The 72,089-nt window shown below is 41.7% G+C and overlaps 2 protein-coding genes across 5 annotated transcripts in view; one reads left to right on the plus strand and one right to left on the minus strand.

Annotated features, from left to right (window-relative positions):
* Window positions 1–692: 692 nt before the first annotated feature.
* On the plus strand, window positions 693–28,363 carry LOC143020706 (arrestin domain-containing protein 3-like). 3 transcript variants are annotated; one of them, XM_076177371.1, is made up of 9 exons: window positions 699–802; window positions 2,723–2,744; window positions 4,981–5,099; window positions 5,686–5,820; window positions 7,427–7,638; window positions 8,582–8,764; window positions 15,381–15,563; window positions 18,511–19,039; window positions 23,137–28,363. In XM_076177371.1, exons 3-9 carry the CDS (start codon window positions 4,988–4,990, stop codon window positions 23,259–23,261), a joined length of 1,479 nt encoding a protein of 492 aa, XP_076033486.1. In that variant the 5' UTR covers window positions 699–802; window positions 2,723–2,744; window positions 4,981–4,987; the 3' UTR covers window positions 23,262–28,363. The 3 variants fall into 3 exon arrangements, with proteins under 3 accessions (XP_076033484.1, XP_076033486.1, XP_076033485.1); XM_076177369.1 differs by lacking the exon at window positions 2,723–2,744 and having other exon boundaries at window positions 693–802; XM_076177370.1 differs by lacking the exons at window positions 699–802; window positions 2,723–2,744 and adding an exon at window positions 1,736–1,864.
* Window positions 28,364–56,529: 28,166 nt separating this feature from the next.
* Window positions 56,530–72,089, minus strand: part of LOC143020708 (arrestin domain-containing protein 3-like) — a 23,169-nt gene continuing 7,609 nt past the window's right edge. For both annotated transcript variants that reach the window (XM_076177377.1, XM_076177378.1), the window contains exons 6-8: window positions 66,030–66,212; window positions 62,442–62,943; window positions 56,530–61,004 (exon numbers count right to left, since the gene is read on the minus strand). In XM_076177377.1, the coding sequence (XP_076033492.1) occupies window positions 60,880–61,004; window positions 62,442–62,943; window positions 66,030–66,212 (810 nt within the window). In that variant the 3' untranslated portion in view covers window positions 56,530–60,879. The remainder of the gene's footprint in view (window positions 61,005–62,441; window positions 62,944–66,029; window positions 66,213–72,089) is intronic.

Here is a 72,089-nt window from a genome sequence, read left to right on the forward strand (position 1 = left end):
TCGGCGTATGTAAAACCTGCGACACATCTCGATCCCTGTGAGGGGATCTACATAGCCTTCCGTATGGTGCGACCTTCTCGCTGGGGGAGGGGGGGTTGATGGACTTTGTGGTCTTAAGTACTATGTGTGGAAAAGTTGGATGAGTACGACCCGTGTTTGGCTGGCTTGGTAAAAGTCACTCTCGAAGGATAAAGCGCCATTATAAAAGGCCCATTTTGCATGTGCATGAGAATCCGTCTACTACTGTGATAAAAAATGACCTTCGAGATGCCCATTGTAATTCATCTGGCGAGAAACAACTTGTGACTGGATAAATTACATTTCTAATAATAATCTTTAAAGCTAAAATATGACAATTGTGTATAAAGCATCTATAAACACATTCATTTTCATGATAACGATAGTAACTACAGTAATAGTAAGATTCAATTAATGAACTTTAGTTTAGCTATTAACGAAACAATGTAATACAATTTACTTAAATAATAAATCCGGCCGGCGATCCCAGGACCTCATATTAACTTCACTGCAACTGGTAATAGGTTACATAACAGTTTACTTAAGTTATGCCTTAACATTATAATATTTTCTATACGTTTCTAAGTAGAAGAAAACGTGATGTTATGTAATGTTCGTTCGTCAGTACGTACATAATTAGACTGTCTCGAGTCCCGACTCCCCACAACTAACGCAACTCATGCCACAGAAAGTCTAAACATCTTGCGGGGAGCAGACAGGCGGTCTAAAGCGTACCAATTGTGGGAGAAGGACAGGGACATTATCTACGTTCCTTTTTGAACTTGTAAGTGAATATTGACGTCTTACATTAATATTTATTAAGGAATTATACTGATTTCACTCGTTTAAACCATAAGATAACAATTATGCAATATTTTCCAACATGAGCATGGCTAAAGGTTTTCTGGGTTACAGGGGTAATACAGTCGTATCAGATGTTTGTCCAGCATGTGGGCGAAGATGTTACTTTGGCGCGAAAAATAGACGTGGGCTTATAAAGTAAAAATAGCTTATGTCCGCTCGATAAGTTTGGTTATAGGCTGATCAATTTCACATTTTTTATGTTGCTATGGTATTTTATGGTATTTTATTGTATTTTATTTGCCTAAGGAAATTCTTATAAGTAACACATCGGCAGAATCGAAGAACAACGTCAATTAATTTCTAATCTTTAAAATTTATGTCATATAATTTCTGGCGGGACTGTTTCACCTTTGCCTGAAAGTGATTTTTATTCTACGAAATCATCTTTGCCTGAAAGTTATTATTATTCTATGAAAATACAAGTTATTAGATAAACGTCAAACAATGGTAGCGTTATCTAATGTTATACAGATAACACCACCAATTTGTGACAAGAACTTCGAATATTGTAATTACATTTCAGAACTTCGAATATTGTAATTACATTTCAGTAATATTAGCAAATCTATAACAATGTTTACGTGTCATATGTGTACTGGCTGGTATTACTCATGAGTGTCTCTGGTCCCCTCAACCCCCTATGTATGTTTGTCCGTGTGACTTAATGTAGAAAAATTACCTGATGAGGACCACAATGGAAATAAGCGTTCATGCTTTTTGTGTTATCCTCGGCAATTTACATTTATTATTTCGAACTATGTGTTCTTGTCATTATTTGCACTTCATGTACATTGATTTATTGCCAAATAAAGTCTATCTATCTATCTATCTATCTACATCCACTGCACTCGGACGGGAGTGGGAGTGGAGGCCGTGAATAAAGATATGTCCGATTGGATGGGCAAATTTTACACAAAATATGTAAATTCATGCTCGCTATCGCTCAAAGTTAATGTCAACCGCTTCACCGTCATTAAACCAGGTATTTATTTTTTAACTTTCCTGGAAATTGTACTTCCGTCGCTCAATACAGTTCATGGGCGCGGTTCGTAGAGGACTCATTCTTGCTTTTTGGATTAATGGACTGACCTTGAGACCATTTGCCCCTAGCCATTACTACATCACGTCAATTTGTTCCACTTGACCGCCGCCCACAGCACTGAGGCAGCATTTTTTTTTCTTACTGAGTTATGGTCTTGTTAGATCTTAAGTGTTCCGTGAATGGGTTTGAATAAGTCTTTTTCAACGCTGGGATATTTGAGTTAGATGATTTGATCTCTTAATGCCAATCATATGAAGTCAGTCTTCTATATTCTGGTCTCTTTAAGATTATCATGGATATTATCCTTTGTATTATTCCTCTGCACCTTTTTTATATTATCAACATCTTTAAGGTTATTCATTTTTCACTGCTGACAGCACTCTGGATGTGGTCTTACTAGGTGCAGTGTTTGCAGTGTTTTTGTCTATTATTCTTTTGATACTTCTCCAAGTTTGGTTTGCTTTTGTCACTTGTATGTACATTGTACTTGGAGTTGCTCTCTATATATAAACCAGAATTCTTCTTCCCCCTTGAAAGTGGGATAGCCAAGGCTTGCACCCATCCCACATCCATCCAACACCCACTTATTTCCCTATTATCTCATTTACTTGTGGATGAAGGGCCATCCCTGACCCCCGCCTACTGTCCAGGTCAGAAACAATGCAGCCTGACAGCGTATGCTTGAATTCCTACATCTTTCTCATGATCTTTATTTGGAATTTCACTTCCACCTTATCTGTGAATCTGGTATGCAATTCTCCATCTGTACTTATACACTTAGTTTTTTTGATATTACAGAGTGGACAGGGACCAATGACAGGTACCAGCACAAGGAGGTCCTATGATAGGGTCATCAGAGCATCCTCTCTCTGGTGCCCATCTTCAAACCTTGTCAACTTTTTCACTTAGTTTGAAAATTCAGTCATAAGGGGCTAACATTTAGTTTTCAGACAGCCCAAGAACTCTCTTGTCAACTTCATCTGTATTTCCTCCATTTTTAAATACAAAGAGGGCTGACAACCAGTGACAGCTCCCTTTGTACTGCTTTCAGCATATCAAAAGCCTTGGAATAATCAAGATATGTTGCATGTAAAGGGTATCCAGTCAATATACAAGGTCTGTTTCATATAAAAATAAAGTAACATTAATCAGAAAATAGGGGTATTCCATTGTTGTGGTGGTACATTATAATTTAGGACATATTTGATATCTTGGATGAGATTATTGAAACATTACTATGGGATAATGAAATAATTATTGCATATGTTTGCAGGAAGATGTACTGTGCAGAACTGTACTGTGATACTATTTTATTGAGGCTTAAGTTTAATATGCTAAAATGAGTTTGCTTGATTTATTTTATACATATATATATGTGTATATACACACACACACACATATATATATATATATATATATATATATATATATATATGTATATGTATATGTTTTCCATTAAGGGGTTCAGATGGGCATAAAGGAGTGAAAATACTAAAAGGAAAGTACAGTATGAATGAAAAATTACTCTGGTATAATGAAATAGTTATTGTATATGTCCGCAGGAATATGTATTGTGCTGAAGAGTACTGTGATACTATTTTATTGATGCTTTAGTGTGTTAAAATGAGTTTATTATAAATACATATATATATATATATATATATATATATATATATATGTATATATATATATATATATATATATATATATATATATATATATATATATATATTTCACGTCTATGTGGGGGTGGGGGGTCTATATGGATTTATAGGTGTAATAATACCAAAAGGAAAGTACAGTAAAGAGGAAAATAGATGGCACCAGTATATATATACTGTATATATATATATATATATATATTTTTTTTTTTTTTTTTCTCCCTTCTATTAGGGGGTAGGGGGTCCGCAGGAAGATGTATTGTGCTGGAGAGTACTGTGATACTATTTTATTGATGCTTTAGTGTGTTAAAATGAGTTTATTATAAATAAATATATATTATATATATATATATATATATATATATATATATATATATATATATATATGTATATATATATATATATATATATATATATATATATATATATATATATATTTCCCTTTCTATTAGGGGGTAGGGGGTCTAGATGGATTTAAAGGAGTAAAAATACCAAAAGGAAAGTACAGTAAAGAGGAAAATAGATGGCACCAGTATATATATATATATATATATATATATATATATATATATATATATATATATATATATATATATATATATATATATATATATATAAATATATATATATATATTTTTCTCTCTTCTCCCTTCTATTAGGGGGTAGGGGGTCTAGATGGGTTTAAAGGAGTAAAAATACTGAAAGGAAAGTACAGTAAAGAGGAAAATAGATGGCACCAGTAATTTAGTCTTTTATCAAAGAAGGGGATTTTCATCACCATTTTAGTATGCTTTGAATGAATTAATTGATAATGAAAACATCACATTAAAAGTTTAAGTACAGAAAAAATGAGGTTTATATATATTATGTCACTAAATATAAAAATTGTACATTTATGTAGATGAGACATTCCATTATATGGAAAGACCTTCAAGAGTCACAAATTAGAAAAATTACAAAATGAAAATACCAATGCACAGGATTAAAATCCAAGGACAACAAAAAATAGTTGGTGCAAACGAACTACCTAGCCCTGTGAATTACCATTGGAAATACATATTCAAGTGAAATTAAAAAAGTAAAATCTGTCATGAAAGCTTTTCAATCAGTGTGGAATAAAGTTTTTAGTCAGCAAATCATTTGCTGTTTTTTCATTAAGTATAGATAGTAAATTACAGTTCTGAGTGTAACATACACGCATGTGCTCTCTGCTATTGTACACTCAAGCTTGCAACCTTTTCACTTATAAATTGGTATTATACACTTTCTTAGTCCTCAACTATTCTACACTTATCACATGTAACACATCCATACTAATTAGTCATTTCCAGTCCTACAGCTTTCCCATATTTTTAAAATATATGCTTCATAAAAGTATTTGATAATTATTTTCAGCTGAACAATGCCAACTAACATAAATGTTATTTTGGATCATCCTGATTTTGTGTACTTCCCTGGACAAACCATCACTGGGAGGATTCAGCTGACTAATACTTCTCCAAAGAATTGTCGTGGTAAGTTTTTTGTATTTAGAGACATGATTATTTGGTTTTAACCCGACATAGGAAGAATTTGCAAATTTGTAATAGTTTAGTATGAATATTGTATGCACCAATACAAAAACTGCATACTCTCAGTTTTAGAGAACTTGTAGGTTGTTTGAATTTTCCCATTTTATGTTTAGTAGAAATTGTTGTTGCTGGTTACCAGAAGGCTCCAAGTCTTCTGCAAGATAGATCAGGGTTAATGAATTTATTGATTGAGAGAAAGGACTTAAAGGGTTACTCTTATATTAATATTACATAGTCCAACTGGTGTTATTGATTTGTTGTTGTCATCAAACTTTACCTAGAATGAGAAAATACTATTGCCAGCTTTTTAATGTGGGATAATGAGTTGAAAGTTACTGGCCAAAAATATATGAGAAGGTCCAAGGACCATTACCAGCCATTGTGAGGTCATGGGATTCTAGTCATGGATACTTGAGGCAATAGTTAATATTATGGGTATCCCAGACAAGGGGTTGATGATCATTTTCTGCCTGAGACTCCCAACTTGAAATGTTATGAGCGTTTGTATTGAGAAATTTATTCTTTACAGGTGTGAAGGTGAAATTTAAGGGGTACAGCAAAGTACACTGGACTGAGAGTGAAAAGGAAGGTGATAAACAAGTTACCAGACATTATCGCTCCAGTGAGAGTTATTACAACACCAATTACTATGTCTGGGGAAATGGTAAGACATTAGCCATTGTGATCAAATTAAGCTTTGTATGTTACTATCACACAAACACATAAACACACACACACATAGTAACATAGTCCTTATTAGAGATTTTAATTGTGCTGATGTCAACTGGGAGGAATAGGAAGCAAGTAGCAAAGCAGATTCCTGGGGAAGTACACTGTTGAGTATAGCAATGAAAGAAAACAATGATCCATTGGGTAAAGGAAGTGACCCAGGTAAGAGGAGATCACACTCCCACAAGATTAGACATGTTACTAACCAAAGAGCCTTACATCATCAGCTCCTTGAACTACCTATGCCATATAAGAAAAAATTACTTTGTTACAATTTAATTTCAGCTGGAGGTTGAGGAAATAGAGCCAAAGAATGAATCACACAGGCAAAGGAGACTCAATTTTAGGAATGTAGATTACTTAGGGTTGAGAAAATTCTTTGAAGAAACAAACTGAGAGGAAATCATGAATAGCACAGAAATAAGGAGGAAATGGGAAATCTTGACATTTACAACCTAGGAGTGAACAAACATGTGCCAAAGACTAGAGAATGGAAGAGACAAAAACAGGATTAGTTTAACAAAAAATGTGAGATTGCAAAAAAGGCCAGGGGTGTGATTTGAGGAAAATGGAGAAAGGAAAGAAGCAATAAAAAAAAAAAGCTTACAAATGAGCTAGGAATGACTTTTCCAGATTTCACAGGAAGGAAGAAAGCAATTTTGAAAGAGGTGTAGTAGGAAAATGCAAAGGTTTGACAGGCTCATAAAAGGTAAATTGAGACACAGGGAAGAAAACACCAAGTTAATTGTAGATGGTGAGGTCTTTGAAGAGGCCTCAGCTGAGGCAGAAATAATGAATGAAGGTTTCCAATTGGTCTTCACCAAAGAGTGTAACTTTTTGGAGAAAAGCAAGGGGAGCAAAAAACAAGGTTTAGCAGATATAAATGTAGAAATAAGGGAAGTGCTCAACCTCCTTGGATCATTGGCTGTGAAAACCGACTTGAAGTGTTCATGACTTCAGCCATTTATAAATCATCTGTGTACTCCATATTTCCATGACATAGTTTCAACATTTCCTGTTTATTTTCAAGTTTATTTTAGTGACATCTACAAACTTACATCACTATTAATTCCATTGTCCAAGTCATTTATATGCATGATGAACAGTAAGGGACTCAAAACAGAGCCTTGGGATTGGAAAATACCAACACAGAATAGTCCAAGAGCTGGATAATATCAACACAGAATAGGCCAGGCCACAGAAATAATTGCCCCAGATGACCCCATCACACAGAGGACACTGAACACCTGATATAATGCCCCACCTCAGCCATAACCAGATAACCACATATTTCTTCCATAAGTAAGTTATGGACCAATCCAGTGGCTGTTGCCAATTGCATGGCACTCATAGGTCTCCTGAAAAAGACCGAAGACAATGAATTGTTTGATGGATTGGTGCAATGCTAAAGAGATTCTTTCTCTTACTCTTCAATTATCATACCTATCCTAAATAACTATACTTAAGATTCATGTCTAGTTCCAGTTTCAACTATATCACCTGGATGTTCCAGGAGTTTATGCCTATTCTTCTTTTTTCAGGAAGTGAATGCCAGTTGCCACCTGGCAACCACACATTCAACTTTAGTTTTATGTTGCCACCCAGCCTTCCTTCTTCATTTGAATCTGAGCATGGAAGAGTGCGCCATGAAGTCTCGGCTGCACTTGATCTTCCCATGGCTTCCGACAAAGAATGTAAAAAGTTTGTGTCAGTTAGCAGCCTCTATGACCTCAATACTATTCCAGGTGTTAATGTAAGTGGTAAGATAGATGATATACAAGTAGTTGTATATCCTTAAGCCCATTCCTGCAGGTTTTCAATTTAGTAAATGTCAGATCATTCACTTGAGTATGTTAAAGTTCCTTTAGCAAAAGGGTCCAGATTGTTTTGGATATATGTGTGTATAAACATATATATATATATAGTTTGCTCTTAAATTCATGTATGGTTTTTGCACACACTATTATTTCATCCAGTTTGTTCCAAGTGTCCACTGCTCTGTGTGGAAAACTGTGTCAAAATACCATTCACACTTCGTGTCTCACCCCCCATCCCCAACCCACTTCCTTCCATGCATACAGCATCATCCATACACAACCATTCTCCATTCATCCCTATCTTCTGTCTTCTTCCATTCTTCCTCAACAGACATTCCCCTCTTTCCCAGTGCCCATTTTACCCCATCCATTCAGCTCATCCTTGGTTGCCCCATCATGTTCACTCCACCTCTGCCTTCCACACCTCTTTTTTCTATTTTTTCGTCACTCATTCTTTCCATGTGGCCAAACCATTCCAATACTCTTTTATCAGCCCTATGTCCCAACTCCCTTTCCAATTATAACCCAACATAAAAGCTACTAAATAGGAGCTAAGGGAGCATAAAGAAGAAATTTAAATATATTGAGATGAAGAATTTGAGAAGTGTATTGGGGTTTATGAGAATGGATAGTGAGAAATGAGGAAGTGATGCAGCCCATCAGGCTGCAGCAGTTTATCATCTATTCAAAACCATTGTCCACTCACACCTATATCTTGTTCCTTCCCTACTCAACAGACATTCATTCAGTTTTCATCAGCTTTACCTTTCTCTCCTCATTTTCTTGAAGTTCTTTAAATAAGCCTTTCACATCAGTTTTTTCATCATGATAGTGATGTTAGCTGGGAACCAATGATCTAGATTGTGTCTTATTTTGCAGAGCCCTGTCCAGAGGAATGAAACAAAACATCTTTGTTGTTGGTGCTGTAAATCAGGACCAATATCTGTTGTTCTGAATATTGATAAGACAGGCTTTGTCTCAGGGGAAAGCATGCCTATCAATGCTGAGTGCACCAACATGAGCAATCGATGTATGAACAAGACAAAAGCCAAGATTGTACAGGTCAGTATGAAAGAAATTTTCATTGTGTAAATGCCATTGCCCTCACCACTTGGAGGAATATTGTAAATGTTATAATGCACTGGTAAGATAAATGTAATCAGATTGCTAATGCTTAATGTTGCAAACATGCAAGGGTCATTTACCTCAGTATCACCAAAGCTGATATTATATGCCTCTGAGGTAAATTAGATCTATCTGTTACTACATACATACATATACCAAGGCTTTTTCCCCCTTACTAGGGAGGTAGCCAAAAAAGGAAAAGGCATAAAATCATTCCCACCCATTCCATCCCTGAAAACACTCCACACCCCTCCACCCTCCCTCCCATCTTAGCACCTCCTAAATGATGGGTCATCCCTGCACCCTGTCCACTGCCCTGGGTCAGAAGCAGTGTCGCAAGACACAGCACATCCACAGCAAGGCCGCTTCATTAAATCGGCGACCCCCCCTCTCCGTCCCCCCATATAAAGGAGAGGACGGGGAGAAATCCCTTCTGGCTGCGTCAAAATTTTGCTCACACACACTACCTAACCCCCCATCCCCCCGTCCATTCCACCTCATGCATCACATCTTCCATATACAACCATTCTCCATTCACCCCTGTCTTCTGTCCTCTCCCGTCCTTCCTCAACAGACATTCCCCTCTTCCCCAAAGCCCCCTTCACCCCATCCATCCATCTCATCCTAGGACGTCCCCTCATGTTCACTCCCTCCACATCTGCCTTCCATACCTCCTTTACCAGTCTTTCTTCACTCATTCTTTCCATGTGTCCAAACCATCCTAATACTCTTTCATCAACCCTATCTCCCAACTCCCTTTCCACCCCTGTTCTCCTCCTCACCTCCTCATTTCTCACTCTATCTAGCCTAGTAACCCCCATCATACTTCTCAGACACCTCATCTCAAACACATTCAAGCTCCTTCTCTCTTCCTCTCTTATGTTCCATGTTTCTGCTCCATACAGTGCTGTTGGCACAATCACTCCTTCATACAGTCTCCTCTTAGCATCCATTCCCAAATGTCTATTCCTCATTACACTTTTTAATCCACCAAGGCATTTACTCGCTTCTCTCAATCTACATTGTACCTCCACCTTTACTCCACCTTTTCCTGCCACATTTGCACCCAAGTATCTAAAACTATCCACTTCCTCCAGTTGCTCTCCCTTAATGCTCACTTCCAGATTACTGCCACTTTCACCCCTTGTACATCTCATCACCTTACTTTTACCCACATTTATCTTCAGCTTTCTTCTATCACACACTCTCCCAAACTCTGTCACCAACTTCCTCAATCCCTCCTCCGATCCTGCCACAAGTGCAGTGTCGTCTGCAAACGACAGCTGGCTCACCTCCCACTTTTCTCCATTTTCTTTAACCATCTCCAATCCCTGACCCACTACCCTTGCATTTACCTCTCGCACTACCCCATCCATGTATAAGTTGAACAGCCAGGGTGACATAACGCATCCTTGACGAAGTCCCACCTTTACCTCAAACAACTCACTCTCTCCATTTCTAATCCTGACACAAGCTCTACTACTCTCATAAAAACTCTTGACAGCTCCGAGAAGCTTTCCTCCTATCCTTTATATCCGCATAACCTCCCACAGTGCCTTTCCGTCAACCCTGTCGTAAGTCTTTTCCAGATCCATAAAGGCCCAGAAAACATCCTTCCCATTTCCTATAGCTTTCTCACATATCTGACTTACCACAAAAATCTGATCTACACAACCTCTACCTGTCCTAAATTCACACTGTTCCTCACCTAATCCTCTGTTCCTCTCCTAATCCTCTCAATCAAGATCCTCCCATAAGCCTTCCCAACTACACTTAACAAGCTAATCCCTCTGAAACTACTACATTCACACTTGTCCCCCTTTCCCTTGTAAAGTGGAACTATACAAGCACTCCTCCAGTCCTCCGGCACTCTACCTTCTCACCAGCAAACATTAAATAACCTCACCAACCAGTCCACCATCACTGTACCTCCTTTTTTAAGACATTCTGCATGGCATCCATCCAGGCCCGATGCCTTACCTGCTTTCATCATCTTAACTGCTGCCTTCACTTCATCCTTCCTTATTTCTCCTCCATTTTCCTCACTCATCACGGTCATTTTCTTAGCATTTCCCACTGCAGCTATCTTTCCCTCCCTATCCTCCTTCACATTTAGCAACTCTCTCTAGATAAAGAATACTGAGAATCCCTTCCAGCTTCATGAATGAAATGAATACTTTGATTATGTGTTCATCATAACTGAAGATGTCCAGATGCAGTTCTCTGGAAGAAAATCTGTCTTACTGGGGTCCATATCATAGGAATCAATCTGTTATCCTAGTTCTCATGTAGGAGACTCCAGGCCCTAGCAGGCTGACTATGGCTACCTGCCTAGCCAGTAGGTCTCCTAGTGAAAAGATTTTATGAAGATGTCTGGTGGGAGTGGATCAGTTGACCCATTGTCCCAGGTAACTTGCAGGAGACCCGTTTCTCACAGGTAGCTGGGAACAGCCACCAGATTGACCCACAAGTCACTCAAGGAATAAATACTGTCTTATTGTGTGGTTAGGATGAGAATAAGGCAGTGTAGGATGAATTGTTCTTTATTTACCTAATTATAATTTACATAATTATACACTTATTTCCCTGTACTGGGTATTGGATACATGTTATTGTGAGGTAAAAATCTCCTCAGTAGCATACAACTGATACTGTAGGGTCTATATGGGGCACCCCTACACACCAGAGCTACACATCATTTTGTGTTAGAGGAAATATCAACTTTTAGAGAAATGATGCTACTTTATTGTACTACAACTGTCCCTCTGATATGCTGTCCCCCACACTCTTTATACTGTCCTATACCACTTCTCTGAATACATATTTCTAATTTTGCCACACCTTGTGGTAGGGGAGAGAGAATACTGCCACCAGGTATTCCCATTTTGGTTGTAAAAGGTGATTAAAATGTGACAGAGGATTGGACTTGGCATCCTGCTCTCTGTAGCCCTTAAGGGTAAATTAAAAAAAAAAAAAGTTAAAGCATAAGAGGAGTTTTCCAACCAAAACCCTAAGGTTTAGGTCTTTTAATGTGCGTGAGTATGATACAAATGATAGGCAGTATGTCAGTGAGAAGATAGATGTGTTGGCATTGAGTGAAGCAAAGTTGAAAGGGAGGGGTGAGATTGGGTTTGGGAGTGTAGTGGGGAGGGTGTCGGGAGTAATGAGAGGACAAGGGAAGGAAGGGGTGGCTGTACCAGTAAGTAGTTACCTAACTGTAGTATACAGGAAATGAGCAATACTCATTAGGTCCTGTGTCCTGTTCTCTAATTTTCTAACATGCCTAGATTCAAATTCATGTACAATTCCAACTTAATCCATATATTTAATTTCCAATGATCATACAACCACTCCTTGTTTAACGACCTACTCGGTTAACGACAACGCGGAGTTACGACGGGCTTTATGACAGACCAATATTCGTTTAACGTAAATCTCCCGAAGTTACAACGTTGTGTATGCTAATCAAGTTGGCTGAGGCAAATTTGTATGATGTTATAAATTAACTTGTACGGTGGATATTAGCTGTGAGGTAAAGTGTTCTGAAGCTTAGGTCTACATTACCATCCTGCAAGCTGCAAAAACTACCTGGAGTACAGTATATACCGGTATTGGTAAATTTTTTGTTTCGACCATGGGCGCAATATAGAAATAGAATATTAATTATTAATTTTGTAAATTATAATATATCAACATAATATGCAATTTTGTGAGCGGAAATAAAAAAAACAAAAAAAGGTGCGAAAACAGATTTCGTAAGTAATGAAGTCATGTCGGACGAATGGTACACCATGTTTGTTATAATAGATGCCGACGTTGAAGAAATGAAAGGATAAATTCGTCTAACCTAAACTAAACTAAACTAACCTAACATAAATCATTACCTGCAAATTAAATGTCATCCGGCTCGTCCTCGTTGTCATGGTCGTGAGAGACGTTGGCGGGCTTTTCAACCACTCTCTCAGCTTGCAGAGTATACAAAATTCTCGCAGCTTGAAGGAATGCATGTATCTCCGCACCATAACATTCCTTCAAGAAAATATACCTGCCGAGGTAGTCGGAAGTACCAAGGCCGTCAATTGACAGACGACAAGATGGCGTCCCGATCCTATGCTACCGACTTTGTTCATTAGCATATTTGCTTTTAGCAAGGTATTTTTTACTTTCATTTCCGCCCACAAAATTGCATATTACGTTGATACATTTTAATTTACAAAATTGATAATTAATTTTCTATTGCTATATTGCGCCCATGGTCGAGTCTAAAAAAAAACCCCGGTATTTAATATGGAATGTCAGCATACGTGGATTTGGTCTTATACGGTAATTTCATGAACCTAACCATGGTAAGTAAACAGTAAATAATGCTTTAATGTACAGGTAAACGTCGACTTACGATGGCCGCGACTTACGATTGTTCGACTTTACGATGACGACGACGACGACGACGATATGATAATTTAACCCCTTCTATACGGTGCCGCACACGTATGCGTCATGAGGAGCAAGTGGATTCGCGACGCTGCCATATCGGCGTCTTGATTATATTTATTGTAGTCGCCCCTGTGTTTTTACATTCTCTCAAATGATTCATTCTCTGTGGTTTTCAAAATTCGCGGGTGAAAGAGAGAACGATCGATATAAGCGGTGACTATATTTTATGATGCGAGTATTATTACGTCACGTCGTACGGCTGGCATTGGCTGCTGCCCGCGAGATTTAAGTCCCGTACTGAAAATACATATTATAGTGTTTGAATATGGTAAAAAGGATAAAAATGATTAAATAAACTACTGTACATGTTTAATAGGCTATATTCAGTATCTCTGGTGGTTAATATACAGGTAGGCTAGGTACAGTGACCACGGAACAGAGTGGGGATCGACTTACGATGAGATCGTCTTACGATGGCTCTATCGAAACCTAATGCCATCGTAAGTCGACGTTTACCTGTACATGTATTGCTGGACATTGTACATACAGTACATGTACGTATATGTATACACTTTCGCTTAACGACCAATTCGGTTAACGACGGCGCGCTGGTCCCAATTGTCGTTGTTAAACGAGGAGTGGTTGTACACTCAAACCTTGTTTTTCCAGATTAATTGGTGCAGCTACCTGTCCGGATAATGAAAAAATCCGGATATTGAAAATGTTTTGGTAAATTATTAGTTTCGACCATGGGCGTAATATAGCAATAGAAAATTAATTATTAATTTTGTAAATTATGATATATCAACGTAATATGCAATTTTGTGAGCAGAAATAAAAACCAAAAAAAGGTGCTAAAACAGATTTCGTTAAGTAACGAAGTCGTGTCGGACGAATGGTACGCCATGTTTGTTATGATAGATGCCAGCGTCGAAGAAATGAAGGGATGATAAATTCATCTAACCTAACCTAACCTGTGTTTGATATATCATTACCTGCAAATTAAATTTCATCCGGCTCGTCCTCGTTGACATCGTCGTGAGAGACGTTGGCGGGCTTTTCAACCACTTTCTCAGCTTGCGGGGTATACAAAGTTCTTGCAGCTTGAAGGAATGCATGTATATCTGCTCCATAACATTCCTTCAAGAAAATGTACCTGGCGAGGTACTGTCGGAAGTACCGAGGCTGTCAATTGACAGACGACAAGATGGCGTCCCGATCCTATGCTACCGACTTCGTTCATTAGCATATTTGTGTCCACACAAAACTTAGAACAGTAAATCAGTAACTTTGCCTTCGATTTTCTAATATCCGACACTGTTTGTTTGGCCACTCCAAATTCGTCACACACATTTCTTACACTTGCTCCTTCCACAAGTTTCTTGATTAAGTCCAATTTTTGCCGCACTGTTAGAGTAACTTGCTTTGGTTTCATGACTTTATTAGGCATGATGACACAGGTGTATTCGTAGTACTGTATAGTAGTATACTGTAAATAGGTGTTGTATGGCCTTCACCCCAAGACTAGTGTCGTTTATAAACCCCGCTGCGCGCCATCTGATGTTTACATTTCAAACTACTGTAACTTTGTATCGTTCGCCTCGCGTATGTGGCAGTTTATCGTTTTTTCAGGCAGCTAAATATTATTTTCGAAAATAATATTTAGCTGCCCAGCTGCTTCAAAATGGCTGGATAAACCGAAATCCAGATATGTGAAGGCCGGATAAACGAGGTTTGATAGATTTGAACTAATGTATTGTTTAAGCTTGGGTTATATCACCTTCAAAGCTATTTCACACACACATTTATATGGAAGACTGTATTTCTTCACATCCTTTTGACATGTGGTCTAATTTACTTCCATAACCTCTCAAAGCCCTCCCATCTTTAATTAGATCTCTTCTATCAATGGAATCTATACCCTTTAGTGACTTGAGCACTATAATCTGTCACTGCTTTCTCCTCATTCTTTCAAAGTTGATAGGCCCATTACTTTTCTCATATAGTTTATCTGCCAGGAGGTTCGACTGTATATATATTCATATATATATATATATACATATATAAATATATATATATGTATACAGTGTATATATTTAATTTTTTCTTTTTCTTTCAGAAAGTCACATGTTATGCTGAGGGTAAATCAAAGAGCGCAACAAGGACAGTGGCCTCTTTAGAACACCCATCAATTCCTGAGGGTGAAAGTGACATCTGGTCAGGTGTGTTACTGAAAATTCCTCCACTGGCACCTTCAGAACTTCCAGGCTGCCCAAACATCATAATTGAATACACATTTGAGGTGGGATAAGCTGTTTTCATCAAGTTATTTATGAATTGATCTCTTAATTTCTGAGTCTTTGTGATAAATCAATCTGTTGCTCCTGTTCACTCTTGGGGAGGCCTGCAACTTCCAGGAAACTACTCATGAACACCTGTTTGGCCCATAAATTGTTCATTGAAAACATTTAGTGGAACTGCCTGGGATGAGTGAAGGACTGTAGTATAATGTCCCCTATTTCTTTTGTGCTGTGGCTTCATGTAGGTATTTAGTGTCCATTGCCAGACCAGTCATTTTGTCAGTGTTATGGACGATAGTTTACCAGCACTTATCTTATGGGCAATCCCACACTGCTGTCATGCATTATCTTATAATTCATATGTCAGATAAATTCTGTATCGGTACTCATTTAGTCCAGGGTGGTTATGTGAACATAATTATGTCACTACTGTTCTTACTTGTCTTGGAAATGATTTCCCTACTGGGTTAATTTCTTAGGGAGTTGGGTGGAGTATAGAATATCTATATGTCTATTGATATACCAGTTGGCCGTCTATTGAACCCCTAACAATGGGGTACTTGAATATATGTTCTGGCAGGACCTGATGGGCCATATAAGGTTGGTGTATACCTTGGCTGACCACCTCCTTTGCAAGTGGAGAAAAGGCTTTGTGGTATACTGTTTGCATTTATTTTAAGACTTTCTGCACAAGTATGTTGCTGAGTTTATATGGTAAAGCATGGTAGCTCTTTCAGTTGCCATAGTTCCAAATACTGTTGATATTATTAGTAGTATTAGTATTATTAAATGAGGAGGTGGGGAGAGCAGGGCTGGAAAAGGAGATGGCAGACAGGGCTCATGAAAGAGTAAAGGAATGGTTTGGATACATGGAAATAATGAGTGAAGAAAGATAAGCAAAATAGTGTGGAAGACAGAGGTGGATGGAGTGAACTTGAGAGAATGACCAAGGATGAGATGGGTGGATTTGAGCAAGAATGAAGTGACTTTTGAAAAAGTGAGGGAGAAGGCAGGGGATAGGGGTGAGTGGAAGTTGGCTGTGTTTGGAAGATACTTTGATGCAGCTCAAAGGGATTTCTACCTGTCCTCACTGTTTTCCACATAAGGGGACAGAGAGGGATTGTTGCCAGTTAAGTAAAGCAGTCTTGCTGTGGATGTACTGTGTCTTGCTGCATTATTTCTGACACAGCTGTGGGCAGGAGGCAAGGATCCCTTCATCCACAAGGAGCTAAGATGAGAGGGAAACAAGGGTGGTGGATGGGAATGGAATGGGTGGGAGTGGGTGTGTGCCTTGGACTTGGCTACCTCCCTAAAAGAGGGGAAGAAGACCTTGGTATAAAATTATTATTGTTATTTATATATATATATATATATATATATATATATATATATATATATATATATATATATGTTTTTTTTTTTTTTTTTCACCTTTACGACTCAAGGGGAAACATTCAACAACATTTGGTGCCAGCATTCTTTCTCCCCTACCACAGGGTTCAGTGAAAAAGGAAATTAATATTCAGAGAAGTAGTACAGGACAGTATTAAGAGTATTTAATGCCTTGGGGGATTAAAAAGTGTAATGAGAAATAGACTTTTGGGAATAGATGCTATGAGGAGATTGTATGGAGTGACTGCCAACAGCACTGTATGGAGCAGAAACATGGATTATAAGAGAGGAAGAGTTTAAATGTGTTTGAGATGAAATGCCTGAGAAGTATGGTAGGGGTTACTAGGCTGGATGGAATGAAAAATGAGGAGGTGAGGAGAAGAGCTGGGGTGGAAAGGGAGTTAGGAGATTTGGTTAATGAAAGAGTATTGGGATGATTTGTACACATGGAAAGAATGAGTGAAGAAAGATTGGTAAAAGAGGTGTGGAAGGCAGAGGCAGAAAGAGTGAGCATGAAGGGGTGACCAAGGATGAGATGGATGGATGGGATAAAAGGGGCATCGGGAAAGAGGGGAATGTCTGTTGAGGAAGGAAGGGAGAAGACATAAGATAAGGATGAGTGGAGAATGGTTACTGATTAAATGAAGCAGCCTTGCTGTGGATGTGCTATGTCTTGCTGCATTGCTTCTGACCCAGGGCAGTGGGCAAGATGCACGGATGACCCGTCATCCAGGAGAAGCCAAGAAAAGAGGGAGGGAGGGGTGGTGAAAGGGAATGGAGTAAGTGGGGATGAAATGATTGGGAATGGATTTATGCCTTTGACTTTGGCTACCTCCCTTGTAAGGGGGAAAAGGTCATTGGTATATGTATATATGTATTATTGTTATCATTATTTATTATTGTTATTATTGTTATTATGATACTTGCTTTGGATGTGCTGCGTCTTGCTGCATCGTCTTTGGCCTGGGCAGTGGTGTACGAGATAGGGATGACTCTTCATACACAAGGAGCTTAGATGAAAGAGAATCAAATAGGTAACAGATGGTTGGGGATGGGTACAAGCCTTGGCTAGCTACCTCACTTGTAAGAGGGGAAGAAGCCTTTGATATACAATTAAAGGTGATAATGGTGACATACAACCAGTAAATGTCCCATGATTTCCCATAACATGACTGAAGATAAGATTATCTAATAAAGTAGTTTTATATATCTATCCACATACAAAAAAGCTCTTGTAGGAGGGTATCCAGCCAAGGCATGCACCCTCCCCCCACCCATCCCACATCCATTTGTTTCCCTATTATCTTAGCTCCTTGTGGATAAAGGGCTATCCCTGGACCTTGCTTACTGCCCAGGTCAGAACCAATGCAGTTATAAAGTCAGGGCATGGAAGAAGATTTGACAGGAAGTTCATGTATGTGTTGTGTGGAGCAATGTAATATAGTACCATTCTCCCATTTGGGGAGCAGACAAATTTGTCTGTGTAACTAGATTGGTGTATACATGCTGAAATCCATAGATGGGAAAATATATATATATTTCTTTTATTTTCTTCAGTTCTCAATGGACCCTGGTGGAATGGCCTTTGATCTAGATATAGAATTTCCTATCACCATTGGAACCATTCCTCTGCGCAATGCACATCAGAACATCATGGTTGCTCCTGGGAGTATAGGATACCCAGCTCCCCCAGCTGCAGTTCCTACAGTTCCAGTTGCTCCACCAGCTGGATTGGTAGCACCAGATCCAGATTCACAACATGTGGATGAAAACTCACCTTTGTGTCCTAGTTACCCACCTGCCCCTGGAGGCCCACCTGGTTATCCTTCTGCTCCAGGAGCTCAGCCTGGGTATAATCCATCACCTTCAGCTTCATTTGCCCCTGGAGCTCCTCCTGGGTATCCAGATGCCCCAGGAGCTCCCCCTGGGTTTCCAGGTGCCCCAGGAGCTCCTCCTGGATATCCAGGTGCCCCAGGAGCTCCTGGGTATCCATCTGCTCCACCCGGTTTTTCTCCTCCTCATGCAGGAGGTGCAGCTCCTCCTGCACCTTTGTACTTCCCTGGATGTGTGAATTATCCAGATATGCGTAAGGAATTGTTTGTTTTTGTATGGTTTAGATATGATCTAAAGCAGCGTCTCTCAACCTTTTACCCTTGCATAACCTTTAAAATAAATTGCATGTCTCAAGGAACCCATGCACAAAAAAAAACACATATACCATATCTTTCTCATTTTATTTTCACCTTAATAATAGGTTAGATAGGATGATGTCTATATTACATTATTACAATAACTTTTTGCAGAACTCTGGTTGAGAAATGCTGATCTAGGGTGTCAGTGATTATAGGCTAATTATTTGTGTTGGGTTATTCATAAATATATATACAGGTACACCTCACCTTACGTCGTTAATTGGTTCCAGGAGACACGACATAAGTCGAAAAACGACGTAAGTCGAATTTGCTTACAAGTAGGCTAGGTAGGCCTGGTGTAGCCTAGGCTAAACTGCCAATAGCCATTTTTCAGTACTTTATTTTACTTTTGATTGCATTTTTTATTAAACAAGGTTAATAAAAATCTATTTTAAGTTTCCAAAGAGAACATTTATTTATCATTTTGTAATAAAGTATAAAAAAGTACCTGTACTTATTCATCAATACGTACAATTTGCTGTACTTTATGAATGCATTGTCAATTACATACGGTGAAACAAAACAAAAAACAAATAAATAAAAACTAGTTTAAGCTTACAATCATTTTGTAATAAGTGAAAAATTGAATAAAGTATTTTTAGTTTACCAATGCAGTACATACATTATGTCGATGTTTACGCGTTGCTATTTCGCGGTGCTGTACTCTATGAATGCATTGTCAATAACATACGGTAAAACAAAACAAAAAACAAAGAAATAAAAACTATTTCAAGCTTACATATCATATTGTAATAAGTGAAAAACTTTAATGTATTTTCAGTTTACCAAAACAGTAGATACAATATGTTGATGTTTACGTTGTAGACGTAGATGGCTGGGAATTGTCGACATCAACATCAGCTGATTCTCGTCGTTCGACGCGTAAAAACTGGTCAAGAGTGCCTTGAACCGTCTTCTTGTTCTTTTCTTCAAGGATTAGATTATAAGGAGCAAAAGCTTCATAACAAGCCCCCATTATCTTGGAAAAGCGTTGAGCATTTGGATCCATATCCTCAAACATAGCAAGACCTTTTTCGATGTGTGCAAATGCTTCCTCCATTTTCTTAATGGTGAAGTGGCGTGGCTCAGATTCATCATCCTCTTCTTCTTCTTTCTTTTGTTGCTCCTGAAGTTCCATCAAATCCTTGTTCGTCAGTAACTCCTTGTCTTTTTCAAATATATCTGTGAAATCCTCTTCCTCCAAATTCATATCCAGCTCTTTGCTCATTGTAACCAAATCTTTGTTGACAACAACAGTATCGAAGCCCTTAAACTCGTGCACAAATTGCGGGCATAGCTTTTTCTGAACATCATTCCATGCTGCTGCTACATTCTGTAAAGCTTTGTAGATGTCATATCCCTTCCAAAAGTCGCGAAGTGTGATAGACTCCTCCATTTCAATTGCAGCTATTGCTTGCCGTAGCGTACGCTTCATATAATAACGTTTGAAGATAGCAATTATCCCCTGATCCATTGGCTGGAGAATAGACGTAGTGTTTGGGGGGAGGTATATGACGGTAATGTTGGGGTGAAAATCTGAGATGTCTTGTGGGTGGCCAGGAGCATTATCTAAGATAAGTAAAACCTTAAAAGGAATCCCCTTCTCCTTACAATACTTCTCTGCTGCTGGGACAAAATTATTGAAAAACCAATCTTCGAAAATAACAACAGTGACCCAAGCTATTGAGTTAGCCATCCATATACCAGGGAGAGATGCTTTGGGTATATTCTTCAGGGCACGGGGGTTGTGTGCATGATAAACAAACAGAGGCTTTAATTTAAAATCTCCTGCACAGTTACCTCCCAACATTATGGTCACACGTTCTTTTGAGACCTTGTAACCTGGAATCGTTTTCTCTTCCTTGGAAACAAATGAACGATCTGGTAATTTCTTCCAATATAATCCTGTTTCGTCTATGTTGAAAATTTGCTCAGGAAGAAACCCGTTTTCTTCAATGATTTTCTTCAGTGTAGCAGGAAATTCTGCTGCTGCTTGTTCATCAGCTGATGCGATTTCACCTTGTCTTTTAAGGAAGTGATAATTTCTCCTGTTTTTATATCTCATAAACCATCCAGGACTTGTTTTGAAATCTACATCTTTCTCATCTGGATATTTTTCCTTTAGGTCCTCAAACAAAGACAACACTTTTTCCTGAATGAGCTCTTGACTAAAATTCGCATTCTGACGATTCCTCCTATCAACCCAAATCGAAAGAAGATTTTCCATTTCTTCAAATATCTTACCTCTTTTCTTGTTGATGATCGTGTTCTTCATCAATGGGGCTTCAGATGTGACATGTGTTAAAATCTTGTCTTTATTATGCACAATCGTTGATACAGTTGTCCGACTTACTCCAAAACATCGTGCAATCGATACAACTTTTTCACCATTACAATGACGTTTTATCATCGCCATTTTCTCCTCCAGCGAAATAGCATGACGCTTAGCACTTTTACTAGAACTTTTCTTAGGAGGCATGGGGGCAAATATTACAGTTACAAGTGAATGTTAATGAGAAAATTTACAAAACTTCAGTAAACAGATAATAATCCAAAAGAATTGCGGGAGTCGAGACGCCGCTTACGGTAAATACGTATTGGAAGTACCGTTGCGATTTCATGTTCTAGTGGACTAGGCCATACTACTTTATGGTATATATTTTAGCAGTTACTGAATCTTTATATAATTTTACATGCTTTTATTCTTATTTATTGTAACATGAATTGCTTGAAACGCTTGAAACGTTTTTTGGTGTTTATGCGATTCCATTATTGGCTGACCGACGTAAAGTCAAGTAAAACGACAACTTGAATTTTTTTCCATATTATTTTTGAAAACCGACGTATCTTCGAAAACGACGTAAGTCGAAACGACGTAAGTCGAGGTGTGCCTGTACAGTAGTTTGACAAGCCTGGGTTGTATCTGAAGCTATTTTAATTTGTTATGGACATGTTGTTACAAATAATGAGTGAGAACACAAGTTTAGGCCACAGTGGGATACTAGAGAGTTTAGTCTGGCCAACACCACATTTAAGTCATCTGAGGACAGGACTTTGTGCTGAAGTGAGATTAACTCCCTTTGGGAATTGCACACAAATACTCCCTTCTCATCCTTCTCAACCACCGGATGTCTACCTCCAAAAGCATATCCATAATCATATTGCTCACTGCTCTATCAACAACACACTGAACTGTGTGCCAAACCCCGATATCCATCGTTATGAATCCTTTCTCCCCTGCCAACAACACAATGGATATAAAGAATTTGTGGGAAAACACCATTTCAGCCATGGCATTCCTCAGAGAGACAAGACTGCTCAGCTAGACAGTCTAGGAGATGACAACAAGAACAACAACAACTACGATGATAATGCTCCATAGATATTTAGTTTTGGCTAATGTCAGGTTATATTCAGATGGTGGCAGGACATTGTACTGAAGTGGTGAAGCAATAAAATCTGGCTTTGTATATCCACTGATAGTGGTATTGGCTGGGAAAACTTTCATGTGACATATGTTGCAACTGTAACCATACATGAATTTGAGTCTTGGTATGTTGGAAAATTAGAGAGTAGGAAACAGAACCCAATGAGCATTGCTCCCTTCTTGTATACTACACTTAGGTAAATACTGGGTTAAAGGAGTAGCTGAGGTAGTGTCATATTTTGTCATTGAACTTTGAATTGTTTGTTTGTTTGCACGTCATACTCTGTAAACTATAGACGAAGCTGTCTGGCTACGTCGTCACATTTTGTCTGGGACAGGTTAGAGAAACAGATGAGTCCTATATGTTCATTATATATTTAATATTGTGTAAACTATATTTTGTAATGTATTTCTTGATGTTCTAGTTGATTAAAGCTTGGTAGTAGCTACCAAGTCTTATTATTATGACAGGTAGTCAGGACACTGGAGCATATGGGGGGAAGGGTTAGATGAAAATGGACTTTGAATCTTGAAATAATTTTTCTTTATTATTCTCCTTTACAGCTCCACCTTCATTTGATCAATGTGTCTTTGGACCCCACAAGATCTCAAATGATAGTGATGATGAAGACAGTGATAAAACAGGTGGTGAATTTGCTCCGAGATATGTGACATATGGTTTCATGTAACAAGAGCAAACTAAGAATTTTCAAACAAGAAGATGAATTTTTTGAGCATGTAGGACCCTGATGTGAGATGAATATTGTAGATCAGTGCTGCTCAAACTATCTGATGTGGTGGACTGGCATTTCCCCCCCCCCCAAATTTGCCATGTACTGGTAATATTTCATAGTGATATTAATTTATACTGGAAATGATATATATAATGAATATCATAAAAGTTTACAATTTTTTTATCTTCTGCTTATTTTGTAAACAAATAATACAATATCAAAACACATAAATAAGTAATGAAAAAATAATCCTTAGATTCAACCAATTCCTCAATGATTTCTTGCTACATACCAGTAGCTGATGGCTCATGTACCAGCACCGGTCCGCGGACCACCACTTTGAGTTGCACTGTTTTAGATTATCTTTTGTTAATGTTATATACATATACCAAAGGCTTTTATCCTCCTTATAAGGGAGGTAGCCAAAAAACAAAGGCATAAAATCCAGTCCCACCCATTCCATCCCCACATACTCCACTCCCATCCACCCCCTCCCTCCCTCTTATCTTGACTCCTCCTGGATGACAGGTCATCCCAGCATCTCGCCCACTGCCCTGGGTCAGAAGCAGTGTCCCAGACACAGCACATCCACAGCAAGGCTGCTTCATTAAATTGACGACCCTCCCTCTTTGTCCCCTCATTCAGAAATGGGGAGAAATCCCTAAGGCTGCATCAATTTATTTTTCACATATACTCCCTTACTCCCCATCCCCTACTCACTCCTCCTCATGCATCACAGCATCATCCATACACAACCATTCTCCATTCACCTTTATCTTCTGTCCTCTCCCATCCTTCCTCAACAGACATTCCCCTCTTTCCCAATGCCCCTTTTACCCCATCCATCCATCCATCTCATCCTTGGTCGACCCCTCATGTTCACTCCTTCCACACCTCTTTTACTAGTCTTTCTTCACTCATCCTTTCCATGTGTTCAAACCATCCCAATACTCTTTCATCAACCCTATCTCCCAACTCCCTTTCCACCCCCGTTCTCCTCCTCACCTCCTCATTTCTCACTCTATCCAGCCTAGTAACCCCTACCATACTTCTCAGGCACCTCATCTTAAACACATTCAAGCTCCTCTCTTATGTTCCATGTTTCTGCCCCAAACACTGCTGTCATCACAATCATTCCTTCATACAATCTCCTCAGAGCATCCATTCCTAAATATCTGTTTCTCATTACACTTTTTAATCCTCCAAGGCATTTACTTGCTTCTCTCAATCTACATTTTACCTCCACCTCCACTCCTCCCTATCCTGCCACATTCACACCCAAGTATTTAAAACTATCCACTTCCTCTAGTCTCTCTCCCTTAATACTCACTTCCAGTCTGTTGTCACTTTCTCCCCTTGTACATCTCTTCACCTTACTTTTACCCACATTTATCTTCAACAACTTCCTTCTTTCGCACACCTTCCCAAAATCTGTCACTAACTTCCTTAATCCTTCTTCTGATCCTGCCACAAGCAGGACAAGTGTCGTCAGCAAACAACAATTGGCTTATCTCCCACTTTTCTCCATATTCTTTAACCATCTCCATTCCCCAGCCCATTACCCTTGCATTTACCTCTGACACCACCCCATCCATGTATAAATTGAACAGCCAAGACAACATAACACATTTCTGGTGAAGTCCCACCTTTACCTCAAACCACTCACTCTCTCCATATCTGATTCTAACACAAGCTCTACTATTGTCTTAAAAAATCTTGACTGCTCTCAACAGCTTTCCTCCTATCCCATATATCTGCAATACCTCCCACAGTGCCTTTCTGTCTACCCTGTCGTAAGTCTTTTCCAAATTCATAGTCACAAAAAACAACCTTATCTTTTCCTAGAGCTTTCTCACTTATCTGTCTTACTACAAAAATCTGATCCACACAACCCCTACCTATCCTAAACCTACAGTTTTTCTCACCAATTACTCCCTCTCTGCCTCACCTAATCCTCTCAATCAAGACCTTCCCATAAGCCCTCCCAACTACACTTAACAAGCTGATCTCTCTGAAACTACTACACTCACATTTGTACCCTTTTCCCTTGTAAAATGGAACAATACAGCAACCCCTCCAGCACTCTACCCTCTCTTAAAAAAACATTAAATAACCTCACCAGCTAGTCCACCATCACTGTACCTCCATTTTTTAAACATTCTTCATGACACCCATCCAACCCAGGTGCTTTACCTGCTCTCATCTACTTAACAACTGCCACCATTTCATCCTTCCTTATTTCTCCTCCATTTTCCTCACTCATCACTGTCATTTTCTTAGTGCTTCCCACTGCAACTACCTTTCCCTCCCTATCCTTCTTCACATTTAGCAACTCCCTAAAATACTCTCCCAGCTTCCTCTTACTGCCATCTCTTCCATTATCATCTCTTCATCTGCTTCTTTTATCTTTTCTTCTCTACTTGATTTGCCTCTTCTTCTCTGAATTTCTTTCCAAAACATCTTTTTAATTTTTAAAAAAATTTCTGTCATAGTTTTACCCCATCTCACATCTGTTCTCTTCTTCGCCTCCTGTATCTTATGCTTTACTTCTCTTCTCTTTTCTTTGTACCTCTCATATGATTCTCTTGTCCTATTGTGTAGCCAATCTGTGAATGGTCACTTCTTCTCTTCTACAACCTTCTTTGCTTCCTCATCCCACCATTCACTACCCTTCCTTCTATTTCCTCCCATTCTCCTTGTTCCACACACTATCTTTGCGCACCTTGTTTGTGACTCCATCCTTGAAACATCCCCATTCCTCCTTCACTCCCTCCCACTCCTCTCTCAGCTTCTTGTACTTCTCCTTTTTTTCTCACTTAAGCACTTCATTTTAAGCACCTCCCTACCTTCTGTCCTTTTCCTCTTTCTCCATCTATCCTCCACTCTCAACGTACCTTCTACCAAAAGATTATCTGATATTCCTCCAGGGCTGTGAGCAAGATGCAGGGATGGCTCATCATCCAGAAGGAGCCAGGAAAAGAGGGAGGGAGGAGTGGTAAATGAGAGTGGAGTGTGTGGGGATGAAATGGGTGAGAGTGGAATTATGCCTTAGACTTTGGCTACCTCCCTTGTAAGGGGGAAAAATCTGTTGGTATATGTATGTATGCATGTACTGCCTGGACATACCCTAATATTTTAGGCTCATAGATTCAAATAAAGAAATGTACTTAAAACAATGTAGTATAGTGAAGGAGTGTTGTCTTTTCCTGTCCATGCTAACTTGACTACCTCATCACAAACCAGGTGTTCACTCAGTGAAATGAATAAAAAAGGAACCACAGAAGAAGGATCAATACAGTTTTTTGAGTGTCATAACTCAACTGCCTTGAGACCATTATACTCATGTTGACTGCATTTCTTTTACTTTAGTAATATGCATGTTTTATTTTGTTTTTTGCATGAACATCTCTATTTTTTTCTATTCTGCATACTACTACCATATAACATTACCAGTAAAGTGAGTATACATTATAGTTTTAGTGATACATCAGTCCCTCTGTATGTGTGAGTAATGCATTCTGACCTTGTGAATCTCTCCTATCTCAAACCAAGTGATCTTTTATATAAATTTTATGGATTGACTTTAATGATCTGAACAGTACTATCAAGTACTGGTGTAATTTTTTGTGCTCTGTAAGTGGTGCTCATGAAATGTAGTGTGAATGGTGTGTGGTGTTTAGGGTTCTGGCATAGAATTGTGTTCCTATCATTTTCACATTGACAGTGAAAGTTGAAAAGACTCAGCACTGTTTAATTATTTCCTCTGATAGAATACTGATGGATTAAGTAATATACAGTAATTCCTGTTGTATAAGCCTACATTTTGTATAGCAAAACTACTAATTTTATTTTTGTAAAATACTATATATATTTTTTTTAATGTCATGATAATGAACCTCAGCCTTTGAGAAATACTGGTAAGCCCATCATATTGGTACATATGTACCGCATATACAACATGACTTATTAAAATGGGACAGAAGAGAAACAAGAGGACAAAAAAGAAACTAAAGAAGGACAGTCACAGAAGAGACCTGAAAAAGAATAGCTGATGTCTGGAACAAAGTAAACAGAGAAACAGTGAGTCCCAAAACTATACATGATTTTGAGAATAAACTGGATTCGGAGAGATACGAAAACGGGTCACTACGAGCATATCTCTCGTCCCGTAAAATACAACTAGGTAAATACACACATACATATATATATATATATGTATGTATGTATGTATGTATATATATATGTATATATATATATATATGTATGTCTCTGTCTCTCTTTATCTGTGTCTATCTCTATCTATCTCTGTCTATCTCTTTGTCTCTGGTTTTCTCTCTCTCTCTCTCTCTCTCTCTTGCTCTCTCTCTCTCTTGCTCTCTCTCTCTCTCTCTCTTGCTCTTTCTCTCTCTCTCTCTCTCTCTCTCTCTCTCTCTCTCTCTTGCTCTCTCTCTCTCTCTCTCTCTCTCTCTCTCTCTCTCTCTCTCTCTTGCTCTCTCTCTCTCTCTTGCTCTCTCTCTCTCTTGCTCTCTCTCTCTTCCCCTCTCTGTCTCTCTTGCTCTCTCTCCCTCTCATATCTGCTTCCATCTACTTAAGGTCTATACACTTTCCCTAGTTTCTATGTTTTTGTTCATAACAAAAAAAAAAGAAATGGATAAATTGAAACTCCTTATAGAAATGAAGGTTTGCAGGCATATTTGTTTCCATCAATGCTTGACCAATACAACAGTGGTTTCCATATAAAGTGAAGGAAATAAACAAGATTGATAGAACACAGAGGAGCAATCAGATGTGTTTCCATCCTTTCAAATGAAATGTACAGTGAGATTTAAAGCACTGGATAGTCCATTACAGAAAGAAGTAAATAAGGAGACTTGATAGTAGTTCTCAGACCATGAAAGGAAATGGGTAAAACTAACAGAGAAGCTTCCTTGGTCTGTGAGAGGAAAAGGTTATCTCATGGAAAGAAATAAAAAACGAGAGAGTGAAATCATAGGACCTGTTGTCACTGGAAGAAAGAAGAGTAAGTGGTGATATGATAGTAATGTCCTCAACAAAAAGAAATGTATAACTGACTAATCTCATGGTCTGGGACTTAAAAGGGTCATGAGGTCATGGGAGCAAAAAAAACAAAAAATGTTGAAAGGATGTTATAAAATCAGCTTTCCATACAAATGTACTAACTCCTGGAATAGCTGGGATCTTCTCATTGCCCAAACTAAAGAGACAGAATCTGAGTATAAATATTTTCCTGTATGTTACACTTAGGTAATACCAATTAGGTAACACATAAACACTGTAGTCTTACTGTCTTCCAAGGGAAAGCACTGAAGAGTCAAAGGACTGTTGTTAACCACTTTAGGAAAGTGAAATAAAGCAACAATTACTTGATATTATAAGTACCAACAGAGAATAATAGATTTGGCCATAAGAGGAAGGCTAAAAGGGCTTGCCATTGGTATTATGGTTAGCCAACAGTAATGTAGGAATGCAGGCCTATCATATAGGTTACTGTCACTAACAATGCATGACTTTTAACCCTTCTAAAAATCAACTGTTTATACTGTGACCCAGTTTATGCATGAATATTCTATTACCTAAATTTACACTATAATCAAATATTCAATGGTCCACTATCATTCACATATATAAAAATTCTGCAAATATCTTATGTTCTCCCCCCTAAAATACATGTGACTCAATATTTTCTTATAACTACAATTGATATAAAATATTAAAATATATATACAGTTCCATGTATGCCAGTGTACAAAATGCACAATTGTATAAGATGCACCCCTATTTTACAAGGAGATTTTGAGAGAAGTTTTTAATATTTGAATAAGAAAAATTCACCACAAATTTATAGAAAGTTATTGAAGAATGGGGTTTAGTAGGAAAAGTTATTTTAGTCGTTGTTATGCTAACCATGTTAATGATGGTACTGATCAAGTGTATTTTATTTACAAAGTGACAACAAGACTATTATTTCAAATTACCTGGCTTAGCTGTCTTCTTGGAGCTATCATGAAAGTTAAGCTTAAAATGTAAAATCCAAACACATGAGACTTGCGAGATGGAAATATACTTTGGTGGTTGCCACCAGAATTAGGCTGAGCAATGGTGGGGAAGAAGCACATATAGGGTGGTGCAGGATGAGTGAACAGAAAGGACTACATGCCCAAGATAACCCACAATTGCCCAGAATATTTACAATGTGATTTTGCAGTCATACCTGTTAGTAAAGAAATCCACAAATGTTAAGGGATGACTTATACATTATTTTCTTTCCCTCCCATATTGAGTGACACTTACCATTGTTATAGATTTACATAATTTTCACTTTCAATATTTTTTGTGATAGTTAATGTTTGTACAAACTTAAGAAGACTGCATGTTAAAAGAATCAAGGGTTGTATACTTTTAAGTGATCAACATTATTTTTGCATGTTTGAATTTGTAGAACTTACTTTTATTTCCTAACATTTGATTAAGATTGGCAGGTTTGTATTCTATTTGATTTTAAAATGCAAGTACATTTGTATTAGTGAATAGTGTGGTTTTATGTACAATCAGTGTGAGGTTTGGTATTCCACTGATTTTGGTTAGTGTACTAAGTAAAAGAATCTCCATTATTTGAGTGGTTAGAGTATGGATGTGGTAAGCATATATTCTTGCTGCATCTGATACAAACTGAACTCTCAATGCCTGTATCAAGTGATAGAAATTTTGTCGGATCCTCATGCTGTTCCCAGGTCTGTGGGATTCTACAACTTTATAGTGTTGATGGTGAGGAATAATTATAATTACAGTTGTTTTCTTGAGTTTTGCTGGGGGAATACAGTTGAAGTTGAAAAGATATCTTTGGCCCAGCCCAGAAACTGAGTGTCAGATGGAGGAATGTGTTTAGGTTTTGAAGACAAGTGACACAGAGATAATTCTCTCTGATGGCAGTCTTGCAGGACCACCACTTGCAATTACCCATCATTGGTGCCTGATGTTGGTTGAGGTGTAAGCATTTAAATATGATGTTACCATGGAGTATGTGCAATAGTTGTTCCCCTTCATTAAAAAACCAGCAATATCTTTCATATGCCACCAGTGATTATCACATGCCTTGGCTTTGTATTGTAGTTGCAGCTTGTATTGTAGTTGCAGCTTGTGCCTGGAATGCCAGTTATGTGCCTTGTTGAAGCTTTACCTTATTTGTTAGCTAAGCAAATTATTCTTCTTCAGTTTATTTGCTAAAATGAAGCTATAATCTAGCTCTCTTTTATTTACTAGCCCACTGTGCTTTGCTGCAGCTTTTTCCATCTATCTAACTCTATACCAAGGGCTTCTTCTCCCTCATAAGGAAGATAGCCAAGTCAAAAGGCACACACCCATTCCACTCCCATCCACCACCCTTGTTTCCCTCTCATCTTAGCTCCTCATGAATGAAGGGTTATCTCTGTCTTCTGCCCATTGCCTAGGTCAGAAGCAATGCAACAAGACACAGCACATCCACAACAAAGCCAATTTACTTACACAGTGCCCCCCACCCTCTCTGTCCCCTTATGTGGAAATTGGAGAAAACAGAGAAATCCCTTTTGGGCTCAATCAAAATATCCACACACAACCACTCCCTCCTCATCCCTCACCCTATCCCTTCCTTGTTAAACAGACTTAGAAAAGAGAGAAAATGGGGAGAAAATCCCTTCAAGCTGTCAAAATATTATCCATACAAATCCATTCTTCATTCACACCTATCCCCTGCCTTCTCCCTTCCTTGCTCAACAGACATTCCCCTTTTGTTCAAAGCCCCTTTCATCCCATCCATCCATCTCATCCCATGAAGTTCACTCCATCCACCTCTACCTTCCACACCTCTTGTGCTAATTTTTCTTCATTCTTTCTTTCCACATGTTCAAAACATCTTGATAATTTTTCGTCAGCCCTATCTGCCACTTCCCTTTCCACCCCTGCTCTCCTCCTCAATTTTCATTCTATCCAACCTTGTAACCCCCATCATACTTCTCAGACACTTCATCTCAAACACTTTTAAACTTCTCTCTACTCCTCTTAAATTCCAAGTGTCTGCCCCATACAGTGTCATTGGCATAATCACCGCTTCATATAATCTTCTCTTTGCATCCATTTCCAGATGGCTACTTCACATGACACTTTTCACTCCCCCAAAACATTAATTGCTTCTTTCAATCTTCAATTTACCAGAGCTGGGTGCGTTACCACCAGACAGGTAGTGCGTTACCAATAAATCTATATATATGTATATAATAAACATTGACAGAAATTCACCCCAGATTTTTCTTTAACACACTATCTGTCCAGTGGTAACGCTCCCAGCTCTGCAATTTACCTCCACCCCAACACCTCCATTTCCTGCCATATGTGACCCCAAATATTTCAAACTGTCCACTTCCTCCAGCCGTTCACCTTTAGGACTTGATTCCAACTTGCTGCCATCCTCTCCCCTTGTGTATATCATCACCTTTTTACCCACATTTACCCTCATCTCCTATCACATACCTTCTCAAAGTCCATCACTAACTCCCTCTGACCCTGCCACAAGTGCAATATAATCCACAAACAACAACTGGTCCACCTTCCACTTCTCTCCATTATCTTGAACCATCTCCAATCCCCTGCCCATTACCTTTGCATTTACCTACTGTGCCACCCCATCCATGTACACATTGAACAGCCATTGTGACATGGACCAAGCTTTTTACTATTTGCAAATCTTCAGTGATTTACTAACTTGCTTTCTCCTCCACACATTCACTATTGAGGCCTGTAGATTCTTTACTTCTAGAGTGGACAGTCACATTTTACCATAAAACAAACATGAAACCAAGAGCTTTGGAGAAGTTTGAGTCCGAAATCTTTTAAACCAAAGGAATAGAAATAAGAAAAATAAGTAAATGGGATACCGCAAGAATAGTCCTGTATGTGAATCTGTTAATTTAGTGTACAATTTCAATGTATCTATTCATTGTTTGGAATTCTAGGGTTTATCAATTGCACTAGATAACTAGTATAATACCTTGTTCCACTCACAGATCAATAGTTGTGTTCAGTAGAATCCCAGGTTAAGTTTTATAGATACTCCAACCAAGTGTTCATTTATATAATCATACTGGGAGTACAACATATGAGGTGGATGGTGTCTTTGTACCCTCTATGAAGCTTTCCTCCACTCCCTTTAAGTTGGACATGCCCTTTACCCTACAATGGGGGACAAGACTATTACCACCTTATTTTCCTGTGTGTCTTAAAAGGTGACTAAATAGGGAAGAACAAGGGGACCAGGAACCCACTTTTTTTCACTTGTATCAAGTCAAGGCAAAGAAGTATGCTTTGAATTAGTGGCCCCCTGATAATGGGGATAAAGATATTTACATATACTGTATATATCTATGCATGTACATTGATTAAAAATGTTATTCTGTGCTGTATTACATATAAGGCCAGATTATCCATTAGCACAACGAGTGCAGCTATAGCCCAGAACTTTGGGGCCCATAGAAATACAAATAGATTGAAAACTTCATCCTCCTTTTCTGCAGGATAGTATCAGTGTGGCAGTTTATAATTATCTAATAATTAGTTTTTTTATGATTTTGTTGTTGATATATTCTGATTGTTTATGAATTCTCATCGTAGTTGAAAATAAAAGAGAAGTACACAAAAGTTTTATTGTCTGATACAATCTTTTCATTCCTTCACTTGTTGACGTTAATATGCCCAAGCAACTGCTTCAGAGGTAGGACGGAAACAATGTCACCACTTTGTTCCAGTGCATATCGTAGAAGGTGACTGAATGAGATAGGGGACTAGGAATTCCCCTTAATGTATTATTTTTTTTTACATTGTGAAAAGTCCAAGCAAACAAATATCCAGAAAGAAGACTTTAATCAGAGCCCTTGTAACTGGGTCTGAATGTACAAGGATGTGGAATAGTTGAGAGTAAATAAGAAAAAGATTGGTAATAAGTTTGTTAGAGGAAAAAATGTGAGCATTGAATGAAACTTGATAGGAATAGTTGAGATTGAGTTTGGGTGTAGGAGGTAGGGTGTTAGGAGGGGAGAAATGGTGGCTCTGTTGTTAAGTGATGAGATGCGTGAGTATGTGGTTAAATGGAAAGAAATGTCAAGAATAATGTGAGTTGAAATGAGAATTGGTTGTTGAGTGGATACAACCCTGATGGTGAAAAAAGTTAGGAGGAAGTAGAAGAGTTTTGGAATAATTCAAAAAGTGGAGAGTTTAAAAAAATGTGATTTTGGTGGTGCTTAGAAATGAAATGCTGGAATAGAAAGTGAGCCGCTGAGTGTAATAATAGGGATGTATGGTGTGTCAAGAAGGAATGTAATACGAGAGAAAATGTAAGATATATACTTAAAACTGATATGATGACTCTACTGTATTTACCTAGTTGTACCTAGTATTTAAGAAGAAATGCAAAAGTACGCATGGGCTAGGGTGGAAGGAGAATCAAGAGGGCTGGATTACATAGTGGTGTCCAAAATGAAGATCATAAGAGTTCTGGATATGAATGTGTTTATGGTGGAATGTCCAACCATTATCTATTGGGAGATTATAAATAGAGAAAAAAGAGAAGGGAATCAGAGAGGTGCTGAAAGTTAGTTCAGTGAGGTGGGCAAAGAAGATGAATACCATTCTTAACTACACCTGTATACACACCTAACCATCTTGACTTTGAGTGATCTACAGTATATTACCAGACCTAAACCATAATGACCATTTTCTTGCCCTCTCAGGATCCCCTCACCTCCACATTCTTGATGGGCCCCCTCTTGTACAATTTAGAAAACCTTTCAATGAACATCATGTATCTCAAAAATAAAAGGGGACCTCAGCACTGGACACAACATGAACCTGTCTTTTGGATCACATAACATCAACAGCACTCTCCTCAGTCCTAATAAGCTCACCATCTACATCTCTATGCTCAGTTCTCTGATGGAATGTAGACTGTGTTACAGCTCATAAAAAAAGAGCTTTCTTGCCACCTCTAAAGATACCCAATCCTACAAGATTCCTTTCTTTAAAAGGCAAAAGCACATGCCTACCAAGTGATGTATCAAACATGCAGATGTTCTTGGCAAACTTACATATCAACAATGATTTCCCAAACTTACATTTCATAGAATTTAGAATTGAAAAAGAAAATTAACAAATCACCTTCACACCCTCCCCCTACCCTCCAGATAATTGGTCATCCCATCTTATCACCCTGTCAAGTGGCAGGAACAGTCATTAACCTCTAGCCATGCAAACAATGGACCCAAATTCACATCCTGAAAGACTACCTTCAACTCGCACCCAACACCAGATTTTATATCTTATTCCTTCCAAGACTATAATCAGCTCTTCCCATAGGCAGAATAGTGCACTTCTTGTTCCAACTACAAAATAACAGTCCTTTGCCCAGACAACATACATTATAATGTGATAATAGTAGTTGCTCCCTTTGGGTAGAATGGAAACCCACAGTGGCTGGTAATAGTCCGAATGCCCTCCCACTTATCTGTTGAAAGAAAAATTGGACAATTGATGGCAGTGGCACCATTTTCAACTGTTAACTCAATTATCTAAGTTTGAGTCCCACCCAAAGTTGGTAAAATTTCAGTATCACTGAACTGTGAACCTGTACTTTTCTCTCTCTCTCTTGCATGTGGTCCAGAACAGTTCATATATATGGATTGTTGTCCACGCAATGCCACTGTTATTAGCGGTGGCACCCTTATCTCGAGGGAGGGGGGGGGTAGCGTACCCTTCAACCATAAGCAGCACCATGGGCAGGGTGTGCCCCCAAGAAGCTGGGTGAGAAGACGCTGAGTATGGAGGTGAGTCCTAGGCGAAGGATGACCGTGGCTCTACACTAGCAGGTAGTGGTGGCGGGGCTGTTGCATCTCGGCTCCACAGATTTTGCAACTTTTGTGACTGTTTCTTCTGTTTATAACATTTGCCACCCACAATATTCTAGGCAGAGCTTGTGGACAGTAGATGCAGGCCCCACGAGAGGGAGGTGCAGCCGGTGCACTGCATCAGGGCCCATAAGCTTACTCTAGAGTCTAGGGGGTCCATGAGTACCAAAGTTCGAAATTGAAATGGGCAATTATGTGTGATGCATCGGCCTCTAAAATAAGTCTGTGGTAGTACTTCTCTAATATAAATTTATCTCCAATAAAAATATAGATAATGGCTGTAGTTAGTACTTCTCTTAAAATGTTGCGTTTCCTAATTTATGACAACCTCAGGTTTGTATCACTGGATTCAGAAGGATTTTGCAAAGTAAATAAGAAAGTCACTAGCAGCTGTCCATAACCACAAAAAACTGGTACAACAAAAAATGTAGTGAAACCAAGGATAAAAGAGAAAAAGCCTGGAAAAAATGGAAAAAAGACAAAGAAAAAAAAGAGCAAATGGCAAACATACATCAAACTAAGAAATGATTATGTAAAAATATGCAGGAAGGAAAAGAGAAATTATGAAAAGGAAATTATAGAAAAATGTAAGGATCAGCTGAAGCTATTTTACAGATAAGTGAATGGTAAACTGAAAAGCAAACAACAGAAAAACTACACCAAGGAAGTCATGAATACACAAAAGAACAAGAAATGGCAGAAGTTATGAATGACCACTTCAAATCAGTTTTCACAATTGAGAATTCACCTAACTGTGAAGGAATAGAAAAACAGAAATCCCCCAAATGAAGGAAATAACTGTAACAAAAAAGAAAATCAGTGACCAAATAAAAAACCTAGATGTTAGAAAATCGCATGGTCCGGATAGAATTGCAAATTGGATACTGAAGGAATGCGTGGAGGAACTAACAGATAAAATACACACTATAATAAAATGCTTGCTCAAAGAAGGAAAACAACCACAACACTGGAAAAATGTAAACATTGTACCAATTGGGGACACATTGTCTCTACCACTCGGTCGCCCCTGTCCCATGTGTCGCCATGGAAACGGCTCCACCCCTCTCATCTCAAAAAAGTGGAGGGGGCAAAGGGCGACCGAGGAGTGGGGAGGGGCCAGGAACCGTTGAACAGGATACAAATTTCGTATAATTTACGCATTGTGTGAACAGTGCAATGTTGTGCATGTCACATTCTTCGGCGTGGGTACTTGACGTTTCTTTCTCCCCTCTACTGAGTGATAAAATGGGAAGAGCTGATTATAGTCTTGGAAGGAATAAGATATAAAATCTGGTGTTGGGTGCGAGTTGAAGGTAGTCTTTCAGGATGTGAATTTGGGTCCATTGTTTGCATGGCTAGAGGTTAATGACTGTTCCTGCCACTTGACAGGGTGATAAGATGGGATGACCAATTATCTGGAGGGTAGGGGGAGGGTGTGAAGGTGATTTGTTAATTTTCTTTTTCAATTCTAAATTCTATGAAATGTAAGTTTGGGAAATCATTGTTGATATGTAAGTTTGCCAAGAACATCTGCATGTTTGATACATCACTTGGTAGGCATGTGCTTTTGCCTTTTAAAGAAAGGAATCTTGTAGGATTGGGTATCTTTAGAGGTGGCAAGAAAGCTCTTTTTTTATGAGCTGTAACACAGTCTACATTCCATCAGAGAACTGAGCATAGAGATGTAGATGGTGAGCTTATTAGGACTGAGGAGAGTGCTGTTGATGTTATGTGATCCAAAAGACAGGTTCATGTTGTGTCCAGTGCTGAGGTCCCCTTTTATTTTTGAGATACATGATGTTCATTGAAAGATTGTTCCGAAGAATACAAACTCTTCGGTACTCCTTACCCAAGGATACGCGGCGCGTTTCTACCGCTAACACTGTGTGTGCTTGAAAACACCTCACTCCGAGGGTCTGGGCAACCATTATCCTCAGTAAGGGGCCCTCCTGGGGCAAGGGGGGCCCCCCCTCCCCCCGCAAGGGTAGGAGGGTAGAAGCTCCATTGTCTAAGCGGTAGCGATCGAGTCAACATCTCTCACAGTTCCGTGCTTGTATCAGGAAATTAATTTCCTGCGCCAATCCCGCATCGTTCGATTATCTCGAACGCAATCGGCATCGGCCTTCTACACCCTTCCAACGGCGTCCTTTGTGTGGAACGTCCTGCATCGCCGCCTTCCCCCTGCTTGGATCGTTCGATTATCTCGAACGCAATCGGCATCGGCCTTCTACACCCTTCCAACGGCGTCCTTTGTGTGGAACGTCCTGCATCGCCGCCTTCCCCCTGCTTGGAAGCGCTTGAGTCCCCTTTATCCCTCTCTTTAATCTCCACCGGGTATTCTCCGCTTCTCTGTAAGTATGGAATCTGATCCTAGTGTTGTTGTTCGCGATAGCATGTGTGCCTTCGCCCGTGGTGAATTTCGCTGCCGGGCTCTTCTCCCACCGACAACTGTGGACCCACACTCTTGGTGTATCCATTGTCGGAATCTGGCATGTTCCCCTTCATCCCCGTGTACTACGTGCGCTCAATGGGGTGATAAGCAGTGGTCCGCGTATTTTCATGCTCACCGGAAGGTGCAGCCACGGGTCAAGATACGCGGGCCAGGAAGATGGCTTCCCCCCTCACCCGACACAAAGAGAAGGCATGCTACGTCGGCGGAGGACGCGGGCAGTTGTCTCCCCCCTCCTAAGCGTAGTAAACGGAAAGGTTGCACAATAGCCGCCCCGAGTCAGTCTCAGGCTAAATTGTCTCCTGTTCCTGCTAAAAGGGGGGCTAGTTTCGACGGGCACGCGCCATTGGCCCCCGCGAACTACCCCCCGGGTACGAGCTTTTTCCCGGTTGCGTCCACTGGCGCCGCGATACTCCCCGGCAGCTCCACCCCCCCACGGACAAAGGAACCGAGTTCGGAGATTCGGAGCGCGTCAGCCTCTTCTCCTTCTCGGGTGACCCCCAGTCCCACCCCTTCCACCTCTCGTCAGACGAGCCGGGTCATCACCGGAACCCTTTCTATGCCCGGTGGGCAGGAAGCCCGAGGTGTACCCACACGCGCGTTCGTCGTAGGTGACTCAGCTTCGTCCGGAGGAGGCAGTCACCCCCTGGCGTCTCCCGGACCATCCGCACCCAGGCGGGACCCTCCAAGAGGACATTCCCCGGACCTCCTCCCCACTCTCTGTTCACTCGTCACTACGTTGAAGGAACAGATGGAGGCCCAACGGGAATTTTTCCGCGCTTCTCAAGCGCGGTTCGTGCACCGCACGGAAGCTCGTGAGGAGTCTCCGCCCCCAAGGGCCCCCCTCGACCAGCTTCCACTTGCTCAGCCCCCCCCTGAACCCATCAGTGACGAGGATGGTAGCGTGCGGTTCCTCTCTGCCCGTGCCGACCCCTCCTACGCCGACGACGATGTCCACAGCGCCGTAGGGGGGGGGGTCACGCTCCCTTTCCCCTCCCGTTTCCCAGTCGGAATCCTCGATGGTGGTCCCACCTTCCTTCTCGGACGTCCTCGCGAGGGTTCGGAGGGCGAATCGACTGGGCCCCCCGAAAGAAGAGGAAGCCACATTCGAGTCTGACATCTTCATGGCGGCCAACTCTCACAAAGCCCAGCCTACTCCCCTCCACCTTCCATGGAGTACGCAGACGGCGAGGGCCATGGCCCAGGCCTCCGACGCTCTCGCAACAAGGACGACCGAGAGGGCGCGTTGGCATCCGGTCCCATTGGAACACCAGAAGCGCTTCTACACCCCATCGGGGTCAACCCTCAGACCAGCCTCGATCCCGGCGAGGTTACCAGAGCTGGTTAAGGCGGACGCCGAGTCGCTGCGCAGACGAAACGTCCTCCTCTCCGGCAGGGAAGTCAGCGACCACATTCATTCACTGGCTCTGTCCCTGGCGGTGAACTCCTGGCTAGAACGCCTCCTTGCCTCGGCGAGGGAGTTCTTACCCGAACTCCAACCCCAGGAAGAATGCGACCTCCAGGCTTTTTTGGCAAGCGCGAGCAGAGCCCTGAAGCATCAGGCTTCCTGTCTCTCAACGTCCTGGGCCAACTTCGAGTCCCGCAGGAGAGACACCATCCTCGGGGACCCCAGTGACCCCCTCCTCAGGGAGATTTATGCTCCTTTGAGGAGGGCCCCCCTGCTCACCCACACGCTGATTCCCCCGGATGTGGTGGACTCGGCAATCACTAGCACCAACCAGTTGCTACACAACAGAGCCATCGAGAGAACAGCCGTCTCTAGCTCGAGGCCAAGGACCACCCCCCCATCGACCCCTCGGTCCTTTCAGACGCAGAGGCAGCCTTTTCGTCTCCCTAAGCGGGAAGACGGGCCCCCTCCCCATTCGAAGTCCAAAGCCCAGACAGGAAAGCCCCGCCCCTTCCCCAATAGAGAACAGGGGCGCAAACATCATAGAGGCTCTGGACCCCAACGCAGGAAATTCTAGGAACTCGCCTGCCCTCCCGCACAGGATAGGAGGTTGCCTCTCTCTCTACTGGAGAGAATGGGAGGCTGCCGGGGCGGAGGACTGGACCATCCAGGTTATCAAGGCAGGCTATCGTCTTCCTTTTCACACCATCCCCAGCCTCTCCCCCTATCCCATCCAAGTCAGCAACTACCATCCGGACTCGGATCGCGGGCGGGCCCTAGTGGAGGAAATCTCCACTCTGCTCCAGAAAGGAGCACTCGAGGAAGTCTCAACTCCGGACCCGGGGTTCTACTCGAGGCTATTCCTAGTACCAAAGGCTACAGGGGGGTGGAGACCTGTCATCGATCTGTCTCCTCTCAACAAGTTCCTTTCCCTGACGAAGTTCCGGATGGACACCCCAGAGGCCGTGAGGGCGTCTATCAGGGAAGGGGACTTCATGGTGTCCCTGGACCTCCAGGACGCCTATTTCCAAATACCTGTCCATCCCTCATCCCGAAAATTCCTCCGCTTCGTCCACAAGGGGACCACTTTTCAATTCACCTGCCTATGCTTCGGCCTCTCCACAGCACCCCAAGTCTTCACCAGAGTGTTCAAACTCGTCTCAGCGTGGTCCCACTCCAGAGGGATTCGCCTACTCCGTTACCTGGACGATTGGCTGATCCTGGCACACTCCGCCCAGCTATGCCGCGACCACCTGGGGATAGTCCTAGCTTTCATCCGCAAATTGGGCTACACGGTCAACCGGACGAAGTCAGATTTCATTCCAAGACAGAGAGTCACGTACCTGGGTATGGTTCTGGACTCTTCCCTCATGCAGGCATTCCCAGTAGAGAAGCGAATCCAGAATCTCTCTTCCCTCGTCGTGCAGGCACTATCGACCGGGTTCCTCACGGCCAAACAGTGCCAAGTCCTCCTGGGCCACATGGCCTCCGGCGAGAGGTTAATACCCAGGAGCAGACTGAGAATGCGACCCCTACAGTGGCTCCTCAAGTCCCAGTGGTCCCCGCTAAGGGGAGACACCCGTCAACACATCACCCTTACCGGAGAGGTCAAGCATTCTCTTCTCTGGTGGAAGGACCCGTGCAACCTGCTCGTGGGGATGCCCCTCGGCCCATCTCCCCCCGAAGTCCTCCTCTTCTCCGATGCCTCCAAGGAGGGCTGGGGGGCCCACCTCAACGACGATCACGTCAGCGGTTCCTGGTCCACGGTCGAGCGGACAGCCCATATCAACTGGCTAGAATTGAAAGCGGTACTGCTGGCTCTCCGTCACTTCTCGGGTCAAATCTCGGGGAAAGTTGTGGGCATCATGTCGGACAATTCCTCGGTAGTAGCCTACCTGAACAAGCAGGGGGGCACAGTCTCCCAGGACCTCTGCCATCTCACTATGGAGATCCTCCTATTAGCCGAGAACCTCCAAGTGACACTCAGAGCTCGCTACATCCCAGGGAAAAAGAATGTCTGGGCGGACCACCTCAGCAGAAGGAGTCAGGTAATCAGCACGGAGTGGTCCCTCCATCCGGAAGTGGCGACCTTCCTCATCAACAAATGGGGCTCCCCTCTGGTGGACCTTTTCGCCACCAGATGGAACCACCAGCTCCCGGTGTATTTCAGCCCGCTGGCAGCGGGAGAGGATGCTCTTCTGCAAAGCTGGGACAACCTCGACACCTACGCTTTCCCACCGTTTCCCTTGCTCCAAAAGGTGCTCCAGAGAGTACGAACCGCATCCAACCTTCGGATGACTTTGATCGCTCCCTGGTGGCCGGAAGCCCCATGGTTTCCAGACGCCCTCGAGCTAGCAGTGGAGGAGCCCCTGGCCCTTCAGGGAAGACCCGACCTTCTACATCAACCAGTCAACGGGGCCTGGCACAAGAACCCGTCAGCCCTGGCACTTCACGCGTTCAGACTATGGTCCGGATCCTCCTAGAGAAGGGTTTCCCCAAAGAAGTGGCAGAAGACATGTCCTCCCCTATTCGCTCTTCCTCAGCTGCCCTTTATCAAGGGAAGTGGAATGCTTTTGCAGAATGGTGCCACTCCCGAGCAATAGCCCCAGAGCAAGCCACCATTCCTCTGATTGCCTCCTTCTTCCACTTCCTCCGGAAGTCCAAGAAGATCTCCCTCTCGGCAGTGCAGGGCTATAGGGCAGCTCTTAATCAGGTGTTTTCTCTGAAGGGCATGGATCTAGCCCTGTCTCCAGAAATTTCCATGCTCTTCAGACATTTCAGAAAATCATGCCCCCCCAGGGAGATCACTTCTCCTCCATGGGATGTGGCATTAGTCCTCAACGCTCTGCGGGGCCCCCCTTACGAACCCCTCCGAGATGCTAATTTCAAGGACCTCACCTTGAAGACAGTCTTTCTCTTGGCCCTGGCGTCTTCCAAGAGGGTCGGGGAGTTGCATGCCATCTCTTATCGAGTCGCCCACTCGAAAGGATGGCAAGAGGTCTCCTTCACTTTTCTGCCCCAATTCGTTGCCAAAAACCAGGATCCGGCCAAAGCCGACCCTAGATTCTGGTCCTTTAGTATTCCTTCCTTGGACGACTTTGTAGGGGGCGAACATGCAGAAATGGTCCTATGCCCGGTACGTGCTATCCGGACCTACCTCAAGAGGACGAAGCATCTTAGACCAGACTTGCCAAGACTGTTCGTCTCTACCAGGGGTACACCCAAGCCCGTCACTAAGACTTCCATTTCTTACTGGATCAAGGAAGTCATCCGCAGGGCCTACGCCTCGAGCCCCACGGATTACCCTGGAGCAAAAGCTCATGACCTCAGGGCAATAGGACCCTCCCTAGTCTTCCGAAAGAATCGGTCAGTCAACCAGGTCCTTCAAGCAGGTATATGGAAGTCCCAGACTACGTTCACTTCCTTTTACCTCAAAGATGTCATGTGGGAATCCTTAGGGACCTTCTCTCTAGGCCCCATAGTGGCTGCCCAAGAAGTCCTGAGATAACATACCCCGTACCAATGGCACACAGCCAACCCTGAAGCCTCATCCAAGTTCTGGATCGGCAACCACGGGGATACCCATCTCAAGTCCTTCTCATACTCCTACATTCCCTTACCTCACCGAGGGCTCTCAAGCATTCCAAGGGAATCAGTTCGAGCCCTACAAGGGGTACAAAGTGAGTATGCCCTGTCTGTCTCCACTCTGGGAACAGATCCAGGTGCCCTTCACAGTTTCGGGGAATGTATAAGGGTCTGGTCAACGTAGATCTTAGCACTCTACATTTTCTCCTTACGAGGGTTTCCCAGGCTAGACAAATACTTCCTTCCCCCCTAAGTCCAAGTCTCCTTGGGTAAGGAGTACCGAAGAGTTTGTATTCTTCGGAACAAATGTAATTTTCGCAGGAAAATTAATTTTTCCCTGATACAAACCTGAGGTACTCCTTACCTCTAATGGCCCTCCTCATCCACCCCGCTAGTAGTTCCTTCTCCCTGGCCTGTCAACCCTCGTGACTAATTTCATACCTGGCTCAGACAATGGAGCTTCTACCCTCCTACCCTTGCGGGGGGAGGGGGGGCCCCCCTTGCCCCAGGAGGGCCCCTTACTGAGGATAATGGTTGCCCAGACCCTCGGAGTGAGGTGTTTTCAAGCACACACAGTGTTAGCGGTAGAAACGCGCCGCGTATCCTTGGGTAAGGAGTACCTCAGGTTTGTATCAGGGAAAAATTAATTTTCCTGCGAAAATTACATTTTTCTAAATTGTACAAGAGGGGGCCCATCAAGAATGTGGAGGTGAGGGGATCCTGAGAGGGCAAGAAAATGGTCATTATGGTTTAGGTCTGGTAATATACTGTAGATCACTCAAAGTCAAGATGGTTAGGTGTGCATACAGGTGTAGTTAAGAATGGTATTCATCTTCTTTGCCCACCTCACTGAACTAACTTTCAGCACCTCTCTGATTCCCTTCTCTTTTTTCTCTATTTATAATCTCCCAATAGATAATGGTCGGACATTCCACCATAAACACATTCATATCCAGAGCTCTTATGATCTTCATTTTGGACACCACTATGTAATCTAGCCCTCTTGATTCTCCTTCCACCCTAGCCCATGCGTACTTTTGCATTTCTTCTTAAATACAAAGGTACAACTAGGTAAATACAGTAGAGTCATCATATCAGTTTTAAGTATATATCTTACATTTTCTCTCGTATTACATTCCTTCTTGACACACCATACATCCCTATTATTACACTCAGCGGCTCACTTTCTATTCCAGCATTTCATTTCTAAGCACCACCAAAATCACATTTTTTTAAACTCTCCACTTTTTGAATTATTCCAAAACTCTTCTCCTTCCTCCTAACTTTTTTCACCATCAGGGTTGTATCCACTCAACAACCAATTCTCATTTCAACTCACATTATTCTTGACATTTCTTTCCATTTAACCACATGCTCACGCATCTCATCACTTAACAACAGAGCCACCATTTCTCCCCTCCTAACACCCTACCTCCTACACCCAAACTCATTATCGGCTGAAAGAAACCTGCACAGCGAAGCTATAGCGATAATCCCATACCACACTCCTGGTCATATGGCCATTTCCCGAAGGTTGAGTGTGGTTTGAATTTTCCGCCAAAATCATCGGAAATTTAAAATTCCCGGCTCTGTGCAGGCATGCGCATTGTCGACCCCACCTCCCCCTCCCTATCCCCTCCCTTCTTACCCGGCTAGCTCGAGCCGGGCGTCGCGTCACTTAGATCGCGGAAACGGGACGGAGTGGTTAACTTGCTGCCCACATGGGAGCAGGCGGTCCCGTTTCCTGCTGGTTAATCGTCTGTTAGTTTTATCGCTTTCCGCTTGGCTGCTGGTTTGTCACATTCTTCGACTTTGATTTTATACGAGCATAATCCCTCCCCGTCTTCGAGCCGTCCCTGGTAAACAACCCGGGTCCTCTCGGAGGACAGGGGACGTGTCTTATGGTACGGAGTGTGGCGCCCCCCAGGGTCATCGGGCCTCTCGGCAGCCCCATACCTCTGACCATCATCGATCCTCTATTGCCTCACGGTTTGTATCAGGCCCTATGCGTAGACTTTGACCATATACGATCGCAATCCGTCCCCGTCTTCAGGCCGTCCGTGGTAAGAACCCGGGCCTCTCGGAAGACAGGGGGACGTGTCTTATGGTACGGAGGGTGGCGCCCCCCAGGGTCATCAGGCCTCTCGGCAGCGCCATACCTCCGACCATCATCGGTCCTCTATTGCCTCACGGTTTGTTTCAGGCCCTAGGCGTAGACTTTGACCATATACGATCGCAATACGTCCGTCTCCAGGCCGTCCGTGGTAAGAACCCGGGCCTCTTTGAAGACAGGGGGACGTGTCTTATGGTACGGAGTGTGGCGCCCCCAGGGTCATCGGGCCTCTCGGCAGCGCCATACCTCCGACCATCATCGGTCCTCTATTGCCTCACGGGTTGTATCAGGCCCTAGGCGTAGACTTTGACCATATACGATCGCAATACGTCCCCGTCTCCAGGCCGTCCGTGGTAAGAACCCGGGCCTCTTTGAAGACAGGGGGACGTGTCTTATGGTACGGAGGGTGGCGCCCCCCAGGGTCATCAGGCCTCTCGGCAGCGCCATACCTCCGACCATCATCGGTCCTCTATTGCCTCACGGTTTGTATCAGGCCCTAGGCGTAGACTTTGACCATATACGATCGCAATACGTCCCCGTCTCCAGGCCGTCCGTGGTAAGAACCCGGGCCTCTTTGAAGACAGGGGGACGTGTCTTATGGTACGGAGGGTGGCGCCCCCAGGGTCATCAGGCCTCTCGGCAGCCTCAAACCTCCGGTCATCAATGGTCCTCTAACAGCCTCATAGCTTGCTTCGTCAGGCCCTAGGCGTAGACTTTGACCTTATACGATCGTAATCCGTTCCCCATACGTCTTCGGGTCGTCCGCGGTAAGAACCCGGGCCTCTCGGAAGACAGGGGGACGTGTCCTATGGTACGGAGGGGGTGCCCCCGAGGGTCATCAGGCCTCTCGGCAGCCCCATACATCCGACCAATAATGGTCCTCTAACGCCTTAATGGCTCCCTTTGTGAGGCCCTAGGCGTAGACTTTGACCTTTTCCACTCGTAATCCGTTCCCCATATGTCTTCGAGTCGTCCGTGGTAAGAATCCGGGCCTCTCGGAGGACAAGGGGACGTGTCCTATGATACGGAGGGTGACGCCCCGAGGGTCATCAGGCCTCGGCAGCCACATACCTTCGACCAATAATGGTCCTTTAACGCCTTATAACTTTCTTTGTCAGGCCCTAGGCGTAGACTTTGACCTTTTCCACTCGTACTCCGTTCCCCATACATCCTCAAGTCGTCCGTGGTAAGAACCCGGGCCTCTTGGAGGACAAGGGGACGTGTCATATGATACGGAGGGTGGCTCCCCGAGGATCATCAGGCCTCGGCAGCCCCATACCTCCGAGCTTCAATAGTCTTCTAACGCCTCACGGCACCACCCTCCTTCCAGGTTTAATTAAAAAAAAAAAAAAAAAAAAAAAAATCACCACCCAGCCCTTCTCATGAGCCACAGCCAACCTCTTATCAACTTCACTTGGCTTGAGTTTAAGGATGACTTACCTGATGTTCCACCCCCAAGTAAAACGCAAAAGAACTTTAGACTTAGGGAGTCTAAGTTAGTTAAAATGAGTATAAATTAGTTCAAAGAAACTACAATCATTTAGTGTAATGAGAAGAGGAAAATCAGTTTTAAATAGTACAGTTTAAGTTGGCGCAAAGTGCAAGGTATTACATAAATAAAATGCCTTGACCTTGAAAAAAAAAAACAGGTCGAAATGGACATGACTTCTCCTATTCAACTTAAGCTAATATATAGTCATGATGGTCAAGAATTTTACCATGTTGAAATTAATTTCAACGCTCACTGTAACTCAGATCGAAATGACCATGACTTTTCCTATTCAACTTAAACTAATCTACAGTCATGATGGTCGAGAATTTTACCATGTTGAAATTAATTTCGACGCGCACTGTGACTCAGGTCGAAATGACCATGACTTTTCCTATTCAACTTGAGCTAATCTACAGTCATGATGGTCGAGAATTTTACCATGTTAAAAATTAATTTCGACGCTCACCGTGACTCAGGTGGAAATGGACATGACTTTTCCTATTCAACTTGAGCTAATCTACAGTCATGATGGTCGAGAATTTTACCATGTTAAAATTGATTTCGACGCTCACTGTGACTCAGGTCGAAATGACCATGACTTTTCCTATTCAACTTAAGCTAATCTGTAGTCATGATGGTCAAGAATTTTACCATGTTAAATTAATTCAACGCCCACTGTGACTCAGGTCAACATGAACATGACTTTTCCTATTCAACTTAATTTAATCTACAGTCATGATGGTCGAGAATTTTACCATGTTAAAATTAATTTCGACGCTCACTGTGACTTAGGTCGAAATGAACATGACTTTTCCTATTCAACTTAAGCTAATCTGTAGTCATGATGGTCAAGAATTTTACCATGTTAAACTAATTCAACGCCCACTGTGACTCAGGTCAACATGAACATGACTTTTCCTATTCAACTTAATTTAATCTACAGTCATGATGGTCGAGAATTTTACCATGTTAAAATTAATTTCGACGCTCACTGTGACTTAGGTCGAAATGAACATGCCTTTTCCTATTCAACTTAAGCTAATCTGTAGTCATGATGGTCAAGAATTTTACCATGTTAAACTAATTCAACGCCCACTGACTCAGGTCAACATGAACATGACTTTTCCTATTCAACTTAATTTAATCTACAGTCATGATGGTCGAGAATTTTACCATGTTAAAATTAATTTCGACGCTCACTGTGACTTAGGTCGAAATGAACATGACTTTTCCTATTCAACTTAAGCTAATCTGTAGTCATGATGGTCAAGAATTTTACCATGTTAAATTAATTCAACGCCCACTGTGACTCAGGTCAACATGAACATGACTTTTCCTATTCAACTTAATTGAATCTACAGTCATGATGGTCGAGAATTTTACCATGTTAAAATTAATTTCAACGCTCACTGTGACTCAGTGATGTCACGGTATGATAAGATGACGTCATTATGTGATAAATTGACGTCACCATGTAGTCCTATGACGTCAATTTGTGTCCCTGTGACGTCACGAGACGATCCTATGGCGCCATGATCAATCCGGTGACGTCACAGTATAATCACATGATGTCACTAGGTATTAAACATATAGAAGTCCGCTTGTGGGTGATGAGACGTCACAAATTGCCATAGCACACTATTGGATGAAGACGCTCGCCACGGGCTTCGAGGACTTCCCGCGGGAAGACTTGGGGTGAGTTGGATACATACCGAGGGTCCAGGCCCGTCTTCGTGGGAGACGCTCAGGGAACGTCTTCACCCAGGACGAAGCCTCTTGACTAACGCCCACGGACGAGGTCGCTCGGAAACGAACTTGGCCTCGCATACTCCCTTTCGGTTTCTCGCTTACCCCGAGGATCTTCACGAAACTAGTGAGAGTGGTAGGCGTACGTTGGACGGAAGCAAGCGTCTCCACACTCATGTTCCTAGACGGCTAGTTGATGCATTTGCCCACCGGGGAAGGTGCATCGGCCGACATCTCAGTGGCTCTGAGTGTGTTGGCGGACGTGGAGTTCGGGGTGGACTGGGACGGGTCTGCCCTTGCTCCCACACAGAGACTTTATTGGCTCGGGATTGAGTGGGACACAGTCAGCGTCCTTCGGGTGCTCCCCTGCGCCAAAAGAGCGTGCTTCTCTCACACGTCCTCCCTCCTTCGGTGGCGGGGGGGGGGGTTGCCTCAACTTCGCGACCCCGGCCCTTCCACTGAGCCTCTTGGGGCGCCGACGGCTGGTGCGGGAGGTCGACAGGAGCATACTGCTTCTCCCGCGTGACCTGCCCGGGCCGATACCCTCAGCACTCCACAGGTTGTTGCGTCCCTGGCTTCGGTCGGGGGCCCTACGCCGGTCGCTCTATCCAGGTTTCAAGAGATCTACGTAGTGTAGCAACTACGCCCACAAGTGTTCGAGTCGTTCTCCCTCCGCTACGGCACCCCAGAGGTGGACCTGTTTGCCTCCCCAAACACGACCCAGCTCCCCCTTTACCTCACCTGCATCCAAAGGACACGCACAGGAGGCCCAGACGCCTTCACGGAGGACTGGAACAGCTGGAGGTACGTATTCATTTTCCTCCTCCAGCGACACTAGTCCTCCTGAAGGTGATGCAGACCCTCAGACCCTTCAAGGGTCAGGTCCTCCTGATAGCTCCCTACTGGCCAACCCAGCCGTGGTTCGGGGAGCTAATGAGATGGGGCCCTTCTCCCCTTCTACTGGGGTCAGCCTGCCTAGCCAACAGCCTTACCGCGCCTCTCCAAGCGTCACTCCAACTTGATAATTGGAGTTTCTACGGGGAGCTCTCAGCCAACTCTTCTCTACAGAGGCAGCAGACAAGATGCTCAGAGCTCACCTTCCGTCCTCAGTGCGGCAGTGTGGGTCCTGCTGACGGAGATTCCAGAACTGCCTTCGGAGACGCGCGATGGTGACCATCTCCGCCAGCATGGTCCCGGACTTCCTGACTTGGCTGGCTACCTCCACCAACAGGGCACCGGCGACTATCTTGCCTCACTATACAGCCCTCACTGATCCGCTACGCTTTGGCATGAACATCCGAGTGCCACAGAGGGCGTGAACCCTCCTAATGAAGGGGATCAGCGCCTCGAGAGAGCCGAGACATCAACCGGTCCTGGCCTGGTCCTTGCATCGTGTTCTGCAGTACCTGGCGTTCGAAAGGGCCATTATGGAGGAAGAACACTTCCCTCGACGCGTCGTCTTTCTGCTCGCCTTGACTACGGACTACAGGGCTTCACAGCTGGCGGCAATCACCCGCCACCTGTCCGTCTCCAAACTGGAGGAGGACAGCTCGGCCCTAACCCTCTCTCCATCACCAACATTCCTGGCCAGGAACGGCCGAGCGGACGACATGATCGGCCCTCTCAGAATACAATCCTTCCGGGAGGGAGGACGCCCACATCCACTGCACCCGGTCCGTGCGTTCGAAGACTACGTGGACCACACGGAAGAGATTTCTGAGGATCATCTCTTCTACAACTCGAAATTTAGGATTCCCCTAACCCCGAGGTCCCGGGCGCACCTGCCCTTCCGCTTTTTGGGAGAGAGCCGACCCGGGCCATGCCCCGCACGCCCACAGCATCAGGGACTTTGTGGCATCGCTGGAGTTTCTCCGCACCCACTCTGTGGAGCGGGACCTAGGGACTGGACATCGACGACTCCCTTGGGGACACGGTGTCTCTACCACTCGGTCGCCCCTGTCCCATGTGTCGCCATGGAAACGGCTCCACCCCTCTCATCTCAAAAAAGTGGAGGGGGCAAAGGGCGACCGAGGAGTGGGGAGGGGCCAGGAACCGATGAACAGGATACAAATTTCGTATAATTTACGCATTGTGTGAACAGTGCAATGTTGTGCATGTCACATTCTTCGGCGTGGGTACTTGACGTTTCTTTCTCCCCTCTACTGAGTGATAAAATGAATAAGTCTCCCATAGGAAAGACACACGTAATAACGGTTTGAATCAGGCTTCACCTCTCCTCCCACCTGTCCTCGTCTCATGCATAGCTTCGCTGTGCAGGTTTCTTTCAGCCGATAATATTTCTTTGTCGCGGCTCGTGCCGCTTAAATTCTTCTTATCGGCTTAAGAAACCTGCACAGATTTAGGGTCCCTCCCTCCTCCCACAGGCGAAGCCTTCATTTCTCATTGAAGTGACGCGACGCCCGGCTCGAGCTAGCCGGGTAGGAAGGGAGGGGATAGATAGGGAGGGGGAGGTGGGGTCGACAATGCGCATGCCTGCACAGAGCCGGGAATTTTAAATTTCCGATGATTTTGGCGGAAAATTCAAACCACACTCAACCTTCGGGAAATGGCCATATGACCAGGAGTGTGGTATGGGATTATCGCTATAGCTTCGCTGTGCAGGTTTCTTAAGCCGATAAGAACAATTTAAGCGGCACGAGCCGCGACAAAGAAATAATCTCGACTATTCCTATCAAGTTTCATTCAGTGCTCACATTTTTTCCTCTAACAAACTTATTACCAATCTTTTCTTATTTACTCTCAACTATTCCACATCCTTGTACATTCAGACCCAGTTACAAGGGCTCTGATTAAAGTCTTCTTTCTGGATATTTGTTTGCTTGGACTTTTCACAATGTAAAAAAAAATAATACATTAAGGGGAATTCCTAGTCCCCTATCTCATTCAGTCACCTTCTACGATATGCACTGGAACAAAGTGGTGACATTGTTTCCGTCCTACCTCTGAAGCAGTTGCTTGGGCATATTAACGTCAACAAGTGAAGGAATGAAAAGATTGTATAAGACAATAAAACTTTTGTGTACTTCTCTTTTATTTTCAACTACGATGAGATAATTCATAAACAATCAGAATATATCAACAACAAAATCATAAAAGAACTAATTATTAGATAATTATAAACTGCCACACTGATACTATCCTGCAGAAAAGGAGGATGAAGTTTTCAATCTATTTGTATTTCTATGGGCCCCAAATTTCTGGGCTATAGCTGCACTTGTTGTGCTAATGGATAATCTGGCCTTATATGTAATACAGCACAGAATAACATTTTTAATCAATGTACATGCATAGATATATACAGTATATGTAAATATCTTTATCCCCATTATCAGGGGGCCACTAATTCAAAGCATACTTCTTTGCCTTGACTTGATACAAGTGAAAAAAAGTGGGTTCCTGGTCCCCTTGTTCTTCCCTATTTAGTCACCTTTTAAGACACACAGGAAAATAAGGTGGTAATAGTCTTGTCCCCCATTGTAGGGTAAAGGGCATGTCCAACTTAAAGGGAGTGGAGAAAAGCTTCATAGAGGGTACAAAGACACCATCCACCTCATATGTTGTACTCCCAGTATGATTATATAAATGAACACTTGGTTGGAGTATCTAAAAAAACTTAACCTGGGATTCTACTGAACACAACTATTGATCTGTGAGTGGAACAAGGTATTATACTAGTTATCTAGTGCAATTGATAAACCCTAGAATTCCAAACAATGAATAGATACATTGAAATTGTACACTAAATTAACAGATTCACATACAGGACTATTCTTGCAGTATCCCATTTACTTATTTTTCTTATTTCTATTCCTTTGGTTTAAAAGATTTCGGACTCAAACTTCTCCAAAGCTCTTGGTTTCATGTTTGTTTTATGGTAAAATGTGACTGTCCACTCTAGAAGTAAAGAATCTACAGGCCTCAATAGTGAATGTGTGGAGGAGAAAGCAAGTTAGTAAATCACTGAAGATTTGCAAATAGTAAAAAGCTTGGTCCATGTCACAATGGCTGTTCAATGTGTACATGGATGGGGTGGCACAGTAGGTAAATGCAAAGGTAATGGGCAGGGGATTGGAGATGGTTCAAGATAATGGAGAGAAGTGGAAGGTGGACCAGTTGTTGTTTGTGGATTATATTGCACTTGTGGCAGGGTCAGAGGGAGTTAGTGATGGACTTTGGGAAGGTATGTGATAGGAGAGAGATGAAGGTAAATGTGGGTAAAAAGGTGATGATATACACAAGGGGAGAGGATGGCAGCAAGTTGGAATCAAGTCCTAAAGGTGAAAGGCTGGAGGAAGTGGACAGTTTGAAATATTTGGGGTCACATATGGCAGGAAATGGAGGTGTTGGGGTGGAGGTAAATTGCAGAGCTGGGAGCGTTACCACTGGACAGATAGTGTGTTAAAGAAAAATCTGGGGTGAATTTCTGTCAATGTTTATTATATACATATATATAGATTTATTGGTAACGCACTACCTGTCTGGTGGTAACGCACCCAGCTCTGGTAAATTGAAGATTGAAAGAAGCAATTAATGTTTTGGGGGAGTGAAAAGTGTCATGTGAAGTAGCCATCTGGGAATGGATGCAAAGAGAAGATTATATGAAGAGGTGATTATGCCAATGACACTGTATGGGGCAGACACTTGGAATTTAAGAGGAGCAGAGAGAAGTTTAAAAGTGTTTGAGATGAAGTGTCTGAGAAGTTTGATGGGGGTTACATGGTTGGATAGAATGAAAATTGAGGAGGAGAGCAGGGGTGGAAAGGGAAGTGGCAGATAGGGCTGACGAAAAATTATCAAGATGTTTTGAACATGTGGAGAGAATAAATGAAGAAAAATTAGCAAAAGAGGTGTGGAAGGTAGAGGTGGATGGAGTGAACTTCATGGGATGAGATGGATGGATGGGATGAAAGGGGCTTTGAACAAAAGGGGAATGTCTGTTGAGCAAGGAAGGGAGAAGGCAGGGGATAGGTGTGAATGAAGAATGGATTTGTATGGATAATATTTTGACAGCTTGAAGGGATTTTCTCCCCATTTTCTCTCTTTTCTAAGTCTGTTTAACAAGGAAGGGATAGGGTGAGGGATGAGGAGGGAGTGGTTGTGTGTGGATATTTTGATTGAGCCCAAAAGGGATTTCTCTGTTTTCTCCAATTTCCACATAAGGGGACAGAGAGGGTGGGGGACACTGTGTAAGTAAATTGGCTTTGTTGTGGATGTGCTGTGTCTTGTTGCATTGCTTCTGACCTAGGCAATGGGCAGAAGACAGAGATAACCCTTCATTCATGAGGAGCTAAGATGAGAGGGAAACAAGGGTGGTGGATGGGAGTGGAATGGGTGTGTGCCTTTTGACTTGGCTATCTTCCTTATGAAGGAGAAGAAGCCCTTGGTATAGAGTTAGATAGATGGAAAAAGCTGCAGCAAAGCACAGTGGGCTAGTAAATAAAAGAGAGCTAGATTATAGCTTGTCATTTTAGCAAATAAACTGAAGAAGAATAATTTGCTTAGCTAACAAATAAGGTAAAGCTTCAACAAGGCACATAACTGGCATTCCAGGCACAAGCTGCAACTACAATACAAAGCCAAGGCATGTGATAATCACTGGTGGCATATGAAAGATATTGCTGGTTTTTTCATGAAGGGGAACAACTATTGTACAGACTCCATGGTAACATCATATTTAAATGCTTGCACCTCAACCAACATCAGGCACCAATGATGGGTAATTGCAAGTGGTGGTCCTGCAAGACTGCCATCACAGAGAATTATCTCCGTGTCACTTGTCTTCAAAACCTAAAAACATTCCTCCATCTGACACTCAGTTTCTGGGCTGGGCCAAAGATATCTTTTCAACTTCAACTGTATTCCCCCAGCAAAACTCAAGAAAACAACTGTAATTATAATTATTCCTCACCATCAACACTATAAAGTTGTAGAATCCCACAGACCTGGGAACAGCATGAGGATCCGACAAAATTTCTATCACTTGATACAGGCATTGAGAGTTCAGTTTGTATCAGATGCAGCAAGAATATATGCTTACCACATCCATACTCTAACCACTCAAATAATGGAGATTCTTTTACTTAGTACACTAACCAAAATCAGTGGAATACCAAACCTCACACTGATTGTACATAAAACCACACTATTCACTAATACAAATGTATTTGCATTTTAAAATCAAATAGAATACTAACCTGCTAATCTTAATCAAATGTTAGGAAATAAAAGTAAGTTCTACAAATTCAAACATGCAAGAATAATGTTGATCACTTAAAAGTATATAACCCTTGATTCTTTTAACATGCAGTCTTCTTAAGTTTGTACAAACATTAACTATCACAAAAAATACTGAAAGTGAAAATTATGTAAATCTATAACAATGGTAAGTGTCACTCAATATGGGAGGGAAAGAAAATAATGTATAAATCATCCCTTAACATTTGTGGATTTCTTTACTAACAGGTATGACTGCAAAATCACATTGTAAATATTCTGGGCAATTGTGGGTTATCTTGGGCATGTAGTCCTTTCTGTTCACTTATCCTGCACCACCCTATATGTGCTTCTTCCCCACCATTGCTCAGCCTAATTCTGGTAGCAACCACCAAAGTATATTTCCATCTCACAAGTCTCATGTGCTTGGACTTTACATTTTAAGCTTAACTTTCATGATAGCTCCAAGAAGACAGCTAAGCCAGGTAATTTGAAATAATAGTCTTGTTGTCACTTTGTAAATAAAATACACTTGATCAGTACCATAATTAACATGGTTAGTATAACAACGACTAAAATAACTTTTCCAACTAAACCCCATTCTTCAATAACTTTCTATAAATTTGTGGTGAATTTTTCTTATTCAAATATTAAAAACTTCTCTCAAAATCTCCTTGTAAAATAGGGGTGCATCTTATACAATTGTGCATTTTGTACACTGGCATACATGGAACTGTATATATATTTTAATATCTTATATCAATTGTAGTTATAAGAAAATATTGAGTCACATGTATTTTAGGGGGGAGGACATAAGATATTTGCAGAATTTTTATATATGTGAATAATAGTGGACCATTGAATATTTGATTATAGTGTAAATTTAGGTAATAGAATATTCATGCATAAAATGGGTCATAGTATAAACAGTTGATTTTTAGAAGGGTTAAAAGTCATGCATTGTTAGTGACAGTAACCTATATGATAGGCCTGCATTCTTACATTACTGTTGGCTAACCATAATACCAATGGCAAGCCCTTTTAGCCTTCCTCTTATGGCCAAATCTATTATTCTCTGTTGGTACTTATAATATCAAGTAATTGTTGCTTTATTTCACTTTCCTAAAGTGGTTAACAACAGTCCTTTGACTCTCAGTGCTTTCCCTTGGAAGAAAGTAAGACTACAGTGTTTATGTGTTACCTAATTGGTATTACCTAAGTGTAACACACAGGAAAATATTTATACTCAGATTCTGTCTCTTTAGTTTGGGCAATGAGAAGATCCCAGCTATTCCACGAGTTAGTACATTTGTATGGAAAGCTGATTTTATAACATCCTTTCAACATTTTTTTTTTTTCTTTTTTGCTCCCATGACCTCATGACCCTTTTAAGTCCAAGACCATGAGATTAGTCAGTTATACATTTCTTTTTGTTGAGGACATTACTATCATATCACCACTTACTCTTCTTTCTTCCAGTGACAACAGGTCCTATGCTTTCACTCTCTCTTTTTTTATTTCTTTCCATGAGATAACTTTTTCCTCTCACAGACCAAGGAAGCTTCTCTATTAGTTTTACCCATTTCCTTTCATGGTCTGAGAACTACTATCAAGTCTCCTTTTTTACTTCTTTCTGAAATGGACTATCCAGTGCTTTAAATCTCACTGTACATTTCATTTGAAAGGATGGAAACACATCTGATTGCTCCTCTGTGTTCTATCAACCTTGTTTATATCCTTCACTTTATATGGAAACCACTGTTGTATTGGCCAAGCATTGATGAAAACAAATATGCCTGCAAACCTTCATTTCTATAAGGAGTTTCAATTTATCCATTTCTTTTTTTTTGTTATGAACAAAAACATAGAAACTAGGGAAAGTGTATAGACCTTAAGTAGATGGAAGCAGATATGAGAGGGAGAGAGAGCAAGAGAGATAGAGAGGGGAAGAGAGAGAGAGAGAGAGAGAGAGAGAGAGAGAGAGAGAGAGAGAGAGAGAGAGAGAGAGAGAGAGAGAGAGAGAGAGAGAGAGAGAGAAAACCAGAGACATAGAGATAGACAGAGACAGAGATAGATAGAGACACAGAAAAAGAGAGACAAAGAGACATACATACATATATATATATATATAATATATATATATGTATATATATATACATATATATATATATATATATTATATATATATACACACACATACATACAGGTATATATATATACAATAATATATATATATATGTATGTGTGTATTTACCCTAGTTGTATTTTACGGGACGAGAGCTATGCTCGTAGTGACCCATTTTCGTATCTCTCCGAATCCAGTTTATTCTCAAAATCATGTATAGCTTTGGGACTCACTGTTTCTCTGTTTACTTTGTTCCAGACATCAGCTACTCTTTTTCAGGTCTCTTCTGTAACTGTCCTTCTTTAGTTTCTTTTTGTGTCCTCTTGTTTCTCTTCTGTCCCATTTTAATAAGTCATGTTGTATATACGGTACATATGTACCAATATGATGGGCTTACCAGTATTTCTCAAAGGCTGAGGTTCATTATCATGACATTAAAAAAAATATATATAGTATTTTACAAAAATAAAATTAGTAGTTTTGCTATACAAAATGTAGGCTTATACACCAGGAATTACTGTATATTACTTAATCCATCAGTATTCTATTAAAAGAAATAATTAAACAGTGCTGAGTCTTTTCAATTTTCACTGTCAATGTGAAAATGATGGGAACACAATTCTATGCCAGAACCCTAAACACCACACACCATTCACACTACATTTCATGAGCACCACTTACAGAACACAAAAAATTACACCAGTACTTGATAGTACTGTTCAGATCATTAAAGTCAATCCATAAAATTTATATAAAAGATCACTTGGTTTGAGATAGGAGAGATTCACAAGGTCAGAATGCATTACTCCCCATATACAGAGGGGCTGATGTATCACTAAAACTATAATGTATACTCACTTTACTGGTAATGTTATATGGTAGTAGTATGCAGAATAGAAAAAAATAGAGATATTCATGCAAAAAACAAAATAAAACATGCATATTACTAATGTAAAATAAATGCAGTCAACATGAGTATAATGGTCTCAAGGCAGTTGAGTTATGACACTCAAAAATCTGTATTGATCCTTCTTCTGTGGTTCTTTGTTTATTCATTGCACTGAATGAACACCTGGTTTGTGATGAGGTAGTCAAGTTAGCATGGACAGGAAAAGACAACACTCCTTCACTATACTACAGTGTTTTAAGTACATTTCTTTATGTGAATCTATGAGCCTAAAATATTAGGGTATGTCCAGGCAGTACATGCATACATACATATACCAACAGATTTTTCCCCCTTACAAGGGAGGTAGCCAAAGTCAAAGGCATAATTCCACTCTCACCCATTTCATCCCCACACACTCCACTCTCATTTACCACTCCTCCCTCCCTCTTTTCTTGGCTCCTTCTGGATGATGAGCCATCCCTGCATCTTGCTCACAGCCCTGGATTAATATCAATGTAGCAAGGAGAATAGTAGGAAGAGTTAAAGATGTACATGTTCTAGGGGGAGAGAGTGGAGGAATATCAGATAATCTTTTGGTAGAAGGTATATTGAGAGTGGAGGATAGATGGAGAAAGAGGAAAAGGACAGAAGGTAGGGAGGTGCTTAAAATGAAGTGCTTAAGTGAGAAAAAAAGGAGAAGTACAAGAAGCTGAGAGAGGAGTGGGAGGGAGTGAAGGAGGAATGGGGATGTTTCAAGGACGGAGTCACAAACAAATTGTGCAAAGATAGTGTGTGGAACAAGGAGAATGGGAGGAAATAGAAGGAAGGGTAGTGAATGGTGGGATGAGGAAGCAAAGAAGGTTGTAGAAGAGAAGAAGTGACCATTCACAGATTGGCTACACAATAGGACAAGAGAATCATATGAGAGGTACAAAGAAAAGAGAAGAGAAGTAAAGCATAAGATAGAGGAGGCAAAGAAGAGAACAGATGTGAAATGGGGTAAAACTATGACAGAAATTTAAAAAAAAAATTAAAAAGATGTTTTGGAAAGAAATTCAGAGAAGAAGAGGCAAATCAAGTAGAGAAGAAAAGGTAAAAGGTGCAGATGGAGAGATGATAATGGAAGAGATGGCAGTAAGAGGAAGCTGGGAGAGTATTTTAGAGAGTTGCTAAATGTGAAGAAGGATAGGGAGGGAAAGGTAGTTGCAGTGGGAGGCACTAAGAAAATGACAGTGATGAGTGAGGAAAATGGAGGAGAAATAAGGAAAGATGAAATGATGGCAGTTGTTAAGTAGATGAGAGCAGGTAAAGCACCTGGGTTGGATGGGTGTCATGAAGAATGTTTAAAAAATGTAGGTACAGTGATGGTGGACTAGCTGGTGAGGTTATTTAATGTTTTTTTAAGAGAGGGTAGAGTGCTGGAGGGGTCGCTGTATAGTTCTATTTTACAAAGGAAAAGGGTACAAATGTGAGTGTAGAAGTTTCAGAGAGATCAGCTTGTTAAGTGTAGTTGGGAGGGCTTATGGGAAGGTCTTGATTGAGAGGATTAGGTGAGGCAGAGAGGGAGTAATTGGTGAGAAAAACTGTAGGTTTAGGATAGGTAGGGGTTGTGTGGATCAGAATTTTGTAGTAAGACTGATAAGTGAGAAAGCTCTAGGAAAAGATAAGGTTGTTTTTTGTGACTTTATGAATTTGGAAAAGACTTATGACAGGGTAGACAGAAAGGCACTGTGGAAGGTACTGCAGATATATGGGATAGGAGGAAAGCTGTTGAGAGCAGTCAAGATTTTTTATGACAAGAGTAGCGCTTGTGTTAGAATCAGATATGGAGAGAGTGAGTGGTTTGAGGTAAAGGTGGGACTTCAGCAGAAATGTGTTATGTTGTCTTGGCTGTTCAATTTATACATGGATGGGGTGGTGTGAGATATAAATGCAAGGGTAATGGGGTGGGGAATGGAGATGGTTAAAGAATATGGAGAAAAGTGGGAGATAAGCCAATTGTTGTTTGCTGACGACACTTGTCCTGCTTGTGGCAGGATCAGAAGAAGGATTAAGGAAGTTAGTGACAGATTTTGGGAAGGTGTGCGAAAGAAGGAAGTTGTTGAAGATAAATGTGGGTAAAAGTAAGGTGAAGAGATGTACAAGGGGAGAAAGTGACAACAGACTGGAAGTGAGTATTAAGGGAGAGAGACTAGAGGAAGTGGATAGTTTTAAATACTTGGGTGTGAATGTGGCAGGAAAGGGGGGAGTAGAAGTGGAGTTAAAATGTAGATTGAGAGAAGCAAGTAAATGCCTTGGAGGATTAAAAAGTGTAATGAGAAATAGATATTTAGGAATGGATGCTTTGAGGAGATTGTATGAAGGAATGATTGTGATGACAGCAGTGTTTGGGGCAGAAACATGGAACATAAGAGAGGAGCTTGAATGTGTTTAAGATGAGGTGCCTGAGAAGTATGGTAGGGGTTACTAGGCTGGATAGAGTGAGAAATGAGGAGGTGAGGAGGAGAACGGGGGTGGAAAGGGAGTTGGGAGATAGGGTTGATGAAAGAGTATTGGGATGGTTTGAACACATGGAAAGGATGAGTGAAGAAAGACTAGTAAAAGAGGTGTGGAAGGCAGAGGTGGAGGGAGTGAACATGAGGGGTCGACCAAGGATGAGACGGATGGATGGATGGGGTAAAAGGGGCATTGGGAAAGAGGGGAATGTCTGTTGAGGAAGGATGGGAGAGGACAGAAGATAAAGGTGAATGGAGAATGGTTGTGTATGGATGATGCTGTGATGCATGAGGAGGAGTGAGTAGGGGATGGGGAGTAAGGGAGTATATGTGAAAAATAAATTGATGCAGCCTGAAGGGATTTCTCCCCATTTCTGAATGAGGGGACAAAGAGTGAGGGTCGTCAATTTAATGAAGAAACCTTGCTGTGGATGTGCTGTGTCTGGGACACTGCTTCTGACCCAGGGTAGTGGGCGAGATGCTGGGATGACCTGTCATCCAGGAGGAGTCAAGATAAGAGGGAGGGAGGGTATAATGGGAGTGGAGTATGTGGGGATGGAATGGGTGGGACTGGATTTTATGCCTTTGTTTTTTGGCTACCTCCCTTATAAGGTGGATAAAAGCCTTTGGTATATGTATATAACGTCAACAAAAGTAAACAAAGATAATCTAAAACAGTGCTACTCAAAGTGGTGGTCCGCGGACCGGTGCTGGTACATGAGCCATCAGCTACTGGTACGTAGCAAGTGTCTAGTCCATTCTAAGAAATCATTGAGGAATTGGTTGAATCTAAGGATTATTTTTTCATTACTTATTTATGTGTTTTGATATTGTATTATTTGTTTACAAAATAAGCAGAAGATAAAAAAATTGTAAACTTTTATTATATTCATTATATATATCATTTCCAGTATAAATTAATATTATTATGAAATATTACCAGTACATGGCAAATTGGGGGGGAAAAAAATGCCGGTCCACCACATCAGATAGTTTGAGCAGCACTGATCTACAATATTCATCTCACATCAGGGTCCTACAGGCTCAAAAAATTCATCTTCTTGTTTGAAAATTCTTAGTTTGCTCTTGTTACATGAAACCATATGTCACATATCTCGGAGCAAATTCACCACCTGTTTTATCACTGTCTTCATCATCACTATCATTTGAGATCTTGTGGGGTCCAAAGACACATTCATCATATGAAGGTGGAGCTGTAAAGGAGAATAATAAAGAAAAAAAATTATTTCAAGATTCAAAGTCCATTTTAATCTAACCCTTCCCCCCATCTGCTCCAGCGTCCTGACTACCTGTCATAATAATAAGACTTGGTAGCTACTCCCAAGCTTTAATCAACTAGAACATCAAGAAATACATTACAAAATATAGTTTACACAATATTAAATATATAATGAACATATAGGACTCATCTGATTCTTTAACCTGTCCCAGACAAAATGTGACGACGTAGCCAGACAGCTCCGTCTATTGTTTACAGAGTATGATGTGCAACCAAACAAATGACATAGCCAGACAGACAGAGTATGACGTGCAAACAAACAAACAATTCAAAGTTCAATGACAAAATATGACACTACCTCAGCTACTCCTTTAACCCAGTATTTACCTAAGTGTAGTATACAAGAAGGGAGCAATGCTCATTGGGTTCTGTTTCCTACTCTCTAATTTTCCAACATACCAAGACTCAAATTCATGTATGGTTACAGTTGCAACATATGTCACATGAAAGTTTTCCCAGCCAATACCACTATCAGTTGATATACAAAGCCAGATTTTATTGCTTCACCACTTCAGTACAATGTCCTGCCACCATCTGAATATAACCTGACATTAGCCAAAACTAAATATCTATGGAGCATTATCATCGTAGTTGTTGTTGCTCTTGTTGTCATCCCCTAGACTGTCTAGCTGAGCAGTCTTGTCTCTCTGAGGAATGCCATGGCTGAAATGGTGTTTTCCCACAAATTCTTTACATCTATTGTGTTGTTGGCAGGGGAGAAAGGATTCATAACAATGGATATCGGGGTTTGGCACGCAGTTCAGTGTGTTGTTGATAGAGCAGTGAGCAATATGATTATGGATATGCTTTTGGAGGTAGACATCCGGTGGTTGAGAAGGATGAGAAGGGAGTATTTGTGTGCAATTCCCAAAGGGAGTTAATCTCACTTCAGCACAAAGTCCTGTCCTCAGATGACTTAAATGTGGTGTTGGCCAGACTAAACTCTCTAGTATCCTATTGTGGCCTAAACTTGTGTTCTCACTCACTATTTGTAACAACACATCCATAACAAATTAAAATAGCTTCAGATACAACCTAGGCTTGTCAAACTACTGTATATATTTATGAATAACCCAACACAAATAATTAGCCTATAATCACTGACACTAGATCAGCATTTCTCAACCAGGGTTCTGCAAAAAGTTATTGTAATAATGTAATATAGACATCATCCAATCTAACCTATTATTAAGGTGAAAATAAAATGAGAAAGATATGGTATATGTGGTTTTTTTTTGTGCGTGGGTTCCTTGAGACATGCAATTTATTTTAAAGGTTATGCAAGGGTAAAAGGTTGAGAGACGCTGCTTTAGATCATATCTAAAACATACAAAAACAAACAATTCCTTACGCATATCTGGATAATTCACACATCCAGGGAAGTACAAAGGTGCAGAAGGAGCTGCACCACCTGCATGAGGAGGAGAATAACCGGGTGGAGCAGATGGATACCCAGGAGGAGCTCCTGGGGTACCTGGATATGCAGGGGGAGCTCCTGAGGCATCTGGATACCCAGGAGGAGCCCCAGGGGCAAATGAAGCTGAAGGTGACGGATTATACCCAGGCTGAGCTCCTGGAGCAGAAGGATAACCAGGTGGGGCTCCAGGGGCAGTTGGGTTACTAGTATACGAAGGTGATTTTTCATCCACAGGTTGTGAATCTGGATCTGGTGCTACCAATCCAGCTGGTGGAGCAACTGGAACTGTAGGAACTGCAGCTGGGGGAGCTGGGTATCCTCTCCTCCTAGGAGGAACCATGATGTTCTGATGTGCATTGCGCAGAGGAATGGTTCCAATGGTGATAGGAAGGTCTACATCTAGATCAAAGGCCATTCCACTAGGGTCCATTGAGAACTGAAGAAAATAAAAGAAATATATATATATTTTCCCATCTATGGATTTCAGCATGTATACACCAATCTAGTTACACAGACAAATCTGTCTGCTCCCCAAATGGGAGAATGGTACTATATTACATTGCTCCACACAACACATACATGAACTTCCTGTCAAATCTTCCTCCATGCCCTGACTTTATAACTGCATTGGTTCTGACCTGGGCAGTAAGCAAGGTCCAGGGATAGCCCTTTATCCACAAGGAGCTAAGATAATAGGGAAACAAATGGATGTGGGATGGGTGGGGGGAGGGTGCATGCCTTGGCTGAATACCCTCCTACAAGAGCTTTTTTGTATGCGGATAGATATATAAAAGTACTTTATTAGATAATCTTATCTTCAGTCATGTTATGGGAAATCATGGGACATTTACTGGTTGTATGTCACCATTATCACCTTTAATTGTATATCAAAGGCTTCTTTCCCCCCTTACAAGTGAGGTAGCTAGCCAAGGCTTGTACCCATCCCCAACCATCTGTTACCTATTTGATTCTCTTTCATCTAAGCTCCTTGTGTATGAAGAGTCATCCCTATCTCGTACACCACTGCCCAGGCCAAAGACGATGCAGCAAGACGCAGCACATCCAAAGCAAGTATCATAATAACAATAATAACAATAATAAATAATGATAACAATAATACATATATACATATACCAATGACCTTTTCCCCCTTACAAGGGAGGTAGCCAAAGTCAAAGGCATAAATCCATTCCCAATCATTTCATCCCCACTTACTCCATTCCCTTTCACCACCCCTCCCTCTCTCTTTTCTTGGCTCCTCCTGGATGATGGGTCATCCGTGCATCTTGCACACTGCCCTGGGTCAGAAGCAATGCAGCAAGACATAGCACATCCACAGCAAGGCTGCTTCATTTAATCAGTAATCCACCCTCTCCATCCCCTCATGCAGAAAAAGAGAAGATGAGGAGAAATCCCTTCAAGTTGTGTCAAAATATCATTCACACATACTGCCTCACCCCCATCCCCCACCCACACCCTTCCATGCATCACAACATCATCCATACACAACCATTCTCCACTCATCCCTATTTTATGTCTTCTCCCTTCCTTCCTCAACAGACATTCCCCTCTTTCCCGATGCCCCTTTTACCCCATCCATCCATCTCATCCTTGGTCACCCCTTCATGCTCACTCTTTCTGCCTCTGCCTTCCACACCTCTTTTACCAATCTTTCTTCACTCATTCTTTCCATGTGTACAAATCACCCAAATACTCTTTCATTAACCATATCTCCTAACTCCCTTTCCACCCCAGCCCCTCCCCTCACCTCCTTATTTTTCATTCCATCCAGCCTAGTAACCCCTACCATACTTCTCAGGCATTTCATCTCAAACACATTTAAACTCTTCCTCTCTTATAATCCATGTTTCTGCTCCATACAGTGCTGTCGGCAGTCACTCCATACAATCTCCTCATAGCATCTATTCCCAAAAGTCTATTTCTCATTACACTTTTTAATCCCCCAAGGCATTAAATACTCTTAATACTGTCCTGAACTACTTCTCTGAATATTAATTTCCTTTTTCACTGAACCCTGTGGTAGGGGAGAAAGAATGCTGGCACCGAATGTTGTTGAATGTTTCCCCTTGAGTCGTAAAGGTGACAAAAAAAAAACAACAAAAAAAAACAAAAACAAAAAAAAACACATATTTATATAAATATAAATAACAATAATAATTATATACCAAGGTCTTCTTCCCCCCTTTTAGGGAGGTAGCCAAGTCCAAGGCACACACCCACTCCCACCCATTCCATTACCATCCACCACCCTTGTTTCCCTCTCATCTTAGCTCCTTGTGGATGAAGGGTCATCCTTGCCTCCTGCCCACAGCTGTGTCAGAAATAATGCAGCAAGACACAGTACATCCACAGCAAGACTGCTTTACTTAATTGGCAACAATCCCTCTCTGTCCCCTTATGTGGAAAACAGTGAAGACAGGTAGAAATCCCTTTGAGCTGCATTAAAGTATCCTCCAAACACAGCCAACTTCCACTCACCCCTATCCCCTGCCTTCTCCCTCACTTTTTCAAAAGTCACTTCATTCTTGCTCAAATCCACCCATCTCATCCTTGGTCATTCTCTCAAGTTCACTCCATCCACCTCTGTCTTCCACACTATTTTGCTTATCTTTCTTCACTCATTATTTCCATGTATCCAAACCATTCCTTTACTCTTTCATGAGCCCTGTCTGCCATCTCCTTTTCCAGCCCTGCTCTCCCCACCTCCTCATTTAATAATACTAATACTACTAATAATATCAACAGTATTTGGAACTGTGGCAACTGAAAGAGCTACCATGCTTTACCATATAAACTCAGCAACATACTTGTGCAGAAAGTCTTAAAATAAATGCAAACAGTATACCACAAAGCCTTTTCTCCACTTGCAAAGGAGGTGGCCAGCCAAGGTATACACCAACCTTATATGGCCCATCAGGTCCTGCCAGAACATATATTCAAGTACCCCATTGTTAGGGGTTCAATAGACGGCCAACTGGTATATCAATAGACATATAGATATTCTATACTCCACCCAACTCCCTAAGAAATTAACCCAGTAGGGAAATCATTTCCAAGACAAGTAAGAACAGTAGTGACATAATTATGTTCACATAACCACCCTGGACTAAATGAATACCGATACAGAATTTATCTGACATATGAATTATAAGATAGTGCATGACAGCAGTGTGGGATTGCCCATAAGATAAGAAGTGCTGGTAAACTATCGTCCATAACACTGACAAAATGGCTGGTCTGGCAATGGACACTAAATACCTACATGAAGCCACAGCACAAAAGAAATAGGGGACATTATACTACAGTCCTTCACTCATCCCAGGCAGTTCCACTAAATGTTTTCAATGAACAATTTATGGGCCAAACAGGTGTTCATGAGTAGTTTCCTGGAAGTTGCAGGCCTCCCCAAGAGTGAACAGGAGCAACAGATTGATTGATCACAAAGACTCAGAAATTAAGAGATCAATTAGTAAATAACTTGATGAAAACAGCTTATCCCACCTCAAATGTGTATTTAATTATGATGTTTTGGCAGCCTGGAAGTTCTGAAGGTGCCAGTGGAGGAATTTTCAGTAACACACCTGACCAGATGTCACTTTCACCCCAAGGAATTGATGGGTGTTCTAAAGAGGCCACTGTCCTTGTTGAGCTCTTTGATTTACCCTCAGCATAACATGTGACTTTCTGAAAGAAAAAGAAAAAATTAAATATATATACTGTATACATATATATATATTTATATATGTATATATATTTATATATGTATATATATATATATATGTATATATATACAGTCGAACCTCCTGGCAGATAAACTATATGAGAAAAGTAATGGGCCTATCAACTTTGAAAGAATGAGGAGAAAGCAATGACAGATTATAGTGCTCAAGTCACTAAAGGGTATAGATTCCATTGATAGAAGAGATCTAATTAAAGATGGGAGGGCTTTGAGATGTTATGGAAGTAAATTAGACCACATGTCAAAAGGATGTGAAGAAATACAGTCTTCCATATAAATGTGTGTGTGAAATAGCTTTGAAGGTGATATAAACCAAGCTTAAACAATACATTAGTTCAAATCTAAATACACTCAAACCTCGTTTATCCTGCCTTCACATATCTAGATTTCGGTTTATCCAGCTATTTTGAAGCAGCTGGGCAGCTAAATATCATTTTCGAAAATAATATTTAGCTGCCTGAAAAAACAAAAAACTGCCACATACGCGAGGCAAACGATACCAAGTTACAGTAGTTTGAAATGTAAACAACATATGGCGTGCAGCGGGGATTATAAACGACGCTAGTCGTGGGGTGAAGGCCATACAACACCTATTTACAGTACACTACTATACAGTACTATGAATACACCTGTGTCATCATGCCTAATAAAGTCATGAAATGAAAGCGAGTTACTCTAACAGTGCGGCAAAAATTGGACTTAATCAAGAAACTTGAGGAAGGAGCAAGCGTAAGAAATGTGTGTGACGAATTTGGAGTGGCCAAACAAACAGTGTCGGATATTAGAAAATCCAAGGCAAAGTTACTGAATTACTGTTCTAAGTTTTGTGTGGACACAAATATGCTAATGAACGAAGTCGGTAGCATAGGATTGGGACGCCATCTTGTCGTCTGTCAATTGACAGCCTCGGTACTTCCGACAGTACCTCGCCAGGTACATTTTCTAGAAGGAATGCTATGGAGCGGAGATACATGCATTCCTTCAAGCTGCAAGAACTTTGTATACCCCGCAAGCTGAGAAAGTGGTTGAAAGGCCCGCCAAAGTCTCTCACGACGATGACAACGAGGACGAGCCGGATGACAATTATTCTGCAGGTAATGATTTATCAAACACAGGTTAGGTTAGGTTTGATGAATTTATCATCCCTTCATTTCTTCGACGCTGGCATCTATCATAACAAACATGGCGTACCATTCGTCCGACACGACTTCGTTACTTAACGAAATCTGTTTTAGCACCTTTTTTGGTTTTTATTTCCGCTCACAAAATTGCATATCACGTTGATATATTATAATTTACAAAATTCATAATTAATTTTCTATTGCTATATTACGCCCATGGTCGAAACTAAAAATTTACCAAAACATTTTCAATATCCGGATTTTTTCATTATCTGGACAGGTAGCTGCACCAATTAATCCGGAAAAACGAGGTTTGAGTGTATGATCATTGGAAATTAAATATATGGATTAAGTTGGAATTGTACATGAATTTGAATCTAGGCATGTTAGAAAATTAGAGAACAGGACACAGGACCTAATGAGTATTGCTCATTTCCTGTATACTACAGTTAGGTAACTACTTACTGGTACAGCCACCCTTTCCTTCCCTTGTCCTCTCATCACTCCCGACAACCTCCCCACTACACTCCCAAACCCAATCTCACCCCTCCCTTTCAACTTTGCTTCACTCAATGCCAACACATCTATCTTCTCACTGACATACTGCCTATCATTTGTATCATACTCACGCACATTAAAAGACCTAAACCTTAGGGTTTTGGTTGGAAAACTCCTCTTAAACCCTCTTATGCTTTATCTTTTTTTTTTAGGAATTTACCCTTAAGGGCTACAGAGAACAGGATCCCAACTTACCTTGACACACTCAACACATGGTTCATCACAAACAGACTCAAAATAGCCCCAACCAAATCTACAGCAACACTTCTCACCAACTGGACAAAAGAACACAAATACATACCTCATCTCTACATCAACAACACTCTAATACCACACACAAACACACCGAAAATTCTTGGTGTAACATACGATACATCCATGTCTTTCAAACAACACCTCACAAACATAAAAAACAAATGCACACCTAGACTTAACGCACTTAAGTCAATCACTGGAACAACATTTGGACAAAACAAACTAATATAACAATATACAAACAATGCATACGCTCAGTGATGAATTATGCGAGTCCTGCATGGGCTCCTAATCTCAGTGAGACACACCACAACACCCTTCAAATCATACAAAACAAAGCCCTAAAAACAATTACAGGCTGCACAAATACATCACCTACAGACCATTTACACCATGAAACAAAAGTCCTCAAAGTCAAGGACCACCTCGACATGAGAGGCACACAAACACTTGCTGCAGCCACCACAAACACATCACACCCGCTACACTACATAGCAGAACACCCACACACACCAAGAAACATTAAAACTACACCCAAAGACCTTTATTACACACAGATACTCTCTTCTCTTCCTCCACAACCACCAAATACCAGCCTCCGGAAACATATTCATAATCATATCACTCACCGCTCCATTAACACACTGAAAGACAACACACTGCTGCATGCCAGACCCCCTGATATCCACCCTTCTGAATCCTCTCTCCCACGTAAGGACAGAGTCCACTTGGCCAGACTGCGATGCGGTCACCACCCAGCACTTCTAAGCTACCAGAAGAGGCTGGACGACCGTGTTGTGAACAGCTGCCCAGGATGTAACACTTCACCCCATACCATACAACACATAATGGAAGACTGCATTATACACAATCATGCACGCAAACAACACAACATACACTCTATAAAGGATTTGTGGGAAAACCCAGTTTCGGCTGTGGCCTTCCTTGGGGAGACGGGACTGCTCGGACAGACAGTCTAGGGAACGACAACAACAACAACAACAGGATCCCAAGTCCAATCCTCTGTCACATTTTAATCACCTTTTACAACCAAAATGGGAATACCTGGTGGCAGTATTCTCTCTCCCCTACCACAAGGTGTGGCAAAATTAGAAATATGTATTCAGAGAAGTGGTATAGGACAGTATAAAGAGTGTGGGGGACAGCATATCGGAGGGACAGTTGTAGTACAATAAAGTAGCATCATTTCTCTACAAGTTGATATTTCCTCTAACACAAAATGATGTGTAGCTCTGGTGTGTAGGGGTGCCCCATATAGACCCTACATTATCAGTTGCATGCTACTGAGGAGATTTTTACCTCACAATAACATGTATCCAATACCCAGTACAGGGAAATAAGTGTATAATTATGTAAATTATAATTAGGTAAATAAAGAACACTTCATCCTACACTGCCTTATTCTCATCCTAACCACACAATAACACAGTATTTATTCCTTGAGTGACTTGTGGGTCAATCTGGTGGCTGTTCCCAGCTACCTGTGAGGAACGGGTCTCCTGCAAGTTACCTGGGACAATGGATCAACTGATCCACTCCCACCAGACATCTTCATAAAATCTTTTCACTAGGAGACCTACTGGCTAGGCAGGTAGCCATAGTCAGCCTGCTAGTGCCTGGAGTCTCCTGCATGAGAACTAGGATAACAGATTGATTCCTATGATATGGACCCCAGTAAGACAGACTTTCTTCCAGAGAACTGCATCTGGACATCTTCAGTTATGATGAACACATAATCAAAGTATTCATTTCATTCATGAAGCTGGAAGGGATTCTCAGTATTCTTTATCTAGAGAGAGTTGCTAAATGTGAAGGAGGATAGGGAGGGAAAGATAGCTGCAGTGGGAAATGCTAAGAAAATGAAAGTGATGTGATGTGTGAGGAAAATGGAGGAGAAATAAGGAAGGATGAAGTGAAGGCAGCAGTTAAAATGATGAAAGCAGGTGAGGCACCTGGTCTGGATGGATGCCATGCAGAATGTCTTAAAAAAGGAGGTACAGTGATGGTGGACTGGTTGGTGAGGTTATTTAATGTTTGCTGGTGAGAAGGTAGAGTGCCGGAGGACTGGAGGAGTGCTTGTATAGTTCCACTTTACGACAGGGTTGACGGAAAGGCACTGTGGGAGGTTATGCGGATATACAGGATAGAAAGAAAGCTTCTAGGAGCTGTCAAGAGTTTTTATTATGAGAGTAGTAGAGCTTGTGTCAAGATTAGAAATGGAGAGAGTGAGTGGTTTGAGGTAAAGGTGGGACGTCGTCAAGGATGCGTTATGTCACCCTGGCTGTTCAACTTATACATGGATGGGGTAGTGCGAGAGGTAAATGCAAGGGTAGTGGGTCAGGGATTGGAGATGGTTAAAGAAAATGGAGAAAAGTGAGAGGTGAGCCAGCTGTCGTTTGCGGACAACACTGCGCTTGTGGCAGGATCGGAGGAGGGATTGAGGAAGTTGGTGACAGAGTTTGGGAGAGTGTGTGATAGAAGAAAGCTGAAGATAAATGTGGGTAAAAGTAAGGTGATGAGATGTACAAGGGGTGAAAGTGGCAGTAATCTGGAAGTGAGCATTAACCTCTTCAGTACGGGCCTTAAATCTTGCGGGCAGCAGCCAATGCCAGCCGTATGACGTGTCGCAATAATACTCGCATCATAAAATATAGTCACCGCTTATATTGATCATTCTCTCTTTCACCCGTGAATTTTGAAAACCATAGAGAATATGATTAAGGGCAGTTTATAGAGAATGTCAAAACGCTGGGGCAACTACAATAAATATAATCAAGACGCCGATATGGCAGCATCGCATATCCACTTGCTCCTCATGACGCCTAATTAGCGGCACTGTATGGAAGGGGTTAAGGGAGAGTAACTAGAGGAAGTGGATAGTTTTAGATACTTGGGTGCAAATGTGGCAAGAAAGGTGGAGTAAAGGTGGAGGTAGAATGTAGATTGAGAGAAGCGAGTAAATGCCTTGGTGGATTAAAAAGTGTAATGAGGAATAGAAATTTGGGAATGGATGCTAAGAGGAGACTGTATGAAGGAGTGATTGTGCCAACAGCATTGTATGGAGCAGAAACATGGAACATAAGACAGGAAGAGAGAAGGAGCTTGAATGTGTTTGAGATGAGGTGTCTGAGAAGTATGATGGGGGTTACTAGGCTAGATAGAGTGAGAAATGAGGAGGTGAGGAGGAGAACAGGGGTGGAAAAGGAGTTGGGAGATAGGGTTGATGAAAGAGTATTAGGATGGTTTGGACACATGGAAAGAATGAGTGAAGAAAGACTGGTAAAGGAGGTATGGAAGGCAGATGTGGAGGGAGTGAACATGAGGGGACGTCCTAGGATGAGATGGATGGATGGGGTGAAGGGGGCTTTGGGGAAGAGGGGAATGTCTGTTGAGGAAGGACGGGAGAGGACAGAAGACAGGGGTGAATGGAGAATGGTTGTATATGGAAGATGTTGTGATGCATGAGGTGGAATGGATGGGGGGATGGGGGGTTAGGTAGTGTGTGTGAGCAAAATTTTGACGCAGCCAGAAGGGATTTCTCCCCGTCTTCTCCTTTATATGGGGGGACGGAGAGGGGGGGTCGCCAATTTAATGAAGCGGCCTTACTGTGTCTTGCGACACTGCTTCTGACCCAGGGCAGTGGACAGAGTGCAGGGATGACCCGTCATTTAGGAGGTGCTAAGATGGGAGGGAGGGTGGAGGCGTGTGGAGTGTTTTCAGGGATGGAATGGGTGGGAATGATTTTATGCCTTTTCCTTTTTTGGCTACCTCCCTAGTAAGGGGGAAAAAGCCATGGTATATGTATGTATGTAGTAACAGATAAATCTAATTTACCTCAGAGGCATATAATATCAGCTTTGGTGATAC

The sequence above is a fragment of the Oratosquilla oratoria genome, chromosome 40 (genome assembly GCF_046742065.1).
Source record: "Oratosquilla oratoria isolate Oo_2021 chromosome 40, ASM4674206v1, whole genome shotgun sequence".
Classification (NCBI taxonomy): Eukaryota; Metazoa; Arthropoda; class Malacostraca; order Stomatopoda; family Squillidae; genus Oratosquilla; species Oratosquilla oratoria.

Bases quoted from the DNA above. Each gene is read 5' to 3' on its own strand.
- LOC143020706 (XM_076177369.1), top strand. From the start codon at position 4,988: ATGCCAACTAACATAAATGTTATTTTGGATCATCCTGATTTTGTGTAC. The intron at 8,765-15,380 runs GTCAGTATGAAA...TTTTTCTTTCAG, and splicing joins CAAAAGCCAAGATTGTACAG to AAAGTCACATGTTATGCTGA. The intron at 15,564-18,510 runs GTGGGATAAGCT...TATTTTCTTCAG, and splicing joins TAATTGAATACACATTTGAG to TTCTCAATGGACCCTGGTGG.